At 36.3% G+C, this 72,089-nt stretch overlaps 4 protein-coding genes across 5 annotated transcripts; 2 read left to right on the forward strand and 2 right to left on the reverse strand.

Annotated features, from left to right (window-relative positions):
• Window positions 1-1,380: 1,380 nt before the first annotated feature.
• Window positions 1,381-25,369, reverse strand: LOC131016878 (uncharacterized). 2 transcript variants are annotated; one of them, XM_057945664.1, is made up of 35 exons: window positions 25,054-25,369; window positions 24,120-24,287; window positions 23,951-24,040; window positions 22,617-22,753; window positions 22,416-22,506; window positions 22,168-22,250; window positions 21,964-22,070; window positions 21,350-21,502; window positions 19,312-19,376; window positions 18,534-18,621; window positions 18,379-18,457; window positions 18,150-18,258; window positions 18,009-18,068; window positions 17,781-17,899; window positions 15,217-15,595; window positions 14,961-15,145; window positions 14,803-14,875; window positions 13,308-13,458; window positions 13,024-13,193; window positions 12,491-12,838; window positions 11,153-11,320; window positions 10,757-11,050; window positions 10,361-10,537; window positions 8,827-9,090; window positions 8,195-8,293; window positions 7,807-7,991; window positions 6,528-6,863; window positions 4,916-5,069; window positions 4,650-4,760; window positions 3,840-4,007; window positions 3,229-3,319; window positions 2,180-2,341; window positions 1,983-2,095; window positions 1,841-1,900; window positions 1,381-1,749 (listed from the first exon to the last, which is right to left on the reverse strand). In XM_057945664.1, exons 1-35 carry the CDS (start codon window positions 25,261-25,263, stop codon window positions 1,555-1,557), a joined length of 5,442 nt encoding a protein of 1,813 aa, XP_057801647.1. In that variant the 5' UTR covers window positions 25,264-25,369; the 3' UTR covers window positions 1,381-1,554. The 2 variants fall into 2 exon arrangements, with proteins under 2 accessions (XP_057801647.1, XP_057801656.1); XM_057945673.1 differs by lacking the exons at window positions 22,617-22,753; window positions 23,951-24,040; window positions 24,120-24,287; window positions 25,054-25,369 and having other exon boundaries at window positions 22,168-22,246; window positions 22,416-22,501.
• A 4,348-nt stretch (window positions 25,370-29,717) lies between these two features.
• LOC131005177 (uncharacterized) lies at window positions 29,718-31,203 on the forward strand. The gene is made up of 3 exons (XM_057932012.1): window positions 29,718-29,963; window positions 30,063-30,460; window positions 31,113-31,203. Exons 1-3 carry the CDS (start codon window positions 29,718-29,720, stop codon window positions 31,201-31,203), a joined length of 735 nt encoding a protein of 244 aa, XP_057787995.1.
• Window positions 31,204-45,424: 14,221 nt separating this feature from the next.
• LOC131005194 (B3 domain-containing protein Os03g0120900-like) lies at window positions 45,425-49,734 on the forward strand. Its single transcript, XM_057932031.1, is given in 3 exon segments — window positions 45,425-45,474; window positions 49,187-49,452; window positions 49,454-49,734. Coding segments are annotated over 3 exon segments (597 nt in total).
• Window positions 49,735-50,721: 987 nt separating this feature from the next.
• LOC131016891 (early nodulin-like protein 18) lies at window positions 50,722-56,553 on the reverse strand. Its single transcript, XM_057945682.1, has 2 exons — window positions 56,174-56,553; window positions 50,722-51,375 (listed from the first exon to the last, which is right to left on the reverse strand). The coding sequence occupies exons 1-2, from the start codon at window positions 56,358-56,360 to the stop codon at window positions 50,879-50,881; spliced, it is 684 nt and encodes a 227-aa protein (XP_057801665.1). The 5' UTR covers window positions 56,361-56,553; the 3' UTR covers window positions 50,722-50,878.
• Between the last annotated feature and the right edge of the window lie 15,536 nt (window positions 56,554-72,089).

The following is a 72,089-nucleotide window of genomic DNA, read 5'->3' on the forward strand; positions in this document are numbered from 1 at the left end:
CCTCAGTAGAATGGTTTAGCTGAAAGAAAACATTGACACATTGTTGAAATGGGTCTCTCTTTTGCTCGGTTCGGGTTTGCCAATGAAACATTGGGATGATGCCTTTACGGCTTTACCAGTTTTGTTTATCTTATTAACAAGCTTCCTACCAAGATCATCAACTTTACCACTACTCTTGAGAGACTTTTTCATCACAAACCTGATTACACCTCTCTTAGAACTATTGGTTGCTTATGTTACCCTCACTTGCGACCTTATAATAAACACAAGCTTCAACCTCGATCTGATACGGGGATTTTCTTGGGATATAATGCTCATCACAAGGGGTATAAGGTCCTCTTAATTTCTGGCAAAATCATTGTTACATGAGATGTTATCTTTGATGAAACTGTGTCTCCTCATAAACAAGTCCCTATTTCCTCTGCCTCCTGAGTCTAGTACTCCTCCTATCTATTCTTGGAATTCAGTTCTACCTTACCCTCCTCCTTCGCCTAGCCTTCATTCTACACATATTCCTACTCCTCTATCCCCATCCAGATCCCATGATATTAGTGTTCCTTGTTTTTCCTCATCTACTACTTCTCATTCCTCATCCTTCACTTCTTCTTTACCTCATGTGAGTGATCCTACTTCTCACATTTCTCTTGTCCCACTTGTTGTTTGTCAACAAGGCCATCCTATGATGACTTTAAGTAAGGCTGGGATTTTCAAACCTAAACTGTTTCAATTTACCAGTACTGATAGATTTTTCGAGTGTGAGCCTACCATAGTTTTTGATGCTTTGTCCAGTCCTTTATGGCGAGCTGCCATGATCTTACCCTTTGGATGTTGCAGTATTTGGTTACTTGTGCTATGTTTGCTCATCAAATGCCAGACTTTGCTTGTGAGTGTCACCATTGTAAATAGCAAGACACAGGAGAAATTAGTTGTGACAGATAAACAGCTTGTTGCTTGGAGAAACAACTTGGTTCCTGGAGGCTTATTGCTCCATATAATAGCACAGTTGGTTGGATAACTGTTGAAGGGGGTGGCTTTGTGATAGCAGATTCTGATTTAGATGATGCAATGACTTGGGAGTATAAGGGAGACGAAAAGCTGATGCGTTGAACAAGTTTTTAAGAGAATACAAACTAGTTGTTTTAACATTGGTGCTTCATCCTACAGTGTTTTTGGTTGATGCTAAAACAAACCTTTGTTGGATTTAATGTTATTTTGGAATTACAGTTTGATTTATCTGCATTTATTAATTTATTTCTCCAGCCTTAAATCTTGAAAATTTTAATCCGAATGCAACTGGAACAATAAAGCATTTGAATCTGTTATGGTACATTTCGTTGTGAAAGGAATCTGGTATTCAGGTGGTCGTAAAAAAAACAAAACAAAAAAATTCTGGTATTCAGGTTTATCAATCTATGTGAAGTAGAAAATCTCATATCGGATACAAGCTAACAATAAATCATTTGGTAAATTTACTCTGTTTTCTATAAATGAATGTAGCATGTGAGGTTGTACTATTTATAGAAAAAGTGAATGATGAGGGATGTAAGAAAATCTTTAAGGTGAGGGTTTTACATCATCTTTGAGGATTTGGATGCATTTCTTCAACAAGGACTTAGCCTGCTCGTTCTTTTCAATTTGAGAGAGTTCGACGAGCTCACTCATAAACTCCGGCTCAGTCCACTGGGCAGGCGGAGCTGCCCTCAACTTGTTTGTCAACTCCAGAAGACATTCGGCAGCTGCTACATGAACCTGACATCCATTCACATGCATAATTATGAAAGAATTATGAAAGAATACATCTTTACATAAAAAAAGAAATGAAAATGAATTGGTATCATACTTGGCCAATTTTTACTGTGCGAAGGGATTTAAGCAGTTCGGGTGACAGAGTATAAAACAACTGCAAATATTAAGATGCCATGTTAGAAGCCGTATATATATGTCCTCCGGTGTAATTACAGAACCATGGGACCGGATATTACCTCATGAATAAAAGCAGTTATGCTGGCTTGCAAGGCACCATCTTGTGAGTTGGTCAAATTACTATGCAGCTTCGAACAAAGCTCTTTACTAGAAGAAAAGGCTGACAATTTAACTGTCCAATGCAATAAAAGGAGATACGTCGTGAGTATGAGATGATTTGATTAGGAGGTGACAGATTCTAAGTGAAGGTGTCTACCTGTCCATGGGAATTTAGGCGAGAGAGATAATAAATACAAGTCTATGAAGTTCTTCTGTTGTTTGATGATATCAGCAACGTTGGCTACACGGATGCAAGCAGTAATGCAATTCAATACTTTTTCTTGTAAGGCAGTTGGTGAAGTATCTGGTTCATCTGCATCTGCAAAAAGAATGCTTATTACCTGATGAGTCACAAATACAATAGAATATGATCGTTAAATAATTCATATGTGCCCAATAACTGAAATATCTAACACGAAAACATCTACTTTATTAATAATATATGTCTAGGGAAAGGAAAATCTCCTTTGATCTCTTAACTTAGACAACTTTAGTGGCCATGGATCTTCAATTCTTCATTGATAGTTCACTATTTTCAGATTGGTTTGGCATCACTTGAAGAGGAAATGAAAGGTCAACATATCATCTAGATGAATCGGAAGTTACAAGCATTACAAACTACATGGCAAGAGGCTTACAACGTCCATCCAGAGGGATTGTGTCTGGTTTCATTCACAAAGCAATGAGAGAACTTAGCTTCATATCATAGAAGCAAGGAAACGACTATATTAATGCTTATTAATGCATAATTTAGATAGAAAATTCTCAAAGGTTACCAACTTTTGACAATTTAAACAGTCTAGTAAATTTCGTAAATTTTATAATTATTAATTGAAGACGAGAATTAAACAATTTCAAGGAACACAGACAAAGAAGACAATGATAGGGAGATAAAGATAAAATTCTAAATAGCAGTACGACAGATTCACATAGATCATTTTGAGACAAAGCAAAAGCAATGGAATTCAATAGCAAAAGCAATGGAATTCAATCCCACATTTAAAGAAAAGCTTTATCAGATTTCATAAGAAAAATAGAAATGCCATAACACAACATAAAAGATTTAGAAAGAAGATAATACTGCAAGGACAAAGCGTTGATAACAAAATTTAATATAGCTAGCTATTGTCATAAAATTCTGATGCCCGCTTCTCATTTTAAGAGAGATTATCATAGGACCTTGATTTGTAATTGAATTATGCTTACCTGATTTGGTATTGTTGAGCGAATTGCCCATCTCCAGCAAAGATGGAATAACCATGTTAAAGAAGTCAGGCTTGTTAAATGCCTTGATAACCTAAAATTGATATGATAAGAGAAATAAGATTTAAGCCTAAAGAGATTCCAGAGAATACAGTATGACAAGATAGATATATGCTTCACAAGATCACTATTCATTTTTGCTGCCAAATAGTGATTTTGCTTAACCCCTTCTCAGAATTATTTTTTTCAGAAGATCATTTGTGCTCTGGTTTAACATCTCTCTATCTCTTAAAAGGTCACCAGAATCCATTTACTGCATGAATCTCATGAAATGTCTTAGAATAGAGCTATATAAGAGTTATAGAAGGGACTTTCTCACTTGTTTCAATTTATTGTTTTTGGATGAAAGTGCCAAGTAGCTTACTGCTATTTGTTCATGCAATAGAAAGATCAAAGAAGAGGAAAAGAAGACTTCAACACTGTTGGCATGTATGATACGATTTACCATCATCCAACATGCACGAAAGAAAAACTTATGGAGCAGCCAATGTCAAGGTAAAGAGTGCATTGAGGACTGAAAATTGCAACGAGCACAGGAAAATAGTTAGCCATACCTTCTCAAGAGAGCCAAAAGCTGCTTCCCGATATTTTTGTGCTTTCTTTGTGCATGCAGAAGATATAAGGCTCAATATAGCATTAGGAGCATCAGGATTGGAAGCAGAAATTGCTTCATGGCATGACGAACAAAGAGCAGATAATGCATTTAACATAACCTCCTTCCCCTGTCATGTACAGAAACATACAATGATTATACTACATATATAAAATATTTATTGACAGATAGCTCGCCAATAATTTGTAGATGCAGCACAAGAGATGAGAGTCAGCAAAGCTGGAAATTCTGAAAAAGTTAGATGAGGAGTAGTGTATCTTATGAATGAAATATCATCGGCAGATGATTAACTAGCTCTGCAATAGTTCGTTGTTGCAACTTCAAAAACAATTGGCAGAAAAGCTGTGTGCTCTTAGAAGAGGTTACAGTTCGGTCTTCTGGCTTCAATAAATCCAGGTAAAGTCGATGTATTTAAGGGCTTTTAAATATCATGAATACCACTCTTTGCTCGTTATGGACCCTAGCAATGCAATACATATCTTCCTTTTAGGCTTTATTCCTCTCTAATGAGTTAATTAAAACAATTTTACTGCTTGCCAGAGATAGGTATCCTTGTTTCATCAGTTACGTAGAGAGGCTTACAAGTTTTTACTTAAATTTCTTGCCTCTGAAAAATCCACATGTATCCCATTATCAGGAGTGACTTGAAATCTTTATTTTCAAGAAATTAGCATTTTCCATTTGCAAGCAGAACCAATTTATCTTTCAAAAATAAAAGGACAATTAAGTACTGTTACAAAAATATCCATACCTCCCATAAACGCCCAGGAATTTCCTTCATCAAAGAGGCCAATAAAACACTATGATGTGAAGATAGTGATTCACCAAGGACTTCACTGAGCTTACATATTCCTAGTGATGCCTGCACATTCAGAAGATGCATTTGAACTAATCCAACTTTTCTCGTGCAAATAAGTGAATTAACAATAGGAAGAATAGTGTGAGCAGTTGGGATAACTTCCTTTATGTGGTTAAAAAATAAGAAGCTTCACAAAGAATATGAAAGACTAGACATGCCTTCTTTTTACTTGCCCATGAGGATGATATGATTCCTTCATTAATAAGATCAATAATTTCTCCCAAGAATAATTGAAGAGTAATCCTTTCATTGCTCATATTTTCGTCCCATAAGTCCTCGTACAAACTAGAAATAGTCTTGTCATCTTCAAATCTGCAAAATAAAAAGATGTGATTTAGACATGACTATTGTTAACAAGAAGATGATAAGCAGAAAAGTAAATTTCAAGTTGATAAGAACAACTAAATGACTAAAATCATGGACTTCTGGTCCGTAAGATATAACACTTAGGGGGCATTTTATTTTAGGATTAGCCTAGATAAATAAAAATATTAAGGGTAATCGCTTGTGTACTTAAATGGATTGGAACTTTGGGATATCCCAAGGTCCTTCATAATTTAATTTCTATCATTTGAGCTAGTTTTGCGTGATTCATGTCCCATTGAAAGCATGGGATAATAGAAATCCTAGTATGGAGGAAAGAATACTCAATCATGTAACTTATCAATCATGCAGAGTAGATGCCCCCTTAATAACTTCATCTTCTAACAGGCTTCAAGAAGTAGGATCATTGATATTATCCCAGATGCTGAAGCCTATGAATCAAATAGTTTTCACTATTCCCTTAAAATGAGAATTATTCAAGAAAAAAAAAACATGAAATACGCTAATAACCCAAGCACAGAAAGCCATGAATACAACATTATGTACCGAGGAGAAAATTGTTATCAATTACCCAAACAGAGGTGCAAATACATGTAAAAGATTTACAAGTTATTGCTCCAAACAATGTTACGGATACATACAAGCCTTTATTATGATCGACTATTCCAAAAAAGAATTTAGTTCATTTTTTGAATAGCCTGTGATCTGAATCAGACGCCTTCAACGTTCATTTTCCCAATGATTTATACTTTTGAAAGATGAGCCTTAGTCGAAAATTATGTGTCTTGAGCAGTCAACATGAGATATGCAATCTTACAGAGATATCTTACCAGACACATAATCCATCAGAGCCCTCAAATAGAAACTCATTTTTCCATTTTAAAATTGCAGAGGATGACAAAATACTAAAGCCTTGTTTGTTCTCTAAATTTTCATCTTTAATCCCCAATCTTAATTAACTCTATCTGCTCAGTAATTTAAGCTACAAATTGAAGACTCAAGAAGGTGAATCTACCTTAGCTCATCATTGTGACAAATATTTATGAGTAATTCTCTGCCAGCTTTACCTTCATATTTATGCATGCAATTCATCTCTTAAAGCATAAGCATTACAGTTTATAATAGCAGCAATAGCAAGTGCAACATTCAAGCACATTTAGTTTTTCTCTCTTGAGGAAAATGTAGGCAGAAGCTGTTCTGTTCATTTATTATAAAAACATAACTATAAATACATATATTCACTGATATCTCTACTGTACACCATGGATTTCCAAGTCATGTTTACCTAAGCATGCAGATGCATTGTTTGTAAGGGTAAAATTGAATGTGATAACTGGAAGGCTCAGCAAATTGCATGACAAGAAATATAATCGCTTTACTTTCTATCAAAGAGGATACTGTTTACATCATAATAGCAAGAATAGCATAAAAAGAGGCTGACCTTACCTTGAAACAAAAATAACTGGAACTATAATGGCTTGATATCCATTTAATGTATCAGCAGCTGTGGATGCGTAACTTTTCAATAGGATTGCGCATGCAATCTGATCATTCCTATCACCAGAATGCAAACGTGCAGTATCTTCGATCAATTTCTGGGCCTGAGAGGGAGCTGCATATTTCAAAACAATTGCACAAGCACTTGCAAAGGCACGTCTTGAAGAAGCACTTCTTTCATCCTTAACAACTGAAAGTAAAAGCCTCAATAGCATACTCGTGAATGGCTTGATGTCAAGACCAACTTTTTGAACTAGCTGGCCGATAAAGTTAGCTACACCAACCCTGTAAAAGGTAGTAAATAGGATATTTAGTAATTAGAAGATAGAATGGCAATCCTAGTTAAAAAACTAGGAATCACTGAGGGGCTAAACCCCCCAAGAACTATAATCCTCTCATTAGTTTGGACTATTGTGAACTAGAATTGGAACTAACACTACTCAGTAACTTGATAAAAGTATTTGCACGTAAAAAACATATGTATATGTGATATATCAAAAGTCATGTGAACAAAAAAAAATATAAATACATAACAGAGCAGTTGTTGAGCTTATAGCAAAAATGATAAGAGTGGTGGGTATAGCTGGTACAAGAATAAAAACAACAATTGAATAGAGAAATAACTCAAGGATAAGATAATCAAAGAATAATGATACATGGTTCCTCGGGATTTCCCTGCCCAAACGTATACTATAGGCTATGCCTGCCTCAAACACAAGGCTGAATTAAACTGAATGCTCAAATAAATAATTTCCAACTCTAGGGTTTTCAGGAAGATAGGCCACACACATCCACGCACAATCCTTAATGGACTCCTTTACCTTAACAATAATGAGAATAGGTAAAGAAACATTAGATAAACAGTCATGCTTTATAAAGACAAATTCAGATGTTTGAGAAATAATCTCAAAACTCTGATTAAAAATCATTTAAAACTGTGAGCTACGAGATAGAACCGTTGATTTGATCCCATTAAGTTCAAAACTTGCTTCTCAATATTCGTGCGAAACCTCTAGTCTACTAATATTGAGTTTATGCACTCAAGTCAAAACCAGAAATCTGCCATCTGTCGCAGCAAGTTGCAGAAAATATTTCTTTGACCTGATTGCACAAAACTCCTAAAAGTATCTCAACAAATAAACCAAAGTGTAATGGAATATTATGCAACATGTATGCCTATTGGAGCATATTTATATGAGTTCTAAAATGTAAAGTATTTGCAAAATACCTGGTGTTCAAGCCAATGCCAGAACGGACCAGCTGGGAAAGACGAGGAACCAATATTTCTAGAGAATGGGAATCAACGACATCTATGCAGAATTCAAGAGTTTCCCACATTGGAGATCCTCTAGCAATTGAAATCCTCAAGTTCTCTAGTTTTTCAGTCTGTATCCCCACATTTTCTGCATGCATCTAGTAGATAGCAAGAAAATAAGTGTTAATAATGTAAGGGGAAAACAATATAGAAAATCAATAAATTGTCACAATGTAATAACATGATCAATAAAATCATCAAAAAATGCAGTAAAGGAAAAAAGAAAAAAGAATTTAAAAATAAATGTGTAGGTGGGTAAACGGCACAATTTGAGTGTTCATAAGACCATAAGTTATCAGACCTCTACATAATTCATTCCTTGATCTTCAAGGCTCGACAGGCTTTCCAGCATGCAACAAACAAGATCACTCAAGTATGGGCGAATTGCAATTCCTGCACCCTGTAAATGTTAATAAAAAATAAATAAACAACCGTGGGCAAGAAAATAGGTTATGAGAATGCATATATAATGTGCCCTTACCATGAAAATACAAGACAACCAAAAAGGAAGATGTAAAAATGTAAAAACTGATTCAAACTTATACAATTTTGTTAGAAGCCTCTCAGGAGAACATACATATAAGGATACTATCATCTAGAAAAGGAGTGCTTTGCCCTTGGTTATTAAGGTTACAAATTTTTGGAGCAGGATATAGCCATAACCAGATATCAGTACTGTCAAAAGAACATGGGTATAAAACAGGAAACTATCAGCAATCTAATAGAAATACAAAGTAAAAGGCAGCATAAAGACCTTTAAGAATATAGGAGTTCATTAGATAGTTGTGCAGTATGGTAACAAAAGCTTCCATGATAAAAACTTGGATGACTTAGCTGTGAGATGTTTTTATAAATTGAAGTAAAATGAGAGCCACCAAGAGAATTTTAACAAATTTAAAAATCATTATGCTCTTTTAGAGCCACACGGTTTACCTTAGCAAGCTTTGTAACCATACCGATGGAAGCCTTACGAATATTGTCAACCTTACTCATTATGCCTTCTGTCAACAACAAAGGCAGAACTATAGCCATTGTCTGTCTCGCTTCTGAAACTGGTGTGAGGGAAACATCACATAACCTCCCAGTTAATGATGCAACAGCACGGAACAATCTGTCACCCGCATTTCTGACTGTTTCTTTTATGTCATCCATAGCCCGAAAAGCAGCTATCCATATACTTTTCAAATGTTTCTCAACCTATGACAACAGAAGAGATGTGCATAAGAAAACAGTTTTATCACATGCCTCAGGATGGACTAGCTGACAGTTATACGAGATGTGAAACTGAAACTGAAACTATAAAATATTATGAAAACAAGGCGTGAGGCAGGAAAATAAAAAAAGAAACTCGTTCCAGCTGACAATAGTGATACCAGAGAACCAGGGTTGCAGTTGGTGACTATTAAAACAATCTAATGAAAAGGCCGGCTACAAGTCAGCTTATACCATGGACACATCATCCATGGCATGAAGAAGTGGGAACACCTGGGGAGAATATACATCTTAAAGATGCTGATACTTTATCTGACCATGAATCCCTAAAATGTAAAGATCTTTAAAAATTGATTCCTCTACATCAAACTGTAATATTACATGATTTCAAAACTCACACTCTTCCATACTAGTTCTGTAGCAATACAAGCAATTGCCTTAGACTGGTTGCAGATTTCAATTTTAATACAAAGTTACTTAATCATATAAGTGGGCCTCTAGAACCAAAATACCATACACACTCATATCATTGCATGAGCCATGACAACTTTTTTCTTTTTGCACATTGAAGTTATTAACTGAAAAAAGAAGGGGTCTGAATACATTATATTATTCTGCACCTTAAATCCCAATTAAGTCTAAGCTTTTAATTATCATCTCTTGGTTGGGCCTGGATATCTGACGCGAAACTGGAACCTAGGAGGAATTTTCCCAAATTTTGAGAAGGTCAAACCACCAAAAGGATGTGCAGGCTTCTAGCAAAAAGGCTCACAACCTACAAATTATCAAGATGCTTTTGAGTCACTCAACTTCATTGAATGTGCACCATGACTAGGTATTTGTGTTTCAGTTCTACTCTTTTATTCAAAGAAATCAATACTTATAAAAAACGGAGAAACATATATGCCGCACAGAATGCCATTGCTTTTGGCATGTGTAGTTGTGTTCTTCCTCTTCTGTGGTGCGTATTGATATATGGGAACTAGAGAAGTCAATAAATAAATAGAAAAAATAGAAAATCAAAAAATCAGAGTTTTAGGAGTGCATACTACATACTCAAAAAGTAGAACTAGCTATCATTAAGGAAAAACAGAATCAAAAGGAATGGGCTTTGACAAAGTAGCCATGAGGACTTAGATTAACCTACCGGTAGCCCTGAAACTATTCTCACTGATTTCTAGGTGATTAAGGACACACAGTTCCCAAGTATAAACAAAAAGTAAAAGACGATACAAAGATAAATCTAGTTAGCAACCTGGGGGAATTTTCGTCCCTGGAGTATATCTGCAATAGCAAGACAAGAAGCCTCTCTGGACCGCCAGAGCCTAGATCCACATTGTATCAACAGATCATCAAAAATAAGGTCCAGATGTTCATCAATTGCTCTCTTTGAATCTGCTATCAATGATTTCCAGATGTGTGACATTGCGTCCTGATAATGTTTCAGTCCATAAACCAATATGTAAAAGAAAGTGAATCAGTAGCAAAGTTTAGGGGAAACATAGAGCAAAGAAACCAGAAGCTGTAGATTCATTAGGTAAGTAGTATCAATTCTAATGAAATTTCAAAGATAAAATCTGAAACAGAATGATACTCAGCACATTGACAAGACAAGTGTTTCAATTTACATAGAGCACTGAGAGATTAGCACCTGCACATTCTTATCAGGATCATACTGATAGCGAATAAGTCTAGGAATCAATGCACGGAGGTAAGGTTGTAAGGCATCCCCTGCAAGCTTGGCTATTTTAGAAAATCCAAAAGCAGCACCTCGTTTTGAATTCAGGGAAGACTGGTAATTGGCTAAATCCATGAATTTATAGATCAAGTCAGGTTGTCCCATCTCGTTAGCAAGGTTACAGAGCTCCTTGTACGTGCTCAGTTTTCCTCCACTGGGGCTTTCACCAAAGGCACCTTCTTGGAACACTTCAGTGTCCTCAACCAGCTGAAAATTATAACCATAAGAACAGACTAAGAAAATCATGTAGGAAATACATTATAAATAAGCAATATCATGATAAAGGATCACAAAGCCACATATCCTGACCTTAACAGCTCTCTTTCTCTTCCCTGAGCCAGTTAGAGTTCCAACAAGTGCACTAACCAAATTTTTCTTCGTAGAATCATCACCGAGTTCATAAACAATACTAAGGCCCTGAGATGCCAACTCTTGTGTAAGTTCATTCTGCTCGCCTATAAGGTGTGAAAATGCTTCCTGTATTACAGAAACACCTTTTCAGAAAATCTGAGAGCTAACACAGATTTTTTCTTCTCAAACATTTCAGTATGACAATCAACATATCTCACTACATCATATATTGCGTTAGATCAGATTCGGATTTGCAAAAGTCCATGTACTAATGAATTCCTATACTAAACACAGATATTTTCGAGGAAATGCCTTTGATTAAGCTTATCACCTGAAAACAATGGAAAAGAAAAGAGAGAAAAAAGGAGAAGGTAGAATCATCTCTTTATTTTATTTTTATTTTCAATTATTTTAACAAGTTATTTAGGAATACTAGTCCGTTGTTTGACACCAATATGTTTAACTTACTAGTATAGAGGTAAAAATATTCCAAGATAATAAGCACACCAAGAGAGCCAAGCTCTTCAAAATCATGGTTATTGGTTAGAAATAGAACAACAAAGCACGTGAAGAGCCAAACATATGCAACAAAACAACCAAGAACTAAGGCATCTGTAGCAGTACCAGCTATGGTAAAGCATTAGAAGCACTCTGGTGGAGATGAAGTTCAACTCAAAAATAACATTTGTGCCATCCATAAACAGGAGACACATAAAATCCCTAAGCAGAAAAAGGCGGCAATCTAAAGAGCAAAAGCCATTTATCGTTCTTCAAATAAATTTTTGGACAATATTTGAATTTCAAATACTTAAATGACAAAATTAAGAAGTAACAGTATGTACAAGAGTGTGCATATGTTGGTCTAGTGGTAGAGTGGTTAATGTAGGCCAAAGGTCTCAGGTTCAAGTCCACCGTAACGCGACCTTTAAAAACTTATGTCTCTTCAACCAAAAATACAAAAACAGTATGTAGAAGAACCATCTTGGTGGAGATAGTAGATGCTTTATGAAGCCTTATTTAAAATAACTTGATCAAATAACAAGAAAACTTCTCCAGAATACACCATTCTCATCCATTAAAGAGCAGCATAAACCATGTGGTGTAGCCTTAGAAAGCAAAACAAGAAGTTCCCAAGAGTTTCAATTCCAAATGCAACTCGAGAAACCCAATTTTTATAGTGCAAGAAAGCTATTCCAACACCAATATTTGATGTTCATTGCAACTTATTCGGTCCATTGGCACAGCAAGGAGAATCAAACACCTTCTCAAACTCAAAACAATTATTGAAGTACAAACCTGGATATCTGGAAGCAATTTCTGGATGCTTGCATGATGGCCACAATATATTGTAAGCAATAGTAACCACACAGTTCCAGCACAGCGCTCCTCTTTTCTGTTGCTGTACAGAAGGACATCAAATAGTTTTCTAGTAATAGCATCTCTAACTGCAACATGGTAATCTTCATTATTTTGGAATTCCTCTGAAGGGGGCCTTGGCAGAGATGAGGATGTATCTCCCATTAAAAAATTAGAACTCAAGGATAATGAAGAATAATTAGTTTTGAGAATCACATCAGTAGTGACGGGAACGCCTCCCCACATGAATGAAAGAGCTTCTCCAGCAGCAAATAGTATATCTTCAACCTGTTAAAAAATTTAAAGAAGCCAAAATATAGGTTAGTTTCCAAATAACTGTTCATCTCATTCAAACTGAACCTAAAAAAGTCTGCTACAATTCCTTCTAACTAAAAAACTGCCAGGGGAGACAGGACCGCAGAATGCGAGGACAACACTGATTCTTTAAATAATCATCAAAATATTTCACCTACCTTCGATCGGGAAAGGCTGAAAATCAGATCAAGAGCAATAGTTAGATGTGAAGAAGATGATTCTTTTGCACACATGTGCCCGAGAGCAATCATAGTTTTCTGGACTGCTTTGATATCATCACCAGCGAGCAATTTGCTTAATTTTGTGTGCAAGAGGGTCCAAGTTGAAACTGCAGGTTTGTAAAGAAAATCGGTATTATCATCTAAATGAATTCACATCACTCAAGAAGTTGCACCAAATGCCAAAAATATCATGAATATTTAACCAGAACATATCACTTCACCTTCGGTGGAGTCAATAACCAGTGGAGGCAGTGGGGTGCAGATTCCAATATGTCCCAGGGCTTGCATTGCCACAGAAGCTAATGTAGAGGTCTCATTATTAATTACATCAACCAAACATTTCAATACACTGTGAAGCACAGAATTGGAGATCTGGTGAGAACAAAAAAGGACATAGAATAAGATCAATGGTGAAGGAAACAAAGCAAATATGCCTCCAAAAAAAATTATGATAAATTTCACATTACAGTAAATCACCAACTGGGGCTCTTCACTAGGTTACAAACAAATACAACTAATTGTATCTTCATCTGTATTTACTTTCAACACTTTGTCACGAGCAAACCGAGTAACATTCTATAGAACTCACTGAATCAATGCCAAATAGCATGATTTAAAGAGGAACAACCCTACATCTTAGAATCTACGATAAATTGTGAGGAAGAGATAGGAATACAAAAGAACATCAAGAAAGCAGACAGGGTATTAACAAAGGATAAGAATCAAGCTGAATTTGGGAGGCAGAAAGCAAGGTGAGATGACATGAAATCTCACCAGAATTACATATTTTAATGAACATACAATTATATAATTATAAGGATATATGCATATGATGGGGAAGGAATATTTCATTGATATCATCATAATTCTCAGTTTTCCCTACTTCATGGGCTATAATAGTTCACAGAATGGGAGCAGCAACAGATCCATTTGCTTCCAGCAGAGTAATATGTTATACCCCCCCTGTCTCGTGGGGCTGTTATGAATCTTAAAGAAAACTTTAATGCACTAGGATCTCTGACCAAATGAGATATCATCTTTAAGTTTCCAAATCTAAAAAGTACTGGAATATATAAGTAGGATTTTATATGGCATACTAAGGATATTTTCACATAAGATATTTTGTCCATGAAAAGAAGAAACAAAATTCTATTTGCAATAAAGCATATGTACTAAGGAAAACTACACGAATACGCCAAATCTGCAAAGTCCATAATCACTAAATGACCATATCATGCACTATCTTGAGTTCAGCATGCCGTCTAATTTTCTTCCAGATTCAGGTTCTACATGTAAAAATGATTTCCTTCTCTCAGATTTGCAACTATACAATGCAGTATCACTGTATCCCCTACAGTGCATAAGCTCACATTGACTTGTCACTAGCCTCTTGATTCTCCATATCATTTCAAGCAAGTTGGGAGACCAAATCAACTACACATAAAAGAAAGCCTGAATACGTGTCACTCTATATACTGTTGATTGAAAGAGAAATAACCACATGAGACCTAAAAACAGAATAGCAAGACCACAGCACCAAATATAAGTCAAAAACGATATATACTAACAGGATAGAGACATGAAGATCTAACAAATCTACCTACTAAGACCTGTAACTAGTGCTAACCACATCCATAGATATCCACTCGGGTTCTATATAGGAGAAATATACAAATGCCTGTCCCTCCGCATTCTTCAGAAAATTGAATAACTTACAGGAGGAGCTCTCAACAAGCAGTTTGCTGTAACATATCCTAAAGCACACAGCAGACCATGATGTGCTTCAAACCTACAGAATACAAAAATTCAATGACAATGAGGTAATAGCATATAGAGCCAATGAACACCTAAAGGTGAAAGACATTGACACAAACCTCAATTTTTGTGTTCCACTAAGTGAAGATATCACTTCACTAATAAGTTCAGTTGCAGCAGAAATTGGAAGGGAAGAGGATGCAATTCCAAGTAGACGCGCCATAGACTCACGGGTATCATAGTCCAAATGACTCAGATATTGTTTAAGCCATAAAACTTTTTCAGCATAGCGAGACGCAATCATCTGTCATTGAAAAAAGGCAATCAGAGAGTAAATCCAAGTTAATTATTTTGTACAAAACCAAATAGATCTACCTGGGGGAAACGAGATCCCAAAGTAATTAGAGCCTTGGAAGCTGATGCATGCAATTCGACAGAACCTTCGTATGTCATAGAATTTTCCAACAATAAACAGAGTCTCTCCACTGAGTTTAAGAACCCAGAATCTTTAGGTAATTTAGGTTGAGCAGCTTCTGTCTCAAAGCACTTCAACAAAAACTTCACCATAACCACATAAGTCTTCGATTGGAAAAGAAGTTTTGTATCTCCAATCCCAGTAGAATGTGACATGGCTGGCTGCTGCTCTAGAATATAAGCCAGCATGTCTGAAAGTTTGGGATACTCAATTGAGATGCTTTGCGACACTGAGTTCCTTAGTTTTTCACCAGGAAATAACCCTTCCAATGCCATCTCTCTATGAAAAATTACAAATCATAAAGTATGATAAGAGAACACTTTAAACTTCAAATGAAAAAGACTGCTTGAATTTCTGGAGACATATGCGGATAAAAAGTTTTAAAAAACAATTTACAATTTCTAACTTTGCATATTTGTTCACCTTGCCACTTAAACCTTTTTATTTAGTTTTTTTTGTGGGTGGGTTACCATCCAAACTTTGCAATTTTTATAAAATGCTCAGAAGAGCTGCCGGAACTTGATCTTTGTGGCCATGTGCTTAAGTTAGAGGTTATTTAATCTCTGTTTCTATAAGAAACAAAGTTCCATTAATATAGTAGAAATACTAAATACAGTACTAAATGAGGACAAAAAATTCACCTATTGACCAAAAAAGAAAAAAAAGGAGAAGCTCTTTTATAAAACATAAAGCTATATTGATCTTACATCAAGTAGTGATTCTTCAGCACCTTAGAAAACTCTCATATTTTTTAAATGGACCAACAAAATGATAGAGCCAAGTGATTAACACCAAAAAAATATTTGAATTGAAAGGGCACATATCGAGCCCTCGGGACGAAATTCCTGCTCAGCAGATTACCGCTAGCTCTGATAATTCTTCCTAACCCTAAACAACACCTTTCATCATATTTAAATACCACTTAATCCTACTGGTCTAGGACAGTAACAAGATTGGCTGAAAAGAACCCTTAAACAAACAAAAGGACAACTTAATTAAATAAGATACTCCCCCCGTCCACAAAGAGTGTACAATATTGGGTTCAGCACGGATTTTAAAAATACTCCCTCCGTCCCTAAAAGTTGTGGTCCAATGGAGATGGCACGGGTTTTAAGAAAAAGTGTGGTAGTTGTGTTTGAGTGGAGATTGGGTCCCACACCTTTTTATAAATAGTGAGAGGGGAAGTTTGTGGGGTGTGGGGTCATTTCCAAATAAGGAAAGACCACAATTTTCAGGGACGTCCCGATATGGTAATAAGACCACAATTTTCAGGGACAGAGGGAGTAGTTGGTGGATGTGTGTTTAGTGGATAAAGGGTCCCACCATGTAAAAATGAGTGGTTGTGGTTGAATTGAGTATGGGCCAGGGTGGTGTTTTGGTAAATAAGGGGTGTTTGTAAGGTTGAAATATAAGAAGAGGGTGTGGGGTCATGTCCTTAAAAAGGAAATGTAGTATATTCTTTGTGAACACCAAATAAGGCCATTGTTGTATATTCTTCGTGGATGGAGCGAGTGACAACTAATAAAATAACTCTACTGGCCAACCCAATCAGCCACGCTATGCATGGTGGTTACTAACACAAAATGCATGGACAATGATTCTCTAATAATCTGCCCTCTTCTGCTAAAACTATAGCCCAAACACCAAAGGATATAGCCTTCTTCCTGAACTAGGTCGGGCCTAAACCATTAGTTCCTTCTACACTCTACCCCACAGATGAAAAGGAAAGAACAATGTATAAATATGTGATCTTGATCATTTGAGCACCTCTTACACGATGCACCAATTTGGAGATAGGATATGTTAACTGAAGTTACGTGCATAACTTATCTTCCCAAAAGTCCCAGTGACTCCCTTGTTTGACCATGACCTCAATTAATTTGAGATCATCTGGGTATATTCTAGAGACGAACTTCCATGAGCTCTAAAAGTGGTTCTACCGGTTATGCATCCTATTTATCTCATAAAGACCATATTTGCTGACCACAAAGAATCCATTTTAACTTGAGATATTCGACCAACATATACCTAACGCCTTATGCCTCATTGAGATATTACCAATTCCTACGCCACCATCTAAATTTCCGAATTCTGTGCAAAATATTCTGCATCTTCAGAAAGCTGAACTTCCATAAATGTTCGCACAAATCAAGAATTCTATAGACGGTTTTAAGATGTTCTAGGACAACACTTTCGGACAATAAATAAGCATGAGTTTATTACACGTACATGATAGATTAGGATGAAATGTATAGAAAATTGAGCCAGTTTAGAGTTTTGGTAGAAGACTGACATTTGGAAGAAAAAACTTCTGAGAAGATTCATTCGAACATTTCAATAGTATTGTTACAAGTACAAGGATCACTAATTTGTGACTAGAACTAATTAACTAAAAAAGAAAAGTCTTGGTCTGCAGTTTAAAACATACATTGCCTGAAAACAGACTTTGATAAAAGCAAGTTACCTTATGTCCAATTTTGAGTCTGCTGCTCCAAGCATACAGATAAACCTGCTTGGACAATGCTTTAAATCAAATAAGGATGTCGCCCATCTCACAGCGCAAAACCGCACTTCACTTTGTTCCTTGTGAAAAGATGAAGATAATTTTAGCTTAATCAATCATGCAAAACCACCTAAAGAAGAGGAAGATAGAATGAATAGTTCATGTCAACAAGCATATCAATGCATTTACCACTTGAGAATTTTGCAACAGCAGCAACTCCACATCCTTTAACACCTTTGGGGGAGCATCCTGAGACTCAAAAAGTTACCATCAATATGCAAGATGAGAAATGAAGGTTAAACAATTAAGACAACAAAGTGGTTATGATACCTTATATGCAACAGAAAGAGAAGCTGTTGCTTCCTGAACAATCAAGCGGAGATACTGTCCCTCAAGCTTCAGAGCATCAAAGAGCCGTACCGCCACATCAGTTTTATCCCTACCAATGATAACCGATAAAGAAGCATTAAACTTATAAAATCCAAAACACGAGGCTGTACCAGATGGACAGTTACCCTCCCACCCACCCACAAAAGAACAGAAAAAAGAAAAATAATACCTGAAGAGTTGAGGCATGCGCTGTGAAAGCAACCCAATTGCTTGGAAACAAAAACTTCTAGTCTCCCTAGCAACAGCATCTGAAATGAGACAACAATAATTAGCAATGAAGAAATTATGGCAATAACATTTTGAAACAAGCTCAGAGGAACTGACCAGAATCCAGAGATGAGACGTTATCAAGAGTTTTCAGAATTCCCGATAATATTATAGGGCCCATAAGCTTCAATTGCTCCATTCTAGCCTGCAAAGATGGTGGAAGAGATTACAATTATGGATCCAGCAGCCGCTATGAGCATGGATATATAGACACATAAGCTAAAAGGCAATCTGCTTAGAAAATTCAAAGCATACAAGAAGACACGATCTAACAACTGATCCATCAATTGAAATGACTTGCCAAGGTACATACTAAAAAAGTTAAAGGGGAAAATGCATATATTTCTCAAAACAATACATATCATGAATCAAACATTAAGTTAGACTACACCTTGATTGTCAAACGATAATCAATCAACCCCATTCCACTTGGCACACTTCCTCTCAATAAAATTTAATAATATACCATTACAAGTGCTATGATTCTAAAGATGATAGAGAGTTGAACAACAGGAGAGATCCCAAACATATTTCAGAAGGAGCCTATTTAACATTATGAAAACCATAGAGATTTTCAGGGGTCAGAGAAAATTCACTAGTACTTAGAATGACATTCACAAATTATAGCTGAAAATATGCATCGAAAATTTAGGGAATGCATAGAAAAAATGACAACAAGATTTCCTATCATGAGTTCACGACAGGAACCACTACTACAAAATAATACGATGATGTTATTTCACAAACTCTTTCTATAGATGCATCCTGCTAGAATATATTATGAACATGTATACTAGATGAATCTCAATCAGAAATATTTTCGTTTATCACTTACATGTTTGAAGACCCAAACTGTAAACTCCATACCCAACTGCTTTGACCTGGAGGTGGCATCAGCCCCTGGGTAAAGCAAAAATTTAAGAATCAAAACTTCTAGGGAATTCACTAAAAGAAACTAAACGGCGGACAAAGTATGACCTTGCTACGAGAGTGTCAGAGTATACTTATATGCATGGAATTTTTTTCTTATTTTTTTTATAAGAAACCAACTGCCAGATGACAAATGAAAGTTTACAACAAGGGAACAAAATATAAACTCCAGAACTTGCCAAAGGCTGAACAATTACTCAAAAAGGGGCCAAACTTCAATCTCTTAGCAAATCTGAAATAAACAAGTCCTTAAATTCTTTATGCTTCTGAACTCAAAAAGACACCCTAAGCTTCCCGGCACTACAAAACAGGTTCTTCAATATCATGAAGATACACTTGTTCCTTTCCAAAAAAATGGACCAACAGACAATGGGAACAATGGCTCTCAAAAGCACCTTGCACTTATTATCCTAAAGAACCATGTTGAATTAATCAAAAATATATTTGAACGGGCATTAGGGCACACCCAAATAAGCCCGAGTTCAGTCAGAACCTTGGAACACCAGTTATGTGAGCAACATACAGAGTTTTTCAACAGTGTCTGCAATGTCGACTTGGACTGGTAGCTAAAATTTCCACTCAAAGACAACACATCAACCAGGCACAGAACGATAGTTTCAGACAAACACATGCATAAGCTAAAAAGCATGGGGACGTATATGAAATACATATACGTTATGGAGGCATAAATAAACCAATTTTAAAAAAACAAGATAATACGATACATCAAAAATACGTTTTTATTTTATTTAATATTTAATATACATATATATTAAAAACCAATACTTCATTAAGAAAATATGTAAATACTACGTAATCCATGATAATAAGCAAATAGCAAATAAAATGTTTTCTTAATACATTAGTAAACACACTAAAATAAAGCGAACCCGGACGGCTGCCGTGAGCAGCGTTAACCGAAGGTTCTGCTTTAGAGTTCAGCGGTGAGCAGCATGAACGAGGGTAGGTTGGGAAAAAAATGCAATCGCAAACAGATTAATGGGTCAAGCATATTTGACCGTATTTATTAATATCTTAATTTTTCTATAAAAAAAAGGGAAGAAAAATGACCCCAAGGACGTATTTATGGTGTATTTTGGAGTATTTGTCTCCGGGACGTCCCTGCAACGGATACAGGAGCCTAGGGGGCGTCCTCGTGCTTCATAGTCCATGAGTAAAAGATTGAATGTATCCAATCCTATCAAAGTGCCCTACCCATATTGTCGATATAGAACTCTATTTTATTCAATCAGCATAAGTGGTAGGAGCCCTAGGATTTTATTTTATGCATTCTCTGAGCTCACTAGGAAGCATTTAAATTCTAAGAGATGTTTAAGTTTAAAATTTAGAACACGAAGTTGGATAAGAAAAGTAAGAAACATACTTGTTTTTCACCCATCCCAGATATTAAATGCCATGTCAATTTACCAGAGAAGTGAATGATCTTCAAACCAAGTAATTTTTGTTTAAGAATATCTGTCAACTAATATATGTAGCCTAAAAGATCAGAAGCAATAGGTATGAATCTGCAAGGCAGTGCACACAAATATGATAACTGATAGAGTGCAGGGATTGTGATAATGAAGGACGATGAATAGAAAAGAAATCGATTGAATGAATAAAGAAAACAGAAAGAAACCCTCCTCAAACGAGGCTAATCCTCAAATGAGGCCCTATAGCAGAATATGTCCCCAAAACAACATAATATCCTAAATAAATAAACCCTAGCTCAAACACCCTATTTAAAGACCTAAAAACTTGAAGCCCACACAAAAGCCTGATCCATCTATTTATTCTAACCCTAAATAACTAATATATTAAAGAAATAAAAGATAACTATAGCTAATAAATTGTATCAATAACCAAGATTGGCACATTACTTCTTGAAGCCTTCACGATTCACATTATACCATGTTAGATAGAGTTTCCACTTTCCAGCTTACCAAATATACACCCAAAAATGCATTGCAAAGTTGAGGGGAAACTGTTTGCTGCAGTAATTGATCGGCAAAAAATCGACATCAGCCTCACTCTCAGGGCTAGATTTCCAGGATTTACTTTGGAATCTGGAGCAATGTTCTCAGAACCAGTGGTTCCTACATTTCATGAAACAAAAGCTGGTTTTATAATAAAGCAGTTCGTCATTTACAAATGGAGGTCCAAATAAAGTGCAACCCTCAAAAATTGAAGGACCAAATCAATACAGGCGACTTCGGAAAACCAAATAACTCACTTAAATGCTACTCCAACATATTTCCAAAAGTAAATCCAATTTTATCTTCAAACTATTTTATCCAATTCCAAAAGTACATTGTTCGTAATGTAGGTCTAAAAGTTGAACTGTAAACAAGAATAAAAGAAATACATTTATTGGATAAGAGATATTATGCATATAAGACAAGTACAATTGTACAAAAACTCCCGTATACAGAGGGAGGAGAGACTAGGGTACAATCTAAACCTAAAATAAAAGGATCTACCTACCATACAAAGTCTATCTAAATAAATAGAGATATATACAAGGAAACATAATACAAATAAACTCTTCAATACGCACCATTAAATAATAGAAATAGTTTGTTGATCAGATTCTGGTCATCTAAATTCACACCAGATGCATTCTTCTTCAACAGCTCCTCCCCCTTTTTAATAACAGGTTCATGACTGTTGAAAGAGCAAACCCAAAACACATGCACCGTATTATATAAAGTTCTAAGTAATGGTCTGCATTTGTAATTATACATATCCAACAAATTTGTACCTGTCCGTGCAAGCGGCTATGTAGATAGGATAAACTAGTTCAGATTGAAGCTCCAAAGCTTCAATTATATTAAGCATTCCTGTCTACAGAATACAAATAGTCAATTGCTTGTGATATTTATTTAAGAAAAAAACAAGAAGATCGCATCTGACATTCAGAGTGTTGGTCAAAGTAATGTTATAGACAACACTATTTTGAATGTACACTCATGGATAACTAGTAAGTATTTAATGTTCGACACTTCACACCTTTCTATTACGTAGCTTATCATAATCAGGGGGGTCATTTCCAGTAACACGTTGAAATTGAATAGTTGAAAGCCCAGCTGGGCGTCCTCCACTGCAAAGGAAGCCACCGTCATTACTTTTTTGGTTAAACCATGACATCATCATTACTTTGTGAAAATTGAAAACATTCCTTCAGGGAAAAAAATCTGATTATAATCTAACCTCTGAGAAGATGGCTGATACAAAATTGTATGAAGACAAAACTCAAGAAATATCTCGAGGTCCTTAGAACCTACTAATGCTCTATATCTTTCCAGAACCTCATCATTGACTTGAGATGTATGGCATTCGCCAATAACCTAAACCAAAGATAGTCAGTCACTAGTCTATAAGTGATGCAAATAAAAATAGTATTGGAGGTTTCCAGAGTGCTGCACAGCCCATGCATTAGAAAAATTAAAAGCAACTGCCTTGTTATAGAAGTCTTTTTAGATAATTATAGAACGGCTAGCATATTTTTTATTGAAAGGATGAATTTGCTCTTCCTTACAATTGACCACTAGAACTACCTCAGCAATAGTTGAGAACTAACTGGGAAACATCAATCGAATGAAGAATAAGGCGTTCAAGTCTATATTGGAACCGAGCAAGTTAGCAACACCCACCCACCAACACCCATTCCACATTTTTTTTGTTGCTCAATTAGGCAGACATGGTAGGGTGGTTTGTTGAAGAATAGGAGGAATGAAACTTTTGCTCGGCGCAGAGGAATAAAAGCAACAATGATCCAAATACCTCCCAAATAAAGGGAACGAAAGATACTATATGCCCATTCCTCACTAGCATTATTCGCATTTCCATTTCATTACCGAGCCCCCCCTTTCATATTCTGTCAGAAGAAAATACAAAGCATACGAAGAGGAACAGACAGGCACAAATAGGGAAAAAAATTAAGTATCAATAAAGTTCTACAAGGAGGAAACAAAACTGGGCCTACAAAATTGAGGAAACGAAAAAAAAGTTTAATCTCTGGATGTAATAGAACCTATGTCCAATCCTACCGCATCTAGACTAAAGAATTTCCCTGGGATAAAAGGTCCAAACTTGAAAACAGAAAACCTGATGATTTAAAAACATCAGCACCCAATGAAGCACAGATATATTAATCATATGCGAAAATAGTCGTCCAGGCAATTGCTGTTGCAGCAAGAAAGTCTCAATGCTTTCTGATCAATTCCTCTTATCGTTGATATAATACACAAAAACAAGAGTAAAGGACCTATGTTTAGTCCTAATACATACATCTAGAGCACAAAGGCTCAAAAAGAAGCCCAAAAATCTTATGAATTTCACTATAAAGCCCTATGGTTAAGAAAGACCAAAATTTTATCAACCGCTCAAATATTTGCTATATTAAAGATTAGAAAAGAAAACCACAGCATGGACCCATGAACTTCTCTATCAAAGAGGCTAAAGGATCTTCAAGAATCATACTTGCACAAAAGTACAGAAAAGAACATGTATTTCAAAATAAGAAAATAAGGCCGAAAATATACCTTTGCTGTGATCTTAAGTAATATATCTTGGTGTTTGGAAGGCAACTTAGAAATGTTGGTTAAAAATACAGGAGCTAGTAGTTGTTTTTCCTGCAGTTTCATGGTTAGGTCAAATCAATGTTTAATAATTTCACTTAAGAATGTTAAATACTCAATAACAAAGACCTACCTCCTTCTGCACACGGTCAATTGCCATCTCTATATAAACAATGCAAAAGTTTCTAACCATAGGAGCAGAACTAGATTCCATATACAATTTCCATAAATCAGATAGAGGTAGGCCAATTGTTCCCTGGTGCTTCACTCTCTTGTTCACATGGCTGAGGATTTCAATAACCTAATAATGATACAGGGAAAAGTCACATATAGAAGCTGACAGTTACAGAAGTAAAAGTGTGAACTGTCGAACTAGAATGCAGAATTGGGGAAATAGCATCTAACCAACTAAATTGTTACTATTGATCCCAACTCCATTTCTCAAGGAAACATTAACAAAGATGATAAGGTGCCTCAGAATGCATCCAGATTGTAACTTATACCTATCAATATTACGCAAACACACACAAGCAGAAAACAGAGATGTGTGTATATATGCCCTCAGAGAAAGTATAAGAAGTTTGTTGTTTCATAGCATGATTAATATGGAGAAGTCATGAGAAATTCGAGGAAAATTTGACTAGGAACCCAAGCCACAAAAGATGAATAAACCTATGAACATCAATGGCACTCCAATTTTAGATCACATTTTTTGCTTGCAAGCAGCCAAATAGTAGTGTAAACCTTCAGTGACCACAGAAAAAAAAAAACATTAAAAAAATCGACTGTTTTCTCTTCCACAATGATATCGACAACATTCATCCTGTCAGAGTAATGCACAGAAGGCGCCAGAAAACCTCTAAAACACCCATCAACTAGGCTTCCAATCGAAATTCAGCTATCCAGAAATCAATATTATCGCTAAAACCCTACTCAGATGAAAATTTCAATTGTAGAAGACTTCCAGTCCAAGCAAGTATGCGGATTCCATTAATTGTTGATAAAAGTATGCCAAGTGAGAAATTGAGTAATAGCTAAAGAGTTTAGAGGGCAAGAAAAAAGAGTACTTTATTGCGGAGAGGAGCGGAAGCAGATGAAAGGGCAGCAATGGAGAGGGGAAGAATCTTGGCGAGCAAGTCTTGGAGCTTAGAGTCGTCGCATAGCGCCAATCGCGTGAGCATTCTGTCGAGGAGTTCCTCTTTCTCGTCATCAGACTTTCCTGAGAGCGCGGAGGACCAGGCGCCGGCGCCGGCGCCGGAGGTGGAGAGCTCAGCCATATTGAATGGAGAGTTGTGTCGCTGCTGCTCCCTTGGAATAAAAGTGCCTAATTTGGAAGAATTGTTGTGTTTGTAGAAAATCAAGATCGGAGTGCGCCACACCCAAATCATATTTTTTATTTTTTTTTTGAAAAAATCATAATACTAGTTACAGTAGCAAATTTTAATACAAAATGATTTAATAATATATGGTACTTTTGAGTTGAGTCAATACATCAAAATATTTATTCTCATATAGTAAAAATAAAAAAATATTAATAATAATTAATTAATTTTTGTAAAAGAAGATAATTTTGCCCCTACCATTAATTTTCAATTTTCACCAAACTAAATTTTCAATCTCATCATCAGTTAAGACTAAACTGAAACACAATATAACCAAAATTTAATAAAATAGCACAATAATAAATAAATATAAATATAAATATATGCAAAATTTATAAGTATATGTGATGGAAATTTCAGATACGCATGGATGATCAAGTATCAATCTTTTCCGATAGAGTATGGCATCTTACATAAGCTTCGAACAACTGCTCCAAAACAAGTGTGGACGACTCATAGAATCTCATGCCAATAATGTTACAAACAAACGCCTCAAAGCTAATGGCAAATCCCGATGACATGCTTCAACAATACTATCAATAAACATTTATCATCTTCTTATAATCCAGCAACATAACAAGCATCATGAAAAATTAAGTGCAACACACTATTGACAGTATGAATGTCCTCAAAACAAATAGCATCACGCTTAGTTTCTTTTTTTAAACAAAACATATATGAATATTTGATGGAAATCATGCATTAACATAATTTGGTGATTATTAAGTTGTTCATTCAATGCAATTAGTATCATATGTTAATCCAATTGTAAAAAAATCATGCTTCATCAAAATTGGCTACACATGAGGTAATTGCAGCTCATGAGGATGGAGAGGTGGAGATGGAAATGGGCGGGGGGATGTCCTGCAAGAGGTGGAAAGGGGGGTGGATGATGATGCGGTGGTCAAAGCACACCAAAAGAACTCGGAGAGTGAGATAGAGGCATATGTGAGTATGGACATGGGGCCTGGGAACCAGAATGGGACATCCCCTATTACCATAAATATTATATCACCTGTCAAGCCGAGAATAAACCCCAAAAGTAAGGGGTGGAAGAGGCTCGCGCGTGATAACAACCAAGCTTTTGAAACGGCTTTAGTTGAAGTCACTACGCATAAAAAGAAATCGAATAAGCGCAACATATCCCAGTTGGCACATAAGAGGGAAGGGAAACCAACGAAGAAGAGCAGCAGGATAGTTGATGAGGTAAACGATCAAAACATAGGAACGGTGGAGGCTGCATCGCATCCCCACCGAACATTATGAATTGCTTAAGATAGAATGCGCATGGGCTTGGAAAACCACACGCATTCCATGAACTCCGGGCTTTGGTGACCGGACATTCCCCAGAACTTGTCTTTTTGTGTGTGACAAGACTTTTGTGCCCTCCGGAATCTTACATGGCAAGGCACGACATGGGAATGAAGAGATAAAGTTGGCTGAACTCATTAAGGCTGATGGGTTATGGGATGATACTAACTTTGAGACTTGAGAGCCTGCTTTGGCCGCATGAGAGGGAGGCAGTACACTGGATTCTGATTGGTAAGATTGGGTATACTGGTGAGTTATGTTGGAAACTCGATCTTAGCGGTAAATTCTCGGTCAAGACAGCTTACCTTCTTGAGAATGGGTACTATGAAAAGGATCCCCACTGGAGCAACAATGATAAAAAGATTTGGGATAGGATGGTGTGGAGCCTCTCTCTATAGCCTAAGACAAAGATCTTTCTGTGGAGGGCCTACAAGAATATTATATCCACTGCATGCAACACCCGTGGACACCACGTCCCAGTGGAAGGTATTTGTGACCGATGCAAGGATAAATGGAATTTTACGGAACATAGCCTGGTGTTTTACCCGGTGGCGAGAGAAGTGTGGAAGAAGGCTAGACTTTGGGGTGTGCTTATGTAGATGAATGGTATGCCTCTGTGGGAGATCGGAGAGGAGTTCATGAAGGAGGAGTTCGAGGTTTGGAGCATTTTGATACCGAAAATTTGGTCCTACCTCTGCTCTTGTGCGAATGGTGATGGCGCCTCTGTTGTTCTGCCATCTAAACCTGAAGATGCTGCATTTTGGGAAACCTACCAGGTGGCTCAACCTATCTACTCGGCTGAAAATCTTATGAGGGTGAAGGTGGGAGAGAAGTGATGATATCCAAAGAGGGGCAGGTACAATGTGGATGTGGATGCGATGTTCAACCCAAGGGATAATGCTTTTGGTATGGGAGTGATTATTATAGATGATAAGGGGCATGTCCGTAAGGTGGTGGCTAAGTCGAAGGGTCATTCATCTAATGCTATGATCTTTGAGGTGTGGGCAGTTGTAAAGGGGCTGATGGAGAGCATCGAGAGTGAGCTCTATCCTATCGAGATTTACACGGACTCCCTCCTCGCAGATAGGATTATGGCAACGCCGGACGATGATCGTGCCTTTCTTCCAGCAGATATCCTTGAAATGATTCACACAGCTAGAGAGTGCATGCTGCTGGGAGTTCACCATGCTTACCGTTCGGCCAATAGGGCCGCCCATTTACTTGCGCAGTATGCCGGGACTTCTGGCGAATATGTTTACTGGGACCATGGGTACCCAGATTGGCTTCACGATGTAATTGTCGATGACATTGGTTGAGTTTTATATATTACACCGTTCCCGTTTCAAAAAAACAAAAAAAGTGCAACATCATAATTAGCAAATGCAATTAAGCGTGTGGTTCTAGTGAGAACTATATTTTTTTTGACAACGTGAAAACTATTATAATTAATATATCCGTTGTAAAAATTAATGTATCCGTTGTTCTAATTAATGCACTCCATAATTTTTTATTTTTTTTATTTTCCTTCTAAGATTCGAACTGATCAGGTTATGCATTCATCCACTAAGATGATGCATCGATCCACCATAGATCTTGATGATAAGGGATGAAAATAGTTCTCTTTTCTTATTATAATTAGTGGTTCTTATACACTATATATATATATATATATATATATATATTAATTTTTTTTTAAGAATAGATTTTTAGAAGTTCATACATGAAAACCTAATTTGCAGGTCATTCTTCGTCCGTGGAGCAAGAACAGGTAATTCTTTCAACTTTGAGGTTCTGAGTTTTGTGGGAAGGTTCGAACTTATTGAGTTCTATTTTTTCAATTCTGGTCGCATATATATATATATATATATATATATATATATATATATATTGATGTCCTGTTTTTTCAATTCTGGTCGAACTTATTGAGTTCTATTTTTTCAATTCTGGTTTTAAAATTTTGTCCTGTTTTTATCATGGCTTGGCTGAAATTTGGGGTGATTCCTGTTCCTATTTCTATCATGCACTAGGCTGAACTATTCATGCTTGAACTATTCTATCTGTGTTTGAACTATTCATGTTTGTGTTTGTGTTCATATTTCTATCATGCAAGGTTATTGGATTCTGTGTTATTGGATTCTGTTTGTATATGTAATCATTCATGTTTGTGTTTGAACTATTATATTCGATGCTGAAAATCAGAGCGAAAGATATGGCCATTACCAGTTTGAAGATACTTAGTTTATGCTGAAAATCTGAGCGAAAGATAGGGCCATTCAACATTGAAAATTTTCTTCATCATCATCATCATCATCTTTATATTTGATCTGGACTTATATTTTATAAAGTAAAGTGAATGCCCATATTATCACTAATCCATCGATTATTTTTTCTTACAATTGGTTTCTGTTCATTAGAATGGCCGGCGTCCATGCAACAATGAAAGAACTGCACAAGGCCTCCAAGCATAGATTCTTTAACCGCAAATGGAACGGTCGAATGGAAATATTAGAGAATCTTGATCGTATCCGTTTTTTATGGCTTAGGACCATGGAATACGGACGACAGGTTAGTGATATTGAGGCTGCACTTAAAGTTGTTGATTCTGTTCCGCAAGATCTCTACTACACTGTCGCCGAGATATATAATCAAATGATCGTTAAAAGATCGGGGCGCATTGACAAAATTAACTTTGAGCGTTTCAAGATCGCCTTGGAGGACAAATTTAGAGCTCTATATCTGGGTGTCCAAGTTATCGACGAAAACTACGAACCAATTGAGATAAGTGATTCAGGAGAAGGATCCATCCGAAGATGAGGCGGAATTGATGGACGAGTGTGAAGATTAGTTAGTTTTTATGAAATATTACAATTCTCGTTCGTGTGTTTTATTTAAATAAGTGCAGTATGGTTTCATAGCATAGTTGATTTAATAAAACTTAAGAATTTGCAGTTCAAATTCGAGTTTCTGAAGTTCTTCTGATAGTGATCTGACCGGACTCCTTAAGAAGACAAAGCTCATTATTTGGGATGAGGCAGCCAATGACGTATAGATATTGTTTTGAAGCTCTCGATATGAGTCTAAAGGATGTGCTACGGTCACCTACAGGAATTTGTTCTTCAAAACCATTTGGCGGTTTAGTCGTTGTCTTAGGTGGAGATTTCAGACAAATACTACCAGTCGTGCCAAATGGTAGCAGGCATGATATTGTCAACGCCTCAATAAGTTCTTCTAAACTTTGGAATCAATGCAAAGTTCTTAAATTAACCAAGTACATGAGATTGCAGGTAATCAACCTAGAGTTAAATTTTTATTTAGATATATGTTCATCTAAATTATTTTATTTACTGATTATGATGTTACTAAATTTTATTTTTTTATATCAGAATTGCACATCAGTATCAGAGGCTGAATATACCAAGAACTTTGCAGAATGGATACTTAATGTAGGCGATGGTATTGCTGGCGACACTTTTGATGATGGAGAAGCTGAAGTGAAATTATCAGATGATATTCTTATACGAAATGCAGCTAATCCTATTGCATCTATAGTGAGCAGTACATATACAGATGGTTTGAATACAGAGTCGGATCCAGAAAAATTTAAGGACAAAGCTATCTTGGCGCCCACGAATGAAATGGCGGATACGATCAATGATTACGCTATGTCTTTAATGCCGGCCGAAGAAAAAGTTTACCTTAGTTCAGATAACATTTGCAAAGCGGATGGAGAAGTGGATGTTGATGATGAAGTGTTTTCTGTTGAATATCTCAACACAATCAAGTGTTCAAGGATTGGCAAACCACGAAATAAAATTGAAGAAGGGATGCATCATCATGCTTCTTAGAAATATCGATCCGTCCAATGAGTTGTGCAATGGAACGAGGATGATAGTTACAGAAGTAGGAGAACGTGTGATTGAAGTAAAACTGATTTCAGGAAATAATGTGGGTAAGAAATTCCCAATTGCTAGAATGGTCATGAGTCCGTCGGATTTCACTAAATTTCCGATCCGGTTTCAAAGGCGACAATTCCCCATAAACGTTTGTTTTGCTATGACTATAAACAAAAGCCAAGGACAATCTCTTTCAAACGTAGGACTTTATCTACCAAAATCCCGTATTCAGTCATGGCCAGCTGTATGTTGCGATCTCACGAGTCACTAGCAAAAAAAGGTCTCAAAGTTTTGATATGTGATGAAAATGGTCAGACAAGCAACACAACTACTAACGTGGTATACAATGAAATTTTTGATAGATTAAACGGTAAGAACGATATAACTTTGATCATCTTATTCATATCTTTATAGACCGGTAGCATTTATTAAACATTTATAATGCTATTTACTTAACATTGCTATTCTAAATGGATGGGAATGAGTGTTAGATTTCTATGTATGAAAATTGCTTATGTATATCGTATCTTTTACTTGCAGAGGCTATATGCGGATCTACAATTCTGGATTTGGAAACTTCATCTTCAAGCAAAAGCTTATGAAGGTTACTGTAGATTCAGGTTTGAAGTGAGGAATTGACAATTACTGTTGTATTGCTTGCTTTTGAAGATGTGGCCAATTGCCTGTTTAATGAATTGTTGTGTTGAGTACCGTTAACTTTACTTTTCGTAACTAAGTTATTGCCTAATGTTGTACGATTTAGCTTCCTTATATGTCGTATATAACACTAATAATTGTTTAAATATTAATTCTAAAATAAAACAAAGATATAAAAAAATATGTCACACAAAAACTTCTACAGATAATATCAAATTAAAATAATAATATATATATCGTCAATATAATTAACATTAAAATTTATTATAAACTATGCTATAAAATAATGACCCGTCGAATTTCGACGGGTTATACACTAGTACACTATATATATTAATTTTTTTTTTAAGAATAGATTTTTAGAAGTTCATACATGAAAACCTAATTTAAAATGGAATTTGGTATGAAGTAAATGTGATGTAAGAAAAAATTGGTTAGTTAAAATTTCTTTAAAATGTAAAGTGCATAAAAATAGTTTATGAGTACAATTACATATTAGGATGCACGTACAAGCAGGCCCGATGTATTGACAAAGGGAATGTAGTGCATTAATATGTTTATAGATACATTGGTTTTCTTATTTTATTTTTTATTTTTTATTTTTTACGATAACTAGATTGTAAATTTGTAATACATAAAAATTCACTTAGTTTTAAAACGAAAATTGTTTATGCCATATAAATACAATCTATTATATAATAGGATTAAGCCTTAACCTATGTGGCATATCTAAAATCTCACCATTTCAAAATTTACCATATATAATCTTCATCATTTATTAATTAATTAACTATTACATTCTATATAAAGATTCATTAATCATAATAAATATAATTAATAATATATATATATATATATATATATAATATTAACATTACATATAATCTAAATTAATAAATGTTATTATTTATTTTTTCTAGATAAAAATTAGATTTACATGTCTGATAAGAAAAAAATTATAATCTATATACGATAAATTATTTTAATTGAATGTTAGTGATTAGATGTATATTTGTTATTAATTTTATATTTCTCAATAGTGTACATATTATATGTATATGTTGCAATATATTATATTGTGTGTGTATTATTAATCGAGTTTTTATTAAAAGAAAAAAGGAAAAAACCTAGAAACCCTTGAGAGCACAGAGAAGCTCACTAAGGACCGAGCCTCGTTAAAACCCCTTTAAAGAAAACCCAAAGGGAAAAACCTTAAAGGGGAAAAAGAGTACCCGTCTAAAGACAAACAAACGCGAAACCAGAGAACAAAAAAAGTCAAAAAGGAGGGAGAGACTTCGGAAACTCCGGCCTAACCATCGTCCCCAAGCCTCCCCGGACACCTTCCTGACCCTGAAGAGCAAAGCCAACAGCGAACAAACAAAGAATAAAACCAGACGCCAGCAGGAGACCCGCTTCCAAGGGCGAACCCAGCAAGAAAGCACATCACCGACCAAAGCTGCTTTCCGCGAAAGCGAGAGCCGACCATATCCCATCAACAAGGGACATGACGTACCAAAGGGATCCGACCTCCCTGACCCCAGCCTCTAGCGCACCAGAAAACTGAAAAAAGAGTCAGAGAGACACCCCTGCCCATCCACCACAGCACACCATAACCACCGCACCCAGCAGAACACGAAAAGAAAACTCTAACGAGCAAGTCTAACATGGCTATGAGTAGACATATCACGAGAAACCGCAAGCTTGATTTCATCAATAGCAAACGGCCACCAGCCCTCCTGCCTATTTCCATTAGCCATAATATCCGCAGGCTGATTGCCCTCTCTATAAATATGGGTAACCATCAGCTGGAAGTCCCGTAAAATCCGAAGAATGTGTTTCCAAGAATTCATGAAGCGCCACGGAACATTAGTTGTTCTGGATTCCAAGAGATGAATAACATACATTGAGTCCGACTCAACCCAAAGATAGTGCCAACCACGATCATGGGCAATGTTGATGGCAGTAATGACTGCGAGCAGTTCAGCCTCAAAGGCGAACCCAGTTCCACCCTTAATATGATAGCAGCCTCGCACCCTAGACCACTGATCCCTAAAAACACCACCAGCAGCAATCAAACCTGGTGCCCCATTAGCAGAGCCATCCGTGTTGACCTTGATCCAATGCAAAACCGGAGGCCACCAATGTACCTCTATCATGCGAGGAGGAGGCATAGCGCGACACTTGACACCCAAATTGCGGGTGATTAGATAATCACCCCAAGTATTGCTGACCGTGCCAAGCTTCGGGAAATTGACCTCGAGTTCAATGAAGAAGGATTTGACAAACGTGAGAATAGTTTGAGCTCTAAACTCACGATCCTCAAAAATCACAGCATTCCGACTCTCCCAAATTTTCCACAAAAGAGTGATAATACCAGCTTTCCAGAAGGCCAGAATCTGCGAGCTAAAGTGATTATTCCAAGCCAAGACCAAAAAAGAGAGAATATCAAAAGATTCGATAAAAACCTCTTTGCCAAACCAAGAAAGAAAAGTCACCCACAACGGCTTAGTCATAGAGCAGCTCCACAGAATATGTGAAATGGATTCCGAATCCCTAAGGCACAAAGGGCAACCATTAGGGATCATCAGCCCCTGATAACGAAGCTTGTCCAGGGTCGGGAGGCGATCATGAAGAACACGCCAACAGAGAATAGAACGTCTAACCGGAATGTAGGGCTCCCAAATCCATTTACCCCATTTGACCCTAGGAAAACGGCAACACTTGCTGGAGAAAGCCAGGGCTGCCGAAACATCCCCGCTGACAGAATGCTTCCAATATCTCGAGTCCAGCTCGCTGCTCATGTGAACAAGTAAGATATCAGCCACAATCTCAGGAAACTTATTAACAAAGGAAGCAGAGAAGTGCCAAAGACCATCGTAATAATAGTCTTGAACCGAAAAACTGAGATACTCATGCATATAATGTGGAATTTTCAGCTTGTCTACAAGTTTGTAGCCAAGCCAATCATCCCGCCAAAAATAAGTATTGTCACCACGATCAACACAAGTATACGAATCCTCCACCAAATTATCCACCTCATGCTTAACTCCAATCCAAATCGGGGAGTTAGCAATCGACTTCTTGGCGTAGCTGAACTGATTAAGATAACGCGATCTCATAATCTGATGAGCCCACTCAACGCCTTTGATCATCTTCCAGGCCAACTTCATTAAATAAGACTGATTCATCAAGGTGAAAGATCTAATCCCCAATCCTCCCTCCTCCCGAGGGGTGCAAACACGACCCCAACTGACAGGGCAAGTAGGTCTTTTCTCAATACTTCCCGTCCACACAAAATTCCTGCACTTCTTATCAAGCGAATGAAGCAGAGATTTAGGCCATTGGTAGACCATCATCGAGTGGATAACAGAACTTTGAATCACCGATCTCAAAAGACAAACCCGACCAGCTATTGAAAGTTGGAGACCCTTCCATCTAGCAAACTTTTGCACGATCCGATCAAAAATAGGCATAAAATAAGAAGCTTTCGGCCGCCCGATAAACATAGGAACACCCAGATAAGTCATCGGCAAATTCCCAATGGAGAACCCCAAAGCACGTCGTATAGCTCGAATCCTATCCGTAGAAACTTTGGGACTAAAAAACAAATTTGACTTTTCCTGGCTGCAAATCTGACCAGAAATTTCGCCATAATAAGTCAAAATATCCTTAATCTTCTTGGCATTCCTGACAGTGGCAGTGCAGAAGAGGATGATATCATCAGCGTAAAGGAGGTGAGTAGGGAAGTTAAAAGTCCTGCTGAACCCCATAGGTGTCAAATGCCCAGAATCCACACAGCTTTTGAAAATGCTACTTAAAACATCTTCAGCAATCCCAAAAAGAATAGGTGAAAGAGGATCTCCTTGCCTAACTCCACGAGAACAAGCAAAGTATCCGCTGAGCTTTCCATTATAAAGAATAGAAAGTCTGGCGGATTTAAAGATGACCGAAATCCAGCGGATGAAGGTCGCAGGATAACCATTAGCCCTCAAGATCTGCATAATAAACTCCCATCTGATGGTGTCAAAGGCTTTTCTGATATCAATCTTACAAGCCATATTCGAACCCCGATTGGTTCGCTGCATACAATTGAAACCCTCGGAACTGAGCATAATACAATCATGTATGTTCCTACCGCTAATAAAACCGAACTGATTGTCAGAAACATGCGAAGCAGCCACCACACTAAGTCTCGAGGCTAAAATCTTGGAAATGATTTTAAAGAAAAAATTCGAGAGCACAATAGGGCGAAGATCAGCCACCGAAGAAATAACCTCCGTTTTGGGAATCAAAATCATCGTGCTCGAATTACATCCCATCGGAAGGTAAGAGTTCAAGAAAAAGGTTTGAACAGCCATCACGACATCCGCCTTCACCGTCTCCCAACAGGTGTGAAAAAACATACCAGAAAAACCATCCGGTCCAGGCGCACTGTTAACATCCATTCCAAAAACCGCAGCAACAATCTCGCTGTCATCCGGGATACGGGCTAACATGCTACATTGCGCCTCAGAGATAGAAGGAACAATGAGAGCCTCAATCTCAATCGGGTCAGCACACGGCCGTCCATCATCAGTAAAAAGCTCCGAAAAATGTCCCACAATATGCTGCTCAATAATATCCTGGTCATAAATATCTACCCCATCAATATTCAGATGAGTAATGGAAGTATTCCTCTTCTTGGTTTTTGTCAAACGGTGGAAAAAGGAAGTATTTCTATCGCCATCCTGCAACCAAGACGCTCGGCTCTTTTGCTGCAAAAGGTTGTTCTTCCTAGTAAGAGCGACATTCAACCCCGCTTGAAAACCCACTTCTTCATCAAACAAGTCCTCTGTATAACCAACCTCAGAAATTCTAGCCTGAGTGCTAGCCAACTGTCGTTGAAGATCAGCAATTCCCGAGTCCACATGACCGAAAACCTCCTTGTTCCACGTCTTGATATCCGCCCTCAGTTTTTTAAGTTTCCACATCACACGCAGGATGGGGCAGCAAGTATTAACATCATGCATCCAAGAATTTCGAACCATGTCCTGAAAGGTAGGATGAAGGGCCCACATATTCAGGAAACGAAACTGACGAGTCCTAGGAGGAGACGTCTGACTACACCGTAAGACAAGAGGCGAGTGATCAGAAGTAAGTCGAGGGAGAACCGACGTGACCACCGAATCCCATAAATCCGCAAAACTCTGAGAGAAGAGAGCTCTGTCTAAAATAGACTCCACATGCCGAGGGAAAAACCTCCGACCAGACCAAGTAAACCGTAAACCATCAGTGGAGGATTCGATGAATTGAGAATCATCGATGAAAGAACAGAACTCCATGCAAGAACTCCTGGCAGGTAAAAGCGGGCTGATACGTTCGTGAGCACCTTTCACCGCATTAAAGTCACCGATGAAAACCGTGTTCCCAGAGGCAAAGCGAAGCAAATCACGCCAAAGCTCACGTCTAAGACTTTGCTCATTAGCGCCATGCACAACCGCCACCCTAAAACTGATCGTCTGCCAGATACAATCCACAATAACCACCTGAGTAGACGAGAAAACAATAGATGCGACAACCGAAGGTTGTGCAAGAATCCAAATGTTCGGACATCTGGGAGTCCGACAATTCTGATGAACAGGAAAGAGATTCAAAGAGTTCCAAAAACTCTGCCGAATTTTGTGGAGAGATTTCTTAGGCTCAACAATTCCCAACACCACAGGATTAAAGGAACTACAATGTTCCTTAAGCAAACGCTTGGACTCGTCCGTTAGACCACGGACATTCCACGCGATAATGTTCATTAAATCATTTGAGGTGAGTAGAGGAAGCTTCGCTTCGCTCCACTTGATCCGCCCAACTCTCATTAACAACGTTATCCATAGCCCGAAAACAGTCATTCCCGCTATTATCAATCACAAAATCTCGATGCTTACCTCCAGTTTCTCCAGATATCCTGAGGCGGCTTTTGATAGTATCTTCAGCATGTTTCGTAACCTGTCCTGCTGCTCTAGCCGCTTGTTCTTGCTTCGTGGGTCTACCCCGCCCTCTCTTGACCTGTACCTCCTGCGGAATGGGAGCTTTGACAAGCTCCAGAATCTGTTCCAGGCGTTGGGCTTTTATAGCATTCTCCCTATCAACAACCTCTTTCGCCTCTTGTGAAATAGGTCCCTGCGTAGTAGGTTCAGTATCGGCTACAATCAACTCCTCTTCCTCCTCAGAGCTATAGTCTCGTAAAGGCTTATCATACGCCGAGTTATCCACTGGCTTTGTAATGGCATGTAATAAATCGGGCCCAGAAATCTGCCCCTGCTGTCCGCTCGAACGTGCATTATCTCGGGCAAAAGAAGGTGAATGCGATCTGGGAGAGTTCAGCCTAGAACCCTCATTATCTCCATCAAGATCCAGCTCCACAACAGGCTGCCTCACAGCCTCCTTATAAACGTCATTCTGCTGCTCATATCCCTCAACGCCATCCATTCCCATCAGACCCTCTAAAGCTTGGAACCGATTTCCGATCGGGCCTCGTGGTAGAGATGAAGTTCCGCTTTTCCGTTGTTGATCAAAGTGGACAGCTTGAGGAACCTCTTGCTGATCAGTTCGAGGAGCCTCCAACTGCTGCACACGGTTTTCCTGCCCAACCCCACCCTTTCTGCCTTGATCAATCTGAACATTTCGATTCTCCAGCTGCTGCTGCGCACCTTATATTGTGTGTGTATATATATATATATATATATATAATATTTATATTCCTAATTTTCAATAAAATTAATTTTGAATTAAGTTTGAACTGAGACATGCACGTATATGTAAATTATAAACGGGTCCGGTCATTGATTTACATGTTTGCATAATAAGGCACAAATTCTATAAACTGATTACTTTAAAACAAAATCTTATTATATGTCTATCAAAATAATTAAAATTTATTTTTATTTTTTATAAAATAAATCTATACATTTTATTTATATAGGGAAGAAAAATATATTTTTTCATTTATGCAAACTTTATTTGCTTCTGTTCGTCCATTACTACAACAACAACAACAACAACAACAACAACAACAACAACAACAACAACAATAATAATAATAATATCTATTCTATAATACGATTAGGCCTTAGCCTACGTGGCAGGTCTCAAATTCTTTCTTTTCAATCTCAATCTGCAACGTGGCATTTGAGAATCCAATTTATATATTCTCATTCTCACTTTTAAAACAAAAGTCAGGCCTCCCTCTTCCTCACGCCTCCATTTTCCTCACCCCATTGCCGCCGTCCCTGAATCAGGTCGGCGTCGTCTCCCCCTTCACTGTCTCTCTCTTCTCTCAATCCTTCTATCTCTCTAAAGTCGATTGCACACTCAAATTGAGCCCTAATTCACCCCTTAAACTGTCCGCCTCTCTCTCCCTCTAAATTCAGGCGTCGCCGCCGTCCTAAGGGCGACGTTGCTCCGCCTCATCTCTGACTCCCTTTCCATTCCTTAATTAGTTCGATTTTGTTTCCACTTCTTAAACCCATGAGAATTCTCCATTCGAAGCAATTAATAAAAGAGCCCTAAGATTTCTTTTTCCTATAACCCGTTGTCGTTCCTTCTTCTAAACTCCGGCGAAATAGTCGCCGCTGAGCTTGCGGTTCGTCCGCTGCCGAGTCACCGCTGAGTTGAGCTGCCAGAGCAGAGATGCCAGAGCCAGAGCTAGCCAGAGCATAGATGCCAGAGCCATAACTAACCAGAGCAGAGATGCCAGAGCAGAACTTCCAGAGCAGAGTTGACAGAGCAGAGCTTCCAGAGCAAAGCTGCCAAAGCCAGAGCTTCCAGAGGGCCAGAGCAGAGCTGCCAGAGCTAAGTCATTAAAGTCAGAGCCAGAGCCAAGTCGCCAGATCCAGAGTCAGAGCTAAGTCGTTAGAGTCAGAGCCAGAGCCAAATCGCCAGATCCAGAGTCAGAGCTAAGCTATTGGAGCCAGAGCGCGGAGCCACACGCCAGAGACAATTCGCCAGAAGGCGGAGCTATTTAGCAGAGCGGAGCCAAAGAGTAAAAGTCTGCCCCAAGGAAGGAAATCCAGAGCTACTAGACAGAGCGGGATGATGAGGACAGAATCCAGCTCTGTAATTAGGGGACAACGACCTGACAAGTTATAATCTAATAATAGCCTTAATTAGTTTAATGGCGAGCATGCGGAATAGATGACCAAACGAATTTACTACTTTACCCCGACTGTAATGCCTATAAATACCTACGATGATGAAATAAAGCACACGCTCTCTCTTTTACTGCTTTAAGATCTCTTCTCTTTCCTTTCTCTCTAGAGTTTGAACTAATAAAATTACATATATAAATAAAATATCTAAATTGTTAGAGTTATGTTTGTTAGATAGTTGACAATTGGAGTCATGGTTGAATATAATTTCATATTTGATGATGCTCTCTCAAACTCTAGATGAGATGATGCTCAAAACTCCAAACGAGATTATGCTCTTTCAAGTTTTAGACGAGATGATTCTCTTTCAAGTTTCAGACAAGATAATGCTCAGAAGTTAGAGATGATCTGTCAAGTTTGCGACGAGATGATGCCCACAACTTGGTTGGTCTTAAAACTCCAAATGATACGATGTTCGATAAATCAATTATGGTCTTTTAAATATCAGGCGAGATTATTTTCATAATTAGTTATGCTTTTAGAAGTTCGAAATTATATGATACTCACAATTCAATTATGATTTTTCAAACTCCATATTAAATTATGGTGAAAAGGCAAAAAAAAAAAATTGAACAAAATTAATAAATCTTGTAACAACAAATCAATCTGTCATGATACCTATGCCAAATTTATATGTATTTCTACTTTTTTTTTTCTTACGCGTTAACTTTTTATAAAATTTCATATGAAAACTAATGGGTATTTTTATGATCTCAACAAAATTAATAATTTAATTGCTAAAAGTTGTTGAGATTAATATAATTTAAAATGTATTACTAATTTAATTTAATTTAATTAATTATATAAATAATTTACATAAAAAATTATTTTATATAATTATCAAGAATAACATAAAATATATAAATTACAAAAAATATGTACCCGTCGAATTTCGACGGGTAATACACTAGTGTCATATAATAGTGCTTCCTTATAATAGTTTAGAAATACATTTTAAAACAATCAAAATGCATTAAATTAGTGATTATGAAATAGTGTTCATTCCATTCAATTATTTTTTTCATCTTTTATTTACCATAACATACTTGGTGTTCACTTTCAATTGGTTTTTCTTTCATTTTTTTTATTGAATATTTTTTTCTTCAGTTTAATTTCATTCAATTAGTACAATATGCTAATTTGATGTTAAATAACTTTGACTCATCAGAATTAGATTTAAAAACATTGGGTGTGCAGATGCAATAATATACTGAAACACACATACCATGAACATGGCCTATAATCAAGAAAAAATAGTGCAATATAATATATAATACAGAAATAATTTCACGATAATTAAAATATATTATACCTACTTATAAATGGTTTTTAAAAATCTAAACTGCATTAACAATGTATAATTGCAACATTACAAAACAAACATGATATTTTCAATAAATAACCATACAATAGTATATAATATACTAGTGTTGCCCGCGTGCTTTCGCACAGGCAACACTTTTTTCTCTTATTTACTATATTTTGATATATAGAATCACTATAAGCAACAATAATAGAAATACTTATCAAAAGTTTGATGTCCGATAATTTTAAATATAGTAGCTTTTAATTTTGCATATTTATTACTGACATAGTAAAATATATAACACAAAATCTTGGGTACACCTGGGTGTACCGTACAACCGGGTTGACCCGTACCCAAAATAGTGTTATTTATATGGATTGGATCAGTATATGAGTTCAAATCAGAATGCAGGTCAAAATTTAAGTAAAGGTATAACTCAGTTGTACGATACACCCAGGTGTACCCAAAACCACCTCTATATATAAATCATCCTCATAAACCATTCATAATGTATTGTTGAAAAAATATTTCATTCATTTTATTTTTCTTGATACATAAAATATTTCATTCATTAATATATTATATATATCATATATATATATATATATATTCATTATGAAAATATATAAATCATCATTTTATAGAGGATTAAATAGGTACAATAATTTGCTTAAGATAAATGCCAATCACATATATTTATATTATGGCATCCTAAATGATTTTAGAAGTTGAAGAGACGATAAAAAGAATCAGAAGTTAAATAAGCAGCTTTTTTTTTTATTCTAGGGGATTAAATAGGTAGCCTTGAAGTTGAAGAGTCACATTAAAGCCATCAAATATTGATTTTCGTATAGCTTGTGTGATGAGGTTTTTTGGCGGGAAAATATTGTAGACTACTTTCCTTTAGTATATTAGTATAGATACCTATAATCACATAGGTTATTTGGCTGGTGCATTGCGAATCTACATGCCTTTCTGGTCAAATTCAGCCCTGAATATTCAAGATTTGTGAGATTCTGCTAAGAGTAGCTTCTGCAAATCTTCCATCGAATTGTTCGATGGAATCTTCGTGTCGAGCCATATTTCTCTCTCCATTTTTTCTCTCTCTTCTTCCATCAATTTTTTCATTATTTTCTTCTCTCATTTTTTTCTATAATTTTAATATTTTTTTTAAATATCATCAAATTTGATTTATGAAGAAATATTCAATATGCATATTAAGTTAGTAACAAGATGTTTAATATGGTATAAAAATCATCAAAAATGAATTTAAAACGAATATGTTATTAAAATATTTTATTTTCTTTCTCATTGTTAAAATTTTACAACTTTTTTAATTTATGTATGTGTATAAAAATATTTATTTATTTATTTATTTATTATTATGTGGAATACTCTATAATAATAATGTGTATCTTGATTTTCATTATCAAATAGTTTAAAATTATTTAATAACTATAATTATCACTTGAAGAATTTGAGTAAATGGTGAAGTTAATGATCCTATTTATTGTTGTTTTTAAGGTTAGGTGAGAGGTAAAAGTATTCCCTCCAAAATTTTGGATTAAATAAGTTTATAAATTGACTTTTAGCACTTGAAGAATCTGCCGCCACTTTTCTGCCACCCATATCATTTTTTTTTCAGATAAAGAATTGGCATTTATGCCATTTATTGTTATCTTACAGTTTTGGTGATGCCATTTTTTATTGCAAGATTTACACTTTATTTAGTAATTTCAATAAAAAAGAACGAAATAAAAAAAGAAGAAAAACAATAAAAGAAAAATAAAAATGCCTGCATTTCACTTTAATTAAATGAGATAAAAAAGAATCAATAGTTTCAATACCTTTTTCTAAATGGGATTAACAAAAGTAATCAAAAGTCATTAGCACTAATCTTTATTCCACTCACAGTACATTTATCAGCTTTTCGTAGTTTCCATACCGAACCCCATATGAGAGTTTATTTCATGGACGGAGGGGGTACTTATTTAAAAAAAAATCATTTTTATAACTTATAATTTATTATAAATTTTAAATGGGGGTTATAAGGGTAAAATAGTATAATTATAATTATTTTTTAAATAAGAAGCTATAGTGATCAAATTGAAGACTGATAAGTGATCACCTATATTATAATCATCATCATTATAAAAGCAAGCAAAATAGAAAATTGACGCATATTATCGTTTCATTATAAAAGTAAGGAATTCAAAATTCACCGTTCTAATCTATATATATCTATATAAAAGCTCAACCACTTACATAAATAGTAAGTTATATTTTTCCGCCAAAATCATCTTACTATTTTTAAAAATAATTATTTGTTTTTATTTTTTTGTTTGTTCTTATTTTCGCCTACTTAAGATTATATGAAATATTTTTTGTTATAATTTTTCATATTGCCCCAATTTAAGTATTAGTGAATTTTTGATCATTTAAATACTTATATTTGTTAGTCATACAGATAAATGTAAATAAACTATTTAATAAATATTTATAATATTATTAAGCTGAGCTTGCATCAAATTTGATTTCGGGTGCATAATAGTATATAATATATACCTATAATATCGCCACATTAAAATTAGGTTCAAATGCAATTTTTTAAGCTGAGCTTGCATCAAATTTGATTTCAGGTGCAAAAATATAATACACGCAACACGATGTATAAATTGGAAACTGTAATGAAATACATTTAAAAAGAACATAAAAAAATATACAACAAACAATATGAATTATACTAGAAAAACGTTCAGAAATTACAAACCATTAAAATCTATATTGGTTCTCCTTGATTGACTGTTGTATCACCAGTTGAATTGAAAAGAAAAACAAAAAATTACCACAACCGATCATGTATAATATTAATTACTTCTCCTTGATTGATTGTTGTATTGTGCACATTGAATAATATGTATCAGTATTGAGACAGTCAAGGGTGTGAATTGTGCAGATGAAAAGTAAGACAAATGTGTGAAGCCGACATTCACTAAAAGAAAAAACTATTAAAATAATCTAACATTGTTAAAAAGATTATGTTCCTTATTATTAGCATAGAATTAGTTATTAAAATATGTTATTTTACAAACAAACCCTTTTACTTAAATGGAAACGGAATTGAAGATCTCAATTTGGCTTAAATCTTGGCCATCGTTTTGTAATATGAACGACCTCGATTGGTTCTCCATCCTCACAATATTTATTACTCCCTCCGTCCACCAAATATATGCCACAATTTCTTTTTTCGTCCGTCCACAAAAAATATGCCACATCCATTTTTAGTAGTAGGGTCCATACAACTCCACTCACATTTGGGACCCTTACTCCACTACCAACTTTACTCACATTTTATTAAAACCCGTGCCGAAAGTAAAGTGGCATATCTTTGGTGGACGGAGGGAGTAGTTCTTATTTGAACATCTCCATATATTGAACTATGAAAATATTTATCTCAAAAAAAAAGAAGGAAAATCAAACATGAAATGTTGCCGAAAATAGCTTATACCAAAGAAAATGTTGTCTGAACAAAAATAAGGAATGATAAAACCAATAAGCTAGACTAATAAAACCCCGAGTTTTCTTTTGATTAAAATTGAAAAGCATAATCAAACAAGTAAAATTAATTTATATGAGTAAAGATTAATCCAGCTTGAGATTATGAGGCCGATAAATATCGAATTCATCATCTGCTCGCATACCTTCAAAAGTAACCAAGCTCGGCTTGAAGCTGTACAGTTTATGCAAAGGAGAAAACCCTTTGGACTGCTGCACATCACTTGTCTTCCCCGTTTCGATTGTGTACTCAAATACCTTCTCATTTTCCAACCAAAACCATATCTTACCTTCTTTCTTAAACAAGGCAACAACAATATTTCTTTTAAAAGCTTTATCTTTCAAAGGCAACGGAATCATTTCCTTGTCTCTGCACCATCTCTTCTTCTTGTAATCCTGCAACACCATCAGCTGCAGATCCTGTCCAACTACAGCAACAAAGGCAAGTTTCCCATCCCAGTCAATCGCCCGAGCACTTTCCTTAGGAGAAAATACACCTCTGGGCAGACGATTCAGTGTGAGAACCTCGGTTTCCACATCAAGACTTACTATCTCCCCATTCCCCGTTTTGGCGAGCACGACGTAGTGGACAGCAGCTCATGCTGGAACCACCACTTCTTCACTCTCATTCACCAAATCGAGAAATGGAAGTGGCCTCCACGCTATAGAGCCGTCGGGGGTGAGAAGGTTGCATCCGCGTTTACCGGAATCCTTTAAAAGTGACACTATTTTGTAGTTTCTAATGAGTGGCATGAAAGACAAGGCGAATCCATAGTTGCCTTTGTGCGGAGCGGGCAGATCAAGAACGAGGGCGGTGGCTGGATTCCATAACATGTAACTGTGAGAGGTGTTATTCTTGATGAGTACCAAGCCGTCGCAGCCATGGAGGTAAGACATGGAAATATAGTCTGGTGCTAGTTCTGAATGAGTGGAGGTAACATTGAACCAGTTGTGAACTATTGGGCTACGGTTCATGTGCTCTTCCATGAATTTGTGGTCTTTTATTAGTGCTCGCCATTGTTTGCACACCAGTTGAGCCCGTGCCAGGGGCTTGATGGGCAACCAGCTCAGCACCTCCATGATTATTTCTGCTAGAATAACTTCTCTATTGTTATTTCCACCTGTCTCTGTCAGACTCATCTTCTTTCACAACCACAATGCCTCTTATCAGACTCGAGATTCTTTATCTTCCCGACAACGTTTCCCCGTTTGCATGTCAGCAGAGAATTGAGTCGCCCCTCAATATATATATAGTATATATATATATATGTATGTATATATTCACGAGTTGAAGGTAGGGAAGTTCCTATAATATTTAATTATTGTATGTGATATTATTTGTATTTTTCAAATGTTTCATGAAAATATTAAATAAATATTACTTCAATATTACACTATAATTGAGAATAATTGAGTTTATATATCTAAAAATTAATGTGAGTGTGTTATTTAGATGACTTTAGATTTAGAACATAAGATTATATATATCACTACAAGAAAAATGCTAATAGACACCACTGAAAAGACACCGATAAATAGCACCGAGGACCTTCTCTCCAACGGAACTATTCGGAACTCCACCTATAAATAGCACCGAGGATCAACCGCAAATCTTCACCGATTCAATTGCATAGCCAAAGCTCTGCAGAAATTGCTACTCAAGCTCAACCATTCACAAAAGATTGAATCGAAGAAGAGAGTCATCAAAGTTCAAGTCATCAGAATATCTGATCACCAAAACTCTCTTAACCTTCTAGGCATATATCTCATACACATCCTAAGCCTAGAATTTGATTACGCGAGAGCCAGTTCTCAAGTAATCTTAGTTGGAAGATAAGTTCAAACCCCTCTTCGTTTAGAGTTAAGTGTTTGATGTTGGAGCGAGTTTAGACCAGTGTTCTGACTTAGAGTTCTTAGTGTGTGTTATCGCACTAAGAGGAGAAAGAGAAATCTAACCCAGTGTGTTGGTGCTGGAATGGTTGTTTCAGTTGTTCAGGTTTGCTGTGCACCCGAAAGCACAAACGAGCGATTGTCATATCATTTTCTGGCCGTGGATATAGGAACGTTGTTTTTCGAACTACGTAAAAATCCTTTGTGTTCTTACTTGCTTTTATATTCAGTATTTGCACATATCTCTGTTTCTATAATACTGACTAACTGAAAAGAGTAACTAAGGGATTCTCTGTGAAGAAAATCTTTCAAGGCTATTTCACTAAAGTTTAATATTCCGCTGCTAGAGTTATATGTTTAACTGATCAATCTTTCGATAGTCAGTTAAATAAGTAACTCTACTCTGTTTTACTTAATACTGAAGCCTTAATTGGACTGAAGTTAATTGACCAGCTCGATTAACTGAAGTCACCTACTGAACCTCTGTTTCAGTATCAGTCGCCACCTCTTGTCAACTGAAGCTCGCACTTTCAAATCAGTAAAACTGTCTTTCAGTACAAAGATGTTTGTTTTAAGTAACATTGATTCAAAAATAGCCTACAGGTGTATCCCCCCATACACCTGTCCTTTCAACCCTCAGGGGACCCAACAATAAGCACCTTCCAGTTAGAGAAAATGTGGCCAATTGGTGTTACACTTCTGTGTAAAATTATGGATAAGGTACTTCACATTACCTAAACATTAGTTGTTTTTAATCAATTAGTCACTCAAATCCAAAATATTCATTGGTTATGGTTTATCCACCCATTTAAAATCAAAGTTGGAGCATCCGGAATTATGAAGTTGGTGGCAGCACATCCTACCGCCAAGCTACATATCTTTCTTTGAATTATATGCGACTAGATCCCTCTCATAGAAACTACATTGAAAGAATAGTTTGAGCATATATCAAGCTATAGAAATCACAACACTATTAGGTATGCCTTATGTGCATTGACACTTGTAAGTATCTCAATTTGTTAAATGTTTCTGCCTGAATTTTTACGTAGGGCCATGGCTTAAACTACTAAAAACTGCTTTATCCTTGATTTTGGAATAAATAGATTATACACCTCCATGCTTCATGCTTTGGCAGAGTAATATATTCATACTTTCCCATTTCAGGTTCGTAGGCCGATAACTACATTCGTACTGATATTCCAAATGCTTCTTTCCATGCTTCTGCATATTTTCTAGTTTAAGAAACTAAATTTGATCTTTCTTTTCCACTGATAGTTTGATTTGTATATTTATGATCTCTGGTAAAATTGCAGATGTATTTTTTGGTATCCTCGAGCTATCTTTTTTTGCTATATCTTTATTTTTCTCTCATTTGAAAATGACTTTACAGCATTAGGATGACTTATATCCCCTATTTTTCCAATATTCATCTAATGTTTAGATTTTAGTTTGCAGATTCTGGTTGAGGACAATTTGAAGAACATTGTTACTTCAAAGAATTATAACTAGTTTGATTTTGTAACTTTGTTATTAGATTTTGAAAAACTTGTTAGATTCATAATTGAAACTTGGTGTAAGATATTCTAGATGATTGTAAATTTGTAATGAATGTTGATTATAATTGATTGTGGAATTTTATATTTGTTGTTTATTTATTTTTTTGTTATTAATTAGATTTTATTTTACTAAAAGATAGCTTTTGTAAATTTAAAAATAAATTTAAAAGTATTTTTTTTATTTCTCAAATAACCTACGACACCGATTTTATTTTAACCGGTGTCTATTAGCTTATTTTTTAAGTGGTGTCGTAGATACCTACGATATCAATTAAAAACGATGCTAATTAACGCCGGTTAAAAATCAGTGTTATATATATCTATGACACCGGTTTTAAACTGGTGTCTATTGGCATATTTTTTGGGACCCTTATAACACCACCATCTATGACACCACTGATTTATAGGCTATTACACCGATTAAAAACCTATGTCTATTAGCATTTTTCTTGTGGCGCGCGCGTGTGTGTATATATATATATTGTTAAATATTAATTTATTGTTGAATATTTAAAAAGAAAAATCCCCGAATACACAATAAAGTATTATTAAAATAACACTTCTAACTACCCAAGAGACAAATAATGCATCACATACGCATCACTTCCAACTACCAAAGATCCAAATAGTCAATAAAAAGAAGACAAGTGCCTCAATCTCAATCTCATTTGTAGAATCCTTGGTCCATACGAGATAATACTCAAAAGTTTGATGTTCAAAAGTCAGATATTGTCTTTCGAGTTCTTGATGATGATCTGGTCTTACAAAGTTAAGATGAGATGATGCTTAGATGACAGATGAAATCTTAAATTAATTCTTATTTGTCAATATAGAAAAACTGTACAAAATAAATATTGTCTATATAAAATTGACAACAAATGTGGCAGATCAATCCCTTCATCATATCCTCCATGAATTTTGCATATTTTTTCTTTTGAATTTTCTAAAATCTTCAAATCATCGATATTTTTTAAAACTTCATCAAACAAAAACTTATATTAAAGGGTATTTTTATTATTCTAGCAAAAAGTTAACATTTAATTGACGAATATAGTTGAGATTAATATGATGTAAACTCTATTATATCAAGTTGAATTAATTTAAAAATAATATATATAATATAAATTATTATTTCAAGTCCCGTCGAATTTCGACGGGTTATCCGCTAGTAGTCAATAAAAAGAAAACAAGTGCCTCCGTCTCAATCTCATTTGTAGAATCTAGAAGAAAGAGAGACCCATTTTAGTCTCGCTTCTACCAAGGACACCTCCAATTCATCATTTTTTATAGGGAAAATTGCACCTAAATACACAAACTTTGCCAAAAATCCAAATTTAACGCAAACTTAGGATTTTACATTTTAATACACCAATTTAAGAAGTTGTTCAATTTTGACACAATTTTGAATTCCGGCGACCGGATATTGACGTGGCAGCCGGAATCGCCACGTCACACACACACACACACTCCACCCTCTCTCTCTCACACCCCAATCTCTCTCTCTCTCTTCCCACTGGACTCGTCCACAAACGAGAAGGGTTTGCTGCTGAATTTTGAGGACCGGAACGGGAAGCCATGGCGGTTTCGCTACTCCTACTGGAACAACAGCCAGAGCTACGTGATGACCAAGGGTTGGTCCCGCTTCGTCAAGGAGAAGAAGCTCGACGCCGGCGACATCGTCTCCTTCCAGCGCGGCGTCGGCGAGCTCGCCAAGGACCACCTCTTCATCGACTGGCGCCGCCGCCCCCGACCTGCCCCCCTCCCACCACTTCTCCTTCCACCAGCGCAGCTCCTCCCTCCACCACCCCTGGAGCCCCCTCTTCATCCCCCCGCCGCCGCCGCCGCGCAACTACTCGCATCTCCTTCACCACCACTACCACCACCACCACTACCCGCCCACGGGGTACGGGCCCTACGCCTACGGCAGCGTGGTGAATGGAAACCCTTGCCCCCCGGGGTCCATAGTGTATCTGAGAGGAGGAGGCGGCGGCGCAGGGGCAAAGAGAGCAGATGGTTTTTGAGTCGGTGCCGGAATTCAAAATTGTGGAGAGAGAGAGAGAGAGAGATTGGGGTGTGAGAGAGAGAGAGGGTGGAGTGTGTGTGTGTGTGTGTGACGTGGCGATTCCGGCTTCCACGTCAATATCTGGTCGCCGGAATTCAAAATTGTGTCAAAATTGAACAACTTCTTAAATTGGTGTATTAAAATGTAAAATCCTAAGTTTGTGTTAAATTTGAATTTTTGGCAAAGTTTGTGTATTTAGGTGCAATTTTCCCTTTTTTATATTTATTTATTGATAATATGTATAAGATTATTTATAGAAGATAAAATAGTTTAAAGGAGTATCGAGGCTCATTCGGTCCAAATCCAATTTCCACAATGTTGTTTTATATTGATGCTATCTGCCCAATTAAGGACGATCATTCATTAAGTTATACAAAAACATATCTGAAAATTCTCAGCATAATTCCAGTTAAATTTGACGATGGTATGAATTTAATTGAAATTACTCGGACGACGATTAAGCAATTGGATGAAGAAATTTCGAAAGCAAATTTTGTATCTTTAGCTTAATCTCCTAATTCGACATTAGATTTTGAAAATGAAGAAAGTTTACTTTAGTTGCACCGCAAATATTGAGGCTTCATTGATCTTGATGTTGGACTTTCCACATTCAAACTTAAATGGTGTAATTCTAGACTCATTTATGTCGTTTTGAGCTATCCATATAATAGATTATGCTATAAAGTTTCAAACATTCCTTACAATAAAAACCCTCTCCCTTTGATTTCTCAATGGTCCCACACTTTATCGAAGAATAGGTATTTGCTATTTTTCTAAAGGAAATAAAGATGAATAGACAATATATTGCACCAATAATATTGCAATTTGATTGAGACACATTATTCAGTATCAATAAACGATTGTTCAGACATATTTCGATGACCTTTTATTTTTGTCATTCACAATAAGGAAAAAAGCAAGTTAAAAAAGTGACACATATTATTACTTTTATAATGTAAAAGTATATCATTTTATTCCAACATGTAATAAGTAAATAACAAATCTCAGTTATACGATCACCTCTAAAATACACACCTTATACCAAAACCCCCCTAAAAAGTAGAATAAATTACACAAACCAATAATTAAAAAAATAGTAAAAATCAACAATATAAAATAAAAAACCCTAGCACAATAAGCAATCCATGTAATTGAATCCCAATCAACTTAGAAAAGGCCGATAATGGAATAGAATTGGATGTCTCATCTTGATCATCGGTAGTATCCTTAGGATTATCAAAATTGGAGGGAACCAAGGTGTCCGGAACTGACTCGTCGTCGCCAGATTCCGGGCTGACCGGTCCTGGGGAGCCATCATCGGGCCTTAGGCTCGGGGGCAGCCCTTGGCCATACGTCACATTGATTTGGAAGCGCTGCCCGTTGAGGCATTGTTCCCCATCGTAGTCGCTCGAGAAAAAATATGTCATCCCCACTTTTGTAAGCGGCACTGCCACAGAAACCGACTGCGGTGTAGTGGCAGAAGGGTCCGCCGCTGACCACTCAATGGTGTCGTTGTCAAGGGCATTGTTGTAGTCGCAGAGCTTGTACGTTGTGAAGTTGTAAGTCTGGATCACCGTGTGGTTGTTGTCCGTGTTGAAAACTGCAAATTTGCGAAGATATGGAGTTTTAGATTGAATATCAATTTTGGTGTTGTATACATATCGATATAAAAGTAAGGGTGTTATATCACATGATCTATGATTCTAATCTTACAATGAATTATAATCCTAGTTGATACTCCCTCCGTCCCATAATAAGTGCCTACATATGGAGTTTTAGATTGAATATCAATTCAGGTATTGTACACATATCGATATAAAAGTAAGAGTGTTATATTACATTATCTATAATTTTCATCTTACAATGAATTATAATTCTAGTTGATACTCTCTCCGTCTCATAACAAGGGTTTACATTTCCTTTTTGAGCTTGTCCCATAACAAGTGTATATTCTAAAAGAGCAAAGTAGGTTCCATCACTTTTTATCTTTTTACTCTTTAATCATTTCCACCTAAATTCTCGTACCGAAAAAAAACATGCACTTATTATGGAACGGAGAGAGTATAAAATAAGAGTGTTACATTACTGTAATTTTAATTTTACAATGAGTTATGATCCTAGCTAATTGATAAGCTCTTTGATCAATTGTTCTGCACTGTGTTGCGGCCAGTGACCGAACCAAAAGCATTTTTATGGAGGGTAAATTTTTAAATGAGTAATATATAAAACTTAATAAATATTTTTGTTATAATAAAAAATAAAATGATAAATCACGAATATATTCATTTATACCTAATATACATCCTAATGCTAACATAATACAACAAAAATTAAACGTATGTGAATATTAATGTGTTATATGTATTCTGTTTTTTTTTTTAAATCTCGCTCTTTTGAAATATAAATATATATTGAAATAGTTTTTATGTTTTCTTTTTTGTTGTAGTCTTGTAGAGCTGATAAAGTAATCCGATGTAACCAAACAGACCGGCCCAATTTTTAATTGGGCCACACAATTTCAGACCTCAAAATTTCTGGACTAGCTAATAAGGCCCGAAAAATTCGGGCTTGCAGCTCTACCCATAATTTTTGTTCATATTAAAATAAGATTTTATAAATGAAAAACGAAAACCTAAACCCTTGAAAGCAAAATAATAATTGCAATTTTTTGTTCATAAGAGTAATTATTTTTGGCTGAGGCTGGTATAATTGCAATTTTTTTTGAAAAGATATAAGACTCTAAAGTTAGCATATAAAAGCTCCAAGATTACATATATCCACCTCAAACTCCAAGATAATTAAAATTTGAACGATGAATAACATTATTTTGACTTTCTTTTAGTCATAATTAATACGCTCTTCCGTGCAATGAACAAGCCACAATATATTTATTTATTTTTAAAATTTTAAATTATATAAAAATATTAAAATATTATTATTTATGAGTTAGATTAATTGGTAACAAAAAATATAATATTAATTTAAATATTAGCATTTAATAAAATAGTGTATAATAATAATATTATCAATTTAATGAGTATAATATTAAATTTAATGAGTATTGTGTACTAATAATTGAATACGTGTAATAATATGGAATTTATAGATTGTAAAACAAATAATTTAATCAATCTCATTTTGAGCAAATAACACTAAACCATCAATATAACAAAATTAATAGCTGTCATTTAATTTTAAAAATTTTGACTTTTAAAAACTCAAATTATATTATTATTAAAAGTTTATATTTAAATAGCTCAAAAATAATTAAAAAGCAGGAAAAATACAAACATAACAACAAATATGTTTATATAAATAAATAAATCGTACACATAATTAAATAAATCTATATAATTATTTTAAATTATAATTTTAGGTGTATAACCAATTTTTTATCTATAAATTCATATTAAAATTAATACAAATTTCTCTCTCTTTAATTGCATTAAAAACTACGATAATTTTAAAATATTTGAATTTAAAATAATTGTAATTTAACAATGATGTAAACTTTTTTAAAGTAAAGAAAATGACAGCTACTTATTTTTTCACCAATAAACAAAAATAAAATAAAGAAGATAGTATGATATTCAACATTATGGATAGATGATAGAGATAACAAAAATTAATTTTGACACTTTAAACGATCATAAGTTATTCATTTCAAATTTCTTTTTTATAATTTTCACACCAAATTAAAAATATTCTCGTAGTCTTTAATTAACATTTATATTAAATATTTTTTCATGAATCAAAATTAACGATTTTTTTTTTAAAATGGAAAATTTGATGAGAAAATTGAGAAGAGAGAAAATTTGAATGTAAACACTCTTGAGTACTCCATCGGTCCCATTACTTTAGGGCACATAAATTAATAAATATGTAAATTAGTAGATAAAGTGAGTTGGTGGAGATTATCTAAATATTATTTTAAAAATAGGTATAAAGAGAGCGTGGTGAATGGACTCACTAATTAATAAATTTAAGTTTTTAATTATTTATATAAAAAAAATATTTATAATGAGACGGAGGAATATTATATAAATTTGTTTTCCTCTTTTATTGTTATATGGAGTAGTAAATATGTATATGTAGTTAATGAATAGTTGCCTGATATGCAAGACAGGCCTCATGAATCCACATGATATGCTCTTTACCGAAAAGTGACTCAACAGCTGATGCCATAATGCATCTCTCACTCTAAATATCCAACCATCCCATTCATACATACAGCTGTCAGATCATATCTTTTTTGGACATTACATCTTACCTGCCCTCTCTCTCTCTCAATTTTTGACATGATTACCCACTTTATGGAAGAATACAGTACTCCCTTCGTCCCGCGAGTCTTGACACGTTTGGATTCGGCACGGGAATTAAGAAATTGTAAATTAGTGTTTTAAGTGTGTAATTAATAAAGTATAAAATTAATAAAGTATGAGAGATAAGGTAATAAAAGTGATAAAGTAGGAGAGAGAATATAATAAATGTGATAAAGTAGGAGAAAAAATGTACTCCCTCCGTCCCGCTATTCATGGCACGTTGCTTTTCGGCACGGAGATTAAGGAGAAGCAAATTAGGTGAATAAGGAGTGTGATCCATATGTTTAAGTTTGTGATTAAGGGATTGTTAATTATTCCTATTTTATCAATATAAAAATATTTTTTTTCTTTATTCATCAATTTAATTTTTAATAACCTGCACTTAAATTTATCATTTCCTAAAAATCGCAAATATACAAAAAACTCAAATTTGAGAAATGAAACTGACCTTGTGCACAAATGAAACTCAAATTTGAGAAACTCAATTAGGTTGTTTTTTTATTAGTAATTTGAGAAATGAAACTCAAATCCGATGTTGATGTTAGTGTTCTCATCTCATCTCTCCTGACCTTGTGCAGAAACAGCAAGGCGACTCAGGCAACAAAGGAAAAAAGACACAGATGGATCTGGGGTATGATTCAGATTTCAGACGATTCCAATGAAAATGAAAATCTGAAATTCTGAAAAACTAAAATTCTAAAATGAAACTGAAATTCCTAAAATTCTAAAATTCTGAAAAATGGAACTCAAATCTGAAAAATGAAACTCAAATCTGTAAAATGAAATTGAAACTCAAATATGAAACTCAACAAACACGCTTGAAAATCTGAAAATTTGCAAAATGAAACTCAAATATGAAAAATGAAATCTCAAAGGGGGTGCACGGTGGCACTATGGTGGAGGTGGAGGGAATCGCGCGGTAGTTTCTGAGACCTGCGAGGCCGGCGCTGGCGCCGTCTTCCTCCACCCCTACACACAATCCTATGAACAACCAACAAAGAACCAGTGGCGAAAATTCAAGAAATCCAAGAAATTAATTCAAAAAGGGCCCTAATTATTTCCCCTAAATTCAAGAAATTCTTCAACTACAACCGCCTCAAATCCCTAGGTCTCAAATCGCGGAGATGGGAGGACGAGGGAAGCAACTCCCCCTGCTCTGTCTCAAATCCATAATTTTTTGAGGCGGAACCAGTGGCGCAACCAGCAACGGGAAGTAAGGACTCAAATCGCGGAGAGGGGGTGAAGAAGGAAGCAAATCGTGATTGAGGAGAGGGGGGAAGAGGGAAGGAAGGCAGGAGAGGAAAGGGCCGAGAAGGCCAGTAGAGCAGGAGACGGCGGAGAAGGGTGGGTGGACGCGGAGGCGGTGGGCGGAGGCGGAGTCGCCGCGCCGTCGTTGTGGAGAATGAGAGGCGGCGAGGGTGTAGCAGCTGTGAGAAAGAGAGAGAGAGAGAGAGTTAGAGTGATAGTGTTTTGTTTTTAATTAAAGTAGGTTTTATTAGCCATTTAATTAGTATTTTAATTAAGATTAACTATCCCTTATTATTTCCTAAAATAGAAACGAGCCATTATCGGTGGGACAACCCGAAATGGAATACGTGCCATGAATAGCGGGACGGAGGGAGTAATAATTATTACCCAAAAAGGAAACGTGTCAAGACTCGTGGGACGGCCCAAAAAGGAAAACGTGTCAAGATTCCTGGGACGGAGGGAGTACTAATATTAATCGCCCAATGATTACAACATAAACGCTAATTACTTACCCTAAATCGTAATAAACTTTGCAGCCGGAATTAGTTACTAGAAAAAAGCTTAACATACATTACTTCACTTACACACTGTTTATCTCAAATGTGGCAATAATAATCATCACCACAAAATATCCTTGCCAAATTTTCACTTTCGGAATTGTACAAATTAATTAGCTGATAGTAAGTGAGTAGCAGAGTGGGACACTATTTAATTTTGTAAATAAAAATGAAAATATGAATTGTCGTTATAAAGTATATGATGTGATGAAGAGAGGAAAGGTTTTGCAGCAGAAAAGAGAAGCATGAAGAGAGAGAGAGAGAGACGTACTGAGGAAGTCGCCGAGGGAGAAGTTCTTGCCAGCAGTCCATTTGTGGTAGTCGATTTTGGAGTTTTCGAGGATGTCGTACCAGCCGAGGGAATCGCCGACGGTGTAGTTTTTGTAGGCATCAACGTAGAGAGAGAGAGAGATGATGAGAAAGAAGAAGATCAAACCACGCTTCTTTCCCATTCTCATTACTGCCTATTTTCTTTCACAGCCTCCTTCAATATATATTCCTTCCTCTCTAAAAAGTCAAATTAATGCAATTCCTCTCTCTCTCTCTCTCATATAATGTAGTGTGTGTAAACTTAGCCTTTAATTTAGATGGATGTTTATGTGGTATATAATACTGTACAGAGCAGGACGCCATAACTAATTTACTTTAAAATTCATAAAATACTATTGGACAGTTAATTTAAGGGTTAATTGCATCAAAATACCTTACACTTTTTCAAAATTTGGTTTTTTGACAAACTTTTTAATTGTAGCAAAAATTTTAGCTACGTTTCAATTTATTGCAATGTCCGTCCCGCGTATATTTACGGCCAAATCCATTCATTTCCGGCCAATTTATTTTAGCTACGTTTCAATTTATTGCAATAGATTTGAGAAGACAATGTTTCATTACCCGGCACGACATGCCACCTAAGCTTTACGGAGGTCCACCTCAGCATGGATTTGGCCGGAAATATACGCGGGATGGACATTGCAATAAATTGAAAAGTAGCTAAAATTTTTGCTACAATTAAAAAGTTTGTCAAAAAACCAAATTTTGGGAAAAGGTCAGGTATTTTGATGCAATTAACCCTTAATTTAATATATATTTTTAAATTACAATTTAAAATTGATTTTGATTATTGCATCGATTATAATCTTGAGTTGTACTTTATTTATAAAATTATCATCGATTTAATTTGAAATTAATTTAAATTAAACATTAATTTGAATAAAGTATAAATTATTTAATCCCAATATTTTTGGCGTTGTAGAAAAGATGGGAGATATTGTGATTTCATTCGCTAAAGCTGAAGAAATAAAACAAAAATGAACGAAAAGATGAAAAAGAAAGAGATAAGATAACAAAAATGACCAAGAATATTATTCTTCTCTTCTTTTCCTTTGTATAGAATGCGGAAGACAGAATATTTTAGTGAAACGAGGTATGAGATTAATAGATTAGTGTAAGTAGGAACTTTCAAATTAATTCAACCACAAATATCATACATAGCTGATCTCGAGATATATAACTAGGACTGAGTATCATAACAAACTCAGAACTTTTAAAATATAGACATAATTGAATTGTCTTGTTGATAATATAAAACAAAAAATTAGAACATATCACATCAAATCCAAATCTGTACACTTGCAAGGACAAAAAGCGAGAACACAAGATAAATAAAATAAGAAAACAGTCGCAACTTTGCCCTTTTTCTCATCAACTAGGCCGTAATAATTCCTTTAATTAAAAAATAATAAATTAATTTAAATTTAATTAAAACGAATGTTTCGAATTAATTAACTCAGATTTTAAATATTATATTTGGGTTTACCATATGCTCCTCTTATTTTTATTTGATTCATTAGAAAAACCGACGGAATTGATAAAAATTAGAGCTCATTTATACGCAGGGAATATTGGTTGGCTGACAATGACGGTGGCCGGGAATGGTTAGTTTTTGAGGGGATTAAGGTAAAGCTGCAATCATGTAATAAAATTATAACTCTAATCATGTTCATTATTATTAATTCCATTGACGAAGGGATATATGATAAAGATATATGGCTTCTTGAAAAAAAAAAAAAAAAGGAAAGCATAAAGAGGTTGGGGTGTCGGTCGACATGTGATGTGATGAATGACGATGCCTTGCTCAATTGTCTTTGCCTAAACATCTGTCCATTAATTAATTCATATTATTTCAATATTTTGACCTTATAATATTACTTAATTTTATTTGTTGTTCTGCAATATATGATCTCCATATTCCTCTCGCAAATAATCAAAGATATACTCAAAATTTTTGTATCACGACATCGATCATATGAGTTCACACATTCTATCTTCATTAGTATATATGAATTTCGTTAGTGCTATAGTATTTGAATTCGGATATAATTTTTTTAAATAAAAAAAGGATATTATTAAGCACAAACACATACAATATGAAGAAGACCCTCCACATAAATCGGAGGTTTATAACAAATTGTCATACGCATATTAGGAAAATTATAAGTACTTCTAACTAAACGATGAGCAACTTCCCATTTAAAATAATAAATACGAACATCGGGTTTTCTTCGATTCTTGGGTGCAAGAGCTGCCGAATGGACGGGTTTTTGGTGGAGCGGCGAAAACTGATATGACCTTAATGGTAGTGCAGCTCATCGGCCCTGGTCGAGTATGGAATGAGACGCTTCTGCGTACTAAATTCTGGCCGCATGAAGTGGAGGGTATTCTGAAAACACCCATTGGTGAGTTGGATAATTTGGGGTGGGCGTATGATCAGCGAGGTGTATTCACGGTCAAAACTGCTTATTGTTACAACGGGGTACACGATCGAGAGAACTTTTACAACTCAAACTAAAACAATCGAAGCTAGAAAACTGAACTAAGAAAATGAACAAATTAGAAGTAACAAGGAAACTAGAATGAAATTACAATGGAAATAAAACAAACGTGAGAAAGCGTCGAGTCGAGATGGAACTCTTCCCGCAAGAAGATTATCGCCCCGGTAGTGCTCACGGTGTTGGCGAAGCTTCCCCAAAGGTAAAACGACGACGTCTCGTTGGATGTAGCACCACAATCCGACGAGCTCCGGCGAACGTAATGGGATCGAGAACTGAGCACAAGAATGATTTTAGAGAGTAGTGGAGTATGCAGATTTTCTGTAAAGCAACAATGTCATGCTCTGGACCTATTTATAGGCTACTCATCAAAGGGGGAAATAAAGACTGCATTATGGGAATTAATCCACATAAAACTGCTTGGATGTTACACAATTTGAATTCTGAAGTTACAGAATTCATTCTGCATCAATTCCAGAATTCAAAAAATTGAGCAGTTTCGAAAAATTGCTACAGCTCAAGGCTTGGGCGGGCTGAACGGATGGGCTTTAGTTGGGCTGAAAAAATAAATACAATTGGGCCGAGAATTAACAATCCAAAGAAGCCCAAAAGTATTTTGTCCAAAAAATATATAGTTTGGACCCAAACACCACCCAAAGCACCAATTGCCAAGATCCAAGTCCTTGGCCGCGGCCCGTACCCGACCCGACCCGACCCGCCCGTCCGATCGATCGTCGGCGGCGCACGCGAGGCCAAGGCCTTCATCCAAGCTCACTAGCAAGCCCACAAGTTATTAGCTCCATGAGCATTGCTATTCTTATACAAGAGTATTCTTCCCTTGTTTTCCAATGTGGGACAATAGCACTTCACAAGTGTTATTTCCCTTCTCAACATCCAAACTTTGATATACAATATCTCACTCACCGGAAATCGGTTTTGAGACTTCAAGTATACCATGTTCATCTACTCGAGACGTAGATTAACATCCAATAATTATTTCAATTAAATAATAAATATTTAATTAAATAATTAATTTCAGAAATGGTCTAAAAACCATATTTCCAACACTTATTTGTTGAGTTTGGGCTATTATGAGCATTCCCTAAATCAGAGTGCTCGAGATAGGAAGAGTTGGTCACGGTTGGTTTGGAGTAATCCTCTCCCACCGAAAATAAAGGTGTTCATGTGGAGAGCTTTGAATAACATCATTCCAACTGGGTTAATTTGAAAGCTCATAGGGTGCCGGTTGATGGAATCTGTGAGCAATGTCATAGTCGATGGGATTCCATGGAGCATAGTCTTATCTACTGCCCGCTGTTGAAACAAGTGTGGAAGACGACGATTTTCTGGAGGATTATGAAATATGCTGTCGAGCTGCCATTGTTAGATATTGCGGAGATGATGAGAAGTACTTTTAGTGAAGAGGAATATGCTTTATGGTGTTTGCTACTCCACCGTGTTTGGAGTTTTAATTGTGATGTGAAGCATGATAAAACAGCTGCACCTGCTGCCTTCGGTTGATGATTTTCAGGCCGCGCTTGAGAGCTTTCATGCTGCTCGCCCCACGCTTTCTGTGGAAAATCTTATGGAGTTGAAACTTGGCAGACGGAAATGGTATCCACCGCGAGATGGGCGTTTCCGGTGTGATGTGGACGCTCTTTTTAATCCGGTACAGCGGAGTTATGGTGTTGGGGTGGTGGTTCGCGATCATCTGGGGAAGGTCAAGCTTGCGGCTGCGAAATCCTCACGGGTAAGCTCGGCTCCTCTTATGATAAAGATTATGGCAGTTGTAGCGGGTATTACATGGTGTATTGAATTTGACATTTCTCCCATTGAGATCTATACGGATTCGATGATGGCAGCGCGGGTGATGGCGTATCCGGAAGAGGAGGGTCGATTTTTACCAGATGATATGCTGGATATTCTTACTGTGGCTCGTTCGTCCTTGCTTCTTAGTGTGAGTCATATGTATAGGAGGCGAATAATGTAGCTCATAGTCTTGCGCAATTTGCGCGTTCTTGTCAGCAACCAGTCTGTTGGATTGCTGATTTTCCTCGTTGGCTTTGCGAGGTGTTTTCTGAGGATTATCCTTAATAAGATGGGTTCGTCTCTTTTCTCAAAAAATAAATAAATAATAAATACAAACATAAACTAATCTCTCAAATAGCTGGCGGTAGTCTTTAACAATAGCTCTGAATTCGCCCCCCCCCCCCCCCTATGTTTATGGAGTTCAAAGCATTCACCACAATTTTACTATATGCAATTACCTCCCACGTAAATTTGATACTCCTATGTCACATAGAGTAGAACTGAAAATACTTATAATAGCAAATGTGTACTAAAAATTTCCTTCAATTATGAAAAGAATTCGGAAAAAAAACTTTTAAAATCCATAGAAATCCATTAAATTCCACAACGAATACACCCCCCTTAGAATCGACATGAAGTAATTATGAAATGTTCTTTGGGTTTTATCTTTGGTTATTAGATCTTAGTACTTGTTTTTAAATCCCAGCTCGGTATGTTTGGTAATTTTTTTCTTTTTTCTAATAATGGCTCACAATCCCGATTTATCTATTTATCTTCATAATCACTCAAAATCTCGATTTAACATAGGAAAAATGTCTTATCAATTCAGTTATATTTTATTGTTTACTTTTATTGTTAAAGTCATATTTATCCCCCCCCCACACACACACACATATATATATATATATATATATATATCATTTTTAAAAAAGACTTTATACTTTATATTTGGTAGGAAGTGGTTCACATGAGTGTAATCTTTATAATATATAAAAATGCAGTTGTCGAAGTTACTTTTTCCCGTCAATTTTCTCTCTCTTAACTCCCACCGTCATACACATTTCTTTCTTCTTCTTCTTTTAAATTTCTCTTTCTACTTCAACTAATTTTTTTCTATTTTCTTTAATTTTATTAGATTATTTTTTAATAATAATCAAATTAGATTCATTAAAAATATTCAATATGCATCTTAAATTGAAGATCATTACAAGATTTGTAATTTAGTATAAAAATCATAGAAAAAAAATTGAACACAAATAAGTTATGGTAGATTGAATTTAAAGAACACAAAATCTCATGTACACTCAGGTGTACGATACACCCAGGTCGTACCCGACCCGAATCTGACCCAACTGGACTATCCTACCCAAATGTCAAGTGTTAGTGTCATTTCGATATAATGTTAGTGTCATTTACATGTAGTGTTAGGTCGCGTAAGGTCAGGATAGGTGTATGGAGGGGGGGGAATACACATATAGGCTATTTTTAAAACAACAAACACAACCTATTGACTGATGAAAGAGTTAAAGAAAACTTTAGTTGCAAAGGTTGAAGACTGCAACTGAATCTCTCTTCAGTAAAGAGATATCAGTTAAGCGCAAGGCTTTAACTGATATGCGTGAGGCTTCAGTCTTGTTGTAAAACAGAGGAGTGTTATGAATCTTACTGACTATCCGAAGATTGATCAATTAGACTAATAACACTGACAGCGAAAAACTTTTCTTTTGAAATAGCCTTTGTGACTAACACATTGTCAAGATTTTGGTTTCACTTTGCAATTAGTCAGTTTCAGTCAACAAAGAGTTTGTGCACAAATAAGAAAGTAAATAACTGAAATCGATAAAAGACAAAGGAATTTTTACGTGGTTCGGAACAAGTTCCTACGTCCATGCTCAGTTGATCATACTGACAAACACTCTGGGCTTGTGCTTACGAGTGTGATGTACTACTCCCTCCATCCCGGCTTTTGGTATCCAGTTGAGAACGACACGGATTTTAATAAAGTGATTGGTGTGTTGTAAGTGGAATAAGGGTCCCACCTTTTATGTGAGAGTTAAAATAATTATAGTGGAGTAAGGGCCCCACCTACTCACGGTCACTGGTGTACACTAGCCCTGGCAGAATAGCTATCAACTGCTCAGGACATAATAACTGGCAAAGCCACATCAGATAGATATCGTACTGAAATTGAAACATTTTACGGCAAGACAATACTTGAAATAACTTCAATTCGAAGATTTTGTCATGAAATAACTTGTTCAACTGTAATATGAAACTCATTTGATATATATGAAAGTAATGCCCACCTAACAACACTCCTTTTGTGGTGCCTCAGTTCTCAATCTAGTTACTGCTCGCGCGCTTGACCTTTATTGCGGAAATTTAAATAAGATATTGCTCGAAGAGAATCCTCGATAAATGAGAATGCGAAAATAAATATGCATGACTCTCTTATGCATGATCCATTATTCCGACTTAATAGTCTAGGAAATTCTACTATTAATCCCAACTCTCGGATTAAATAGCATAAATAACTTAAATAAGGTTCGTTGCACGAGGTCGGATAATAACTATAATTAATCTGCCTGTCTAGAGTGTTCTAACCCACTTGGTAATTTAAATAGATATATATCACTGATGAGGACTGTAATACCCATCAGTGCTGTGCTTAGCAATACAGAGACATTTTATCTAATACGAAGAGCCTGCGCAGTCGCAGAAGTGCCCGCGCAGTCAAAGATACCTGAAACTCCTGCTCAACCTAAAGAACCTGAAGCTCTGTGCAGCAGCATTGCTATAGTGCAGCGCTACCAGAGCCAACCCTGCCAAAAAGCAGCCCTGCCAGAGTGCAGCTCTGCCAGAGTGTAGCGCTGCCAGAGTGCAGTGCTGATCTCCCAGCTCTGCTCTCCCAGCTCTGCTCTCTCTACTCTCTCGAGCTCTGCTCTGCTCTCTCTACTCTCTCGAGCTCTGCTATACTCTTTCTACTCTCTCGAGCTCTGCTCTGCTCTCTCTACTTTCTCTACTCTCTGCTCTGCCCATGTGCTCTGCTCTGTCTCGCTTTGGTTTGCATGTTCACTGCTCTCTTCTTCCCAGTTTCGAGAGCCATGCAAATCAACCCCTGCCCCTTTCTTTGTCTCCTCTCATCTTTCACTTTCTTCTTTTTCTAAACCTCTGCATTCTCCATCTACCTCTTACCCTCAGCATCTTTCTCTGGACCATTCTGCGATTCTGTTTCCTCGCAATGGTCTTAGCTTTATCCTTCAGTCAATTTTACCTTTTTGATGTTGCCAAAAATGGGGAAAGTTCTTAGAGACTTATTCTCAAAAGACTGAAGACGATCAAGCAAAATGATCATCACAATGATCATGAGGAAGATTAGCCAAAGGATAAGACCTCAAATCAACAGAAAACAAGTAAGAGTGGAACAAGCTTAGGAACACGAAGACAGAAGATGAAGATTAAGAAGTTCAAGGCGCAGCAATGCAGACTGCTAGAGTCCATGGGTTTCTTTTTATTCCAATGTAAGTCTTGCTCTGTACCTCGACTGATGGCTTATCAGTCTTTCTTTAATGAAAATAACTTCTTTTTTATCTCAACATGAAGATAATGACTCTTTGTCCAGGCTCTGATTAATGTTTTTATGTCTTCTCCTTGTTCTGTTTTAGAACTGTTTCGTTCTTGACTCTAAGTACAAGTTTTTAGGTTCTATTGTTAAGGGGGAATTGTATTCACCCAGTTTTAGAACTTGTGCTGTGAGTTCAGTCTTTTTGTTTGTCTAGAACTGTTGTATGGTTTTGGCATATCAAAAAGGGGAAAATTGTTGGGAACCTTGTGGAATATCCTAATTCTTGTTTTGATGATACCAAAATCCATAGGTCTTAATTGTAATAGACTAGAACGGTTTTGAACTCAAGTGTTAGAGTTCGTTTCTAGTTTAGCTTGCGGTTCTGAAGACTGAAGACTGAAGAACGAAAGATTGAAGACTGAAGACTGAAGTTACCAATTGAAGGATCAGTTGAAGAATCAGTTCGGAACTGATTACTTAATGCGTGCCGCGTGGACTCAGCGGACTGATACTAAAGTCAAGTATCAGTTAAACATTCTTCCTCGGACTGAACTTCCAACGTTCAAAGGAAGCCACGTACTCACAAAAGTACAGCTGCATTAAATGCAGAGATCTCAGGATCTCCCTCTCTCTGCAGAGGTCATTCCTATTTGGTGGCTACTTTTTCAGAAACGTCACATCTCCTGCTCTTCAAGATAGCCGTTCCCACCAAACAAGGAACCTCGAAGATTGAAGCCTCAGCCCAAATTCAAAATGCTCTCTAACGGAAGAAATCTTGAAGACGTTCTCCGCCAACGGATCTATTCCAGACATCTCCTATAAATAGCGTTTGAGGATCACTTCAATCTTCACCGATTCAACGACATAAGCTGAAACTCTGCCAAAATAGTTTCTCAGCCTAAAGCTTAACCTCCCCAAAGCTTGAATCGAAGAAGAGAATTCCAAAGCCAAAATCAGTCACTGCTGATTACATACATTCTCTTAGACCTTAGGCAAACCCTCTGTTTACCCAGAAGCCTAGGTCAAACTTGCTCCAAAGAACTTGTTCTTTGAAGTATAGTTGACAACCGTTCAAACCTCCTTTCAAGAAGAAAGAGTAGAGCGTTTGAGTGATTCGGAGTTCAGGAAGGTACTCTGACTCTGAGAAATCTTAGCGCAGGTTGTGCTAAGTGTGATAAATCCGACACGAGTGAAGTGTGGGTACTGAAGAAGTGGTTTCTTCAGTGGTACGGTTGTGTGCACCCGGCAAGCACACGGTTCGGTTTGCAGTGCACCAGTTAAGCACTTGCGGAGTGGATTGTTGGTCTGATCAACCGACCGTGGATGTAGGAAAAGGTTTTCCGAACCACGTAAAAGTCTCTGTGTTATTTACAGCTTTTAGTTTTACATTCTTACTTGTGTTGTTTCAATTGATAAACTGAATACTGAATAACTGCAAAGAGAAACCTAAGACTAACAACGTGCTCAACCGAGGCTATTACGAAACTAAGTTTATTTTTGCTGCGTATGATATCAGTCTGACTGATCTATCCTCTGATAGTCAGGAAGAGTGTTATCATCTCTGTTTTAGCAAACTCGACTGAAGCCCTTACGTGCATCAGTTAAGTTTCAGTAACTTAACTGATAACTCCTTACTGAATAGTTTTCAGTATCAGTCGTCAACCCTGTTTGGTCAAAACTCCTTTCAGTTAACAGGTGTCATAGTTTGCGTGTAAAGTTTCGTTTTGATCTCTATCTTGAGATCCCTCTGATTTGAGGAAAGAAAAATAGCCCATAGGTGTATTCCCCCCCACACACCTATTCGAGACCCTCCGGACCTAACAATCATTAAAATATGATCATGTATGATGGTATGAATGTGGGCCGAATTGAATGATTGAGATTGCATAATACCTTGAAAACGTTGGTTGGCTGTTGTGATATTGATGATTGGGAACTGAAATAGAATAGCAGGTGTTGTTGTCTTAAAAAATGCAGGTGGTGGTTACGGCAGGAGGTGGAAACGTTCAAGCCAAAACTTACCTTGAAGATCTGGCCGAAGCTAGGGCTGTAAACGAGCCAAGCTACTCGTGAGCTATTCGACGTTCTACTCGATAAAAGCTCGTTCGGTAATTTAATGAACAGATCATTTAGCTAAACAAGCCAAGCTTGAGCATGACGATGCTCGGCTCGTTAGCTCGTGAACAAGCTCGTGAAGCTCGATTAGGCTCGGCATTGTATTCGACTCGATTAAAGTTCGATCGATAATGAATCAAATAGCTCGATTAGCTAAACGAGTCAAGCTTGAACAAGACACTATTCGGCTCGGCTCGACTCAATTACACCCCTAGCCGAAGCTGGGCAGCTCTTCATGTCCCTCAGCGAACTCCTTAGTGAAGAATGAGGGAGAATGGCGTGTTTTGGCTGAAGTTGAGACTAATAGAGAAAGGATGATGGTTGCACACTTGAGTATGCTAAGGAATAGGTGCAGGTGTAGAGTGAAGGGGATTGGAGGAATGGGGCGGCTGGCTTGTAGCTTGCAGCATGCCAAGGAATAGGTACAGGTAGGGAGAAGGGGATTGGGGAAAGGGGCGGCTGTGGCTGAGCTGTTTCAGCACACAACTCACGCCTCCTATTTCCTTTCTTTCTTCTCCTATTTCCTTTCTTTTCTTTTACTCAATTAATATCTAAATTAAATCCGAAGACTTAATCTTCCTCACCAGCCGGAATAAATTAACGACTTAAGCAAGAATAAAAATAATATAAATAATATAAGTAATATTTCTATTGTACTTCATAAATAACATGACTTTGCTAAGTCAGTTATAATCTGAAATAATAATTATTGACTGCTCAATAATCCTTATCGCAGTTTCTCACGTGAAACAAAATAATAACTCTGCTTCAAGTATTATATAACTCAAGGTCATAGGTCGAAATCAATCATAGATCACCACTGAAAGACGCAATATGTAACTATCGCGTTACTGGTTCTAATAAATAAGAGCGGGTCATTACATTTGATATGTGTATTGTAATTTTCTATGTAAGTGTGACTGATATGGCTAATTACATATATTAATTATGTGGTAAGTAATTAATGTGCATTTCTTTTATTTCTATTGCTATATTTACTTAAACATTACAATAAGACACAATATATATTTATACTATTATTCATTGTTAGTCGACCATTGGATCATCAACTTATAAATGATTTAGATTAGCTTTTTAAATTTTTTATTCTATATTATCTTTTCACCTATTTATATGTGGACTTTTCTTTTACTTTCTAGAAATTTTTACTTTTCATGTTTCATTTTTCTAATTACAAAAATATTGTTATATCTAAAATTTTGTAAAAGGTGCACAAATCTTACCAAATTTATAGCTAAAAGTAGTATAAAAATAGAAATAATCTAAATTAATTATATATTTTTTTTCGAGGCCAAATTAATTATATGTTTTACATCAACCAAAATTGAAAATTAAAAGATACTCGATCCATATTACAACAACTAACAAAAAGAAACTAAATAATTTTAAGATCAAAGAGATACAATAATGAACATGATTCTCAATATGACAATAAAATGAGAAAATATGTAGTACGGAAGCTTGGAGATTGGAAACTTGAATTCATTGTGATCTCCTCATTTTGATATTGAGAGGTCTTTCCTTGTAGGACTGAACCTTTTCCACTGCCTTACGCTATGGTTTGGAAATGGATTTTCTTCGAGCTTCAACATTCTCCAAAATATTTTCTCTTGCTTCATAGCCTACGGTAATCAAATATGTCAGCAAACACACATATTCATTCATATTGTCACTTTCTTTGCATAACTACGAATAAACAGAGTTGTAAACCTTTTGCATAGTGCAGTCTCAATTTCAGCATGCTGCTGAGATGTCGTTGAGCTGCCTAAAGCTGTATTATTTCCCCAAATTGTAGGTATGATCAGGTAACAATCTATAAAGAGTTCACAATATTGAAAAACAATATTGTTTAACTAGATTTTTACATGCACTTCTTGAGAGACGGCGCCTCCTGCTAGCATCGCGAGGCCTAGCATCCTCATTCATTTCTGATCCCTCTATGACCTCATCTGCCTTCTTCACACCAAGAGAGCAATATTCAATAGCTATTTAGCTTGTGCTAGACAAACCTAAACATGAACACACAATAGATATGATCGCGTTTCTAAGTCTACATCATCCTACAATCCTTCTACAGCCGGTAGCATTCCTTGTTATATAGAAGCAGCAACACCTTAATCTAGCCAAAACTATATAGTATTAAATAGAAATTCTAGTTATGTGGATAATATTGTGAAAATAGTAACATTTCTTACCAAAATACGCTTGTAGTGTGTAACAGTGTAAAATACATTGTTACACATTTTTTTTCTTTCGATTTACATGATTTTTTAAAATCGTGTAATAGTCGCGAAAAGTGTTTAACAATGCATTTTGCACTATTACACACTTTTACTATTATTACACACTTTTGCTAAAAATATGTTGTTGGTTCCGAGCAAGTGCATATTGGTGTATGAGAATGGGGGATAAATCAATTACAACTTTTTCGTTGCTTGATCAGAGTTCTGTTTAAGAAACAAGTTCAGTCGATAATAAGTCAGTTGAGTCTGATTTTCAATTAGCTAACAATAGACTGATCAGTTTTCAAATAATCATGTGCACACGGGGGATCAATTATATATCAATCTCACTAAATACTTCTTCAGCCAGTCAACTAGATTGATCACTGAACATATGAGAAATTAGGCGATTTGAAACTTGCTTTATGAAAATTTCTTTTTCTATCTTATTAGTGTAGTAAGAGCTCAGTTTAAATCAAGACTTTAATAAACAAGCTCACTAAGTCTGATTAAGATCATGCAGATGAAATGTATGCTTAAATATGACAGATGTAAGTTTGCGATATGGAAAACATAAATTAAAGCACACAAAGGTTTAACATGGTTCAAAGCCAACTGCTCCTACATGCACGACCCTGTTGAACAACGGAATCCACTTCACTTTAGGATTCATTATTTTATGGTTGCAAGTCAACCGACCGGCTAATTACGTTAAGTTGATCCACAGGTTATGCGATTGTAACCGTATGCTATTTACTCGGTAGCAGCCAAAACTTTCTGACTTTCAGACTACGACACGTGTAGCTTACTCATTTAACTACTTCTTCCTTCAACGCCTTTCTTCAACAAGGGTTGTAAGGTTTTGAGGAGTTTCTCCAACTAATCTGAGCTCACTGTTACAATGAAGAACAATGGGGCAAAGTAGTGTGCTCAAGATCTAGGTTAAAGATACTACAATGAAGAACTACCTAGCTAGGAACTATCTATTTATTCTCAAGTATGAAATTAAAATATTACAATATGTATCGAGTTCATCTTTGGAATATTATTTTTGTCTGAAGATAGCCTTGAAAGATGAAATGCACAGTACAATCTTGATCTTTCATAGTATTTATAGGTGAGAAGTTGGATAGAGCCTTTGGAGGAAGCCTTCTTCAAATTCGATTTGTTAGCCTTTGAATTCTTCTCGTTGGACTGCATCTGAGATATCACTATCGAGTTATGCATCTTTGTACGATGAACTCTACAACTTCAAATTTCAGTATGTCATATACGGATGATCTCAGTGGGGTCTATATTAGTAGATTGGAAGTCAGTTGCAATATCTGATCAGCTGCTTCTTTGTTCTCGACTAGATCTGCATATGCATTGAGTCTTCTTCTTCTTCTTATTCTTTTTCTTCTTTCGCTGCTGTCGAGTCTTCTATGTCAGCTGGTTCTCCTCTTGAGCTGGATCTTTACTTCAGTTGGAACTCCGTCTTCAAGCTGGGACTCGATCTTCAGCAGAATCTTCTTCTTCAGCTGGGATATTCGGTTCAATTGAAACTTCTAGTAGCCTTTGACTTCTTCATAGAATTTCTCTAAGTCATTTTACTTTGACTTAGATTTCAACTTACTTCACTCTAGTTGCGAACTTTATGATCAATCAACTAGTTTGGCCATCATCGGGGTTTTATAATCATTGAATTTCGACATCACCCTATTTTTTATGATGCCAAAACCTGAACCCATATTGAACCTTTTTTAGCTGAAATCTAATTTGAGCAACCAATTGTTCGAATAGGAAAAGTTTACGGTTAGTGAAGCAACATACTATGAAGAACATAGCTTGGATAAGGATTTGTTGTCGACGGGAAGTGTTGAACAAATGAATGGTTTTTCATTGAACACTCATAATATTGACGAAGCTGTCGTTTGAGCTTTGTGCAAATAAAATATCCTGTGCCCACAACTAGACTAGCTAGTGGTAAGTCCAGAGTCGAATCCACAGGGAACTGAGCAGTAACTTCTTTCGCGAGGGTGTCACTAAAAAGGTTTTGTATCCTGTAGTGTTCTGACCACAACGTGCTTATGGGCAGAACGGGGTTTCCAACTTAAACTGAAATACAAAGGTAGATAAATCAAATAACAAAACAATTCTGACTTGGGTTTGAATCACTAAACATGAACTAGACACTCGATCATTGGTGCAAAGATAAATTACTATACTCGCATACCAGTGGTTATAGGCATAAGAATTATTGCGCCCCTATTGTCACTCGTCACGCACGCAAAAACCCCTTGCCCAATCTATTCTTTCAGTTTATGATCCCTTAGAAGGGTCAGCTAATGGAAATCAACTACCTCGGGCAACATCCACGCTCTCTGCGATGGCCTATCGCTAGTTGTGCTTTGCCCAGAATGCTTTAAGATTTAGATAGACCCACTTGACTCTTACACCGATATTTCACAGCAGTCACGGCTCCAACACCAGTTGTACTATTTTAGAGGTCGATGGCAACTCGCCTTATGCCCAAATTATTACTTGTGGTCAGAACTTCCTAGTTAACTAGTGATCAATTAATTAACCAAGTTGTTACAACCTTTTTGGAATCAAACCTAGTGTATCGGGAATATGCTCATACAGTTGTTATGCCCAAATTAGACCTCTCGAGTTAAGTGTTCATGCTTAGATCATCTTGCCCAAATCAGAATATAAAACTTAGCCAACCATAAAGTAAATAAGACAAGCAAAAGATGTAAAGGAAAACATAACTAGAATTGAAATTACTTAAAGGAAAATAGAAGTACCTACGGCCAAAAGTGCCGTGCAAAACATAAAACGGAAAGTACTAGATTATGCCCACAGCCCGGGCTAGCTTCAACTTCTCAAACACTGCACAACAGAACGGTTTTTCAGCACCCTTGGCTTTAGAAGCTCTTCGGGTATTTATAGGAGTGATCAGGGCAACAAAGGCCCAGCCCATGAGGTGCGGCCGGATCCATGCAAGCATGGAGATGCTTATCCTCTTTCAGACCTAATCTTCATGAAGATATGTTTCCTTTTGGATAAGGCGGTGGTTTGGCCTTATCGGTCTCTTTTGGATAGCTGCCGCCTTTCGCCCTTTTCGGACTCCCACTTGCAGTCCTCCTTCGCCCGCCTGTTGTGCCTCCGTCTTCTTCCCCTGCCTTCCTTCTCTTGCCTGCCAGCTCTCGTGCGGTACTTATGGGCATAAGGGATGGTTTTGCCTCCAAATCCCCTTTGCTTCCGGCGCATACCTCTTTCACGAGAGGTGACAGCACTTTCGACCCCTGGAGCACCTCTTGCCCACAAGCTGGTCCTGCCACTGAACTACGCCCTCCCAGGCGACCAAACAACACAAACACAAGGAAAAAGACTCGATCTAGACTTAAAACAAACACAAAAACAGAGCACAAACCTGGGCTCATCAAATATATCAGTTGAAAATAAAAAAATGTACAGTTGACTTTTGTTTAGTTATCTTATTCTACTAAGTATCTTTACTTGATCTTTCAATTAGTTGCTTCAACATTCGTAGTTGATTTCAGTTGTTATCAGTTGACTCATTTTCATTCCTCCCATGAGAACTTCTTCTCCCGATTGCAGTTGTTCTGCTTGCTCTTGTGA

This window comes from Salvia miltiorrhiza, chromosome 1, assembly GCF_028751815.1.
Source record: "Salvia miltiorrhiza cultivar Shanhuang (shh) chromosome 1, IMPLAD_Smil_shh, whole genome shotgun sequence".
Taxonomy (NCBI): domain Eukaryota; kingdom Viridiplantae; phylum Streptophyta; class Magnoliopsida; order Lamiales; family Lamiaceae; genus Salvia; species Salvia miltiorrhiza.

Coding starts and splice junctions, on each gene's coding strand:
- LOC131005177 (XM_057932012.1), top strand. CDS start 29,718: ATGACGTATAGATATTGTTTTGAAGCTCTCGATATGAGTCTAAAGGAT. Junction 29,964..30,062: donor CCAAGTACATGAGATTGCAG/GTAATCAACCTA, acceptor TTTTTATATCAG/AATTGCACATCAGTATCAGA. Junction 30,461..31,112: donor GAATATCTCAACACAATCAA/GTGTTCAAGGAT, acceptor TTTTACTTGCAG/AGGCTATATGCGGATCTACA.
- LOC131016891 (XM_057945682.1), bottom strand. CDS start 56,360: ATGAGAATGGGAAAGAAGCGTGGTTTGATCTTCTTCTTTCTCATCATC. Junction 51,376..56,173: donor CTCCCTCGGCGACTTCCTCA/GTACGTCTCTCT, acceptor GCAAATTTGCAG/TTTTCAACACGGACAACAAC.
- LOC131016878 (XM_057945664.1), bottom strand. CDS start 25,263: ATGGCTGAGCTCTCCACCTCCGGCGCCGGCGCCGGCGCCTGGTCCTCC. Junction 15,146..15,216: donor TGGGATCTCGTTTCCCCCAG/GTAGATCTATTT, acceptor TTTCAATGACAG/ATGATTGCGTCTCGCTATGC. Junction 11,321..12,490: donor AATTGCTTCCAGATATCCAG/GTTTGTACTTCA, acceptor TCTGTAATACAG/GAAGCATTTTCACACCTTAT.